Source organism: Phocoena sinus, chromosome 18 (genome assembly GCF_008692025.1).
Source record: "Phocoena sinus isolate mPhoSin1 chromosome 18, mPhoSin1.pri, whole genome shotgun sequence".
Taxonomy (NCBI): domain Eukaryota; kingdom Metazoa; phylum Chordata; class Mammalia; order Artiodactyla; family Phocoenidae; genus Phocoena; species Phocoena sinus.
The window spans coordinates 24,426,376-24,495,523 of record NC_045780.1 but is presented as its reverse complement, the minus strand read 5'-3'; the positions used below and the strand labels follow the sequence as shown (position 1 = coordinate 24,495,523).

At 38.2% G+C, this 69,148-nt stretch overlaps 1 protein-coding gene across 3 annotated transcripts; it reads left to right on the top strand.

The window, feature by feature from the left end:
- Window positions 1–17,609: 17,609 nt before the first annotated feature.
- Window positions 17,610–66,005, top strand: AKAP11 (A-kinase anchoring protein 11). Of its 3 annotated transcripts, none has more exons than XM_032611047.1 (12): window positions 17,610–17,650; window positions 29,635–29,744; window positions 33,793–33,909; window positions 36,605–36,652; window positions 38,103–38,237; window positions 39,640–39,904; window positions 40,462–44,977; window positions 46,986–47,141; window positions 50,203–50,286; window positions 51,086–51,132; window positions 53,730–53,890; window positions 62,107–63,051. In XM_032611047.1, the coding sequence occupies exons 2-12, from the start codon at window positions 29,685–29,687 to the stop codon at window positions 62,245–62,247; spliced, it is 5,730 nt and encodes a 1,909-aa protein (XP_032466938.1). In that variant the 5' UTR covers window positions 17,610–17,650; window positions 29,635–29,684; the 3' UTR covers window positions 62,248–63,051. The 3 variants fall into 3 exon arrangements, with proteins under 3 accessions (XP_032466938.1, XP_032466937.1, XP_032466939.1); XM_032611046.1 differs by lacking the exon at window positions 17,610–17,650 and adding an exon at window positions 17,746–17,870 and having other exon boundaries at window positions 62,107–66,005; XM_032611048.1 differs by lacking the exons at window positions 17,610–17,650; window positions 50,203–50,286 and adding an exon at window positions 17,746–17,870 and having other exon boundaries at window positions 62,107–66,005.
- The last annotated feature ends 3,143 nt before the right edge of the window (window positions 66,006–69,148 follow it).

The window sequence follows — 69,148 nt, the reverse complement described above, 5'->3', positions numbered from 1 at the left end:
GACTCAGAAAAGGGGCTCCACAGATCTAGGACTCATACCTTGGGGGAGGGGTTGCTTTCCAGATGGTGCTTCTGGGAGATGGGTGTGATGAAGCTGGTTCTAGGCTGGAGAATGGGACCCACTGCCCTTCCAGGGTGAGAACTGGCGCCCAGGCGACGCCGGCAGCAACCGTGAACAAAACAGGAAGAGTAAGCTTTTTCCCCTCCCACTTTCCGGTTTCCCTCTTGTGTAGCCCATTGGCAGAGCGGGTAGAAAACCAGCTGGCAGGGAGCAATGCCATTTGTATTGCAAGAGCCTTAACCCCAGCATCGCAGAGCAGACGATCAAAGTGTGTACTGGGAGCTGAGAGGTAACAGTTCCTTAAGTGGCCACTTAGTCTAATAAGGCACTCTTCTTTAAGAACAGCAATCTTTATTACATTCAGTGGAAAGTGGGGCAAGACGCTGCCCCAGGAGGATTAGTTGAGGGACTGGAGGATTCTTAGCTTGAAAAAGAGAAACTTTAGGGTTGGGGAAAGGGGGTAGAGGTGGGAGGAGATGAGGTTGTACGTAGAATTGATTTAAGTATTTGAGGGACCGTTGCGGGGAGTTGGACTTGCGTAAGTTCTTTTTAAATGTTTTATATTTTTATACAATTTTAAAAGGTTATGCCCCATTTACAGCTATTACAAAATATTGGTTGTTAGTGTGTTCTGGAAGATGTAGGTATGTTGATTGCTCAGCCTTATTTTTGAGATTAAAAAAGAATTTTTTTCAAGTTTTATACAATGTTTAAAGGTTCTGCTCCATTTACAGTTATTGCAAAATATTGGCTACATCCCCATGTTTTACAGTACATCCTTGTAGCCTATTACAATGCATCCTTGTAGTTTGTACCTCCCACTCCCCCCACCCCTGTATTGCACCTTCCTTCTCCCCACTGGTAACCACTAGGTTGAGTCTGCTCCTTTTTTGTTATATTCACTAGTTTGTTGTATTTTTTAGATTTCACATATAAGTGATATCAAAGAGTATTTGTCTTTCTCTGTCTGGCTTATTTCACTTAGCATAATGACCTCCAAGCCCCATCCATGTTTCTGCAAATGGCAAAATTTCATTCTCCCTTATGGCTGAGTAGTATTCCATTGTGTGTGTGTGTGTGTGTGTGTGTGTGTGTGTACACACACACATACTATTATCCATTCATCTATTGATGGATACTTTTAAATGAGACAAACAAGTGAAATTGACAGGGAAAACTATGATATCCAAAGATGCCCTGGACTGTCTCATTGAATGAGTTCCCCTTTGAGAGAAGGGTTCAAACAGAGGCTGAGAGAATGTGAACTCTGTGTAGGGAAGAAAATTTTTTCACCATAGGACCAGAACATCTTGGGGTCCCCTTCAATTCTGCAGTTGACTATATATAAAGGAAAACTATGCAGAATCCTAACCAAATTAGGAAACAAATGAATCAGAGTTTGAACTCCAAAGAAAGCTTGTTATACAGCTTCCTTTTAAAAACAAGTCACTAGTAACCAAAACTTTTATGCATCTCCATGGTGACCCTGAGACACTGCCTGATTCTGAAGGACTTTCTGAGTCACCATATTAAATTACTTATACTTTAAAAGGCAAATTATATGTTATTCTGTAATAATTCTTTAGTCATTTGTTTATATAGCCATAATTCTTGATTAATCAGAAGGTCAATTCCCTAATCTTGGCAGCTAACAGTTTATCGTCTGTCTTTGTCCATTCAGGCTGCTGTAACAGAATACCATAGACTGGGTGGATTTTAAACAACAGAAATTTATTTCTTATAGTTCTGGATGTTGAGACGTCCAAGATCAAGGTACTGGGAAATTCTGTGTCTGGTGAGAGCCCGTGTTCTGGTTCACAGAGGACCATCTTCTCCCTCTGTCCTCATATGTTGGAAGAGGCCAGGAAGCTCTCTGGAGTCTCTTTTATACGAGGGAGGCACTAATCCCACTGATGAGGGCATAGCCCTCATGACCTAGTCACCTCCAAAAGGCCCCACCGCCTAATATCATCACCTTGGGGGATTAGGATTTCAACAAACATTCAGACCATGGAATAGTGCTAGGAAATTCAATTTTCACTGGGAAATCTAAATACAGTAGATTTCTCTGCATTATTATTATTATTTTAGAAATAAGACTTGTCACAGTAGTCCAAGAATCTGACTCTGTCTTTCCTTCCCTAGCTCTAGCTTTGATATTTGTCTCCCTCAGTCCTTGTGCCACCGCTAGTACATTCACAAAATGTGACAATCAGTGCTATGGTTGGTAACATCCTGGAACTTGTCTATGGCTGGGGTGTGGATTCCAACCACAAGAATGAGAGGCTACAGATGAAAAATTGTAGCGTCCTGGCATTGTATAGCACTTCTTAGTTTGAGACACTATATGTACATTTAATCCTCATCACAACCCTGTAAGTTTAGTATTAGTCCCATCTGAAATGTCCTCACACCCTCACACGACTCAGGTTGGTCCTACTTCTGGCAATGACATTATGGATAAATATGGGCATTGAGCACTACCTTTCCTTAAAGGAGAGACACTGACTTACTAAGTAGGAAGCAGCCCCTAGAAGCATGGTGTCAGTAAAGCACGTTCTCTGCATGTCTCCTCTCCCACCTAGACCTCCCTCCCACCCCAGTCCACGCTGCCATAGCACCCTAGCAACTGAGAGAAGGTCCGCAAAGGGAAGGGACCAAAGATCTTACCGTTTAGGGTTTTTTTTAGCTTTTTTGACTGCTACTCACAGTGAGAGATACGTTTTTTCCCAGTATATACAAATGTATACATATGTGTGTGTGCATATATATGTATAAACATATACGTTTACATATTAACAAGTTTAACAAAGCAGCACTTATGCACATGCAATGTGCTTTAATATTTTCTTTTCTATTTTGTTTTTTTAAATACCAATTGCAACCTATTAAAATGATTTTATAACCAGCAAACTTTTTCTGTAAAAAGCCAGGTAGTAAATATTTGGGGCTTTGTGGGCCATGTGGGGCTTTTCCAGTTCTACTCAATTCTGCCACTGCAGCAGGAAAACAGCCACAGACAACATGTAAATAACGGGCATGACTGTGTTCTAAAAGAACGTTATTTACAAAAACAGACGGCAGCCCAACCACTGCACTAACAGGTCACAGCCCATAGTTCTACAGTTTTAAAAATGCAACTCTGGTTCAACAGATTCCAACGCTCAGCTGACTTCCCAAGAATCATCTGAAAAGCATGTTAAAAAGTGTCCAGGACCTATGGAAGTAGAATCTCTGGGGAAGGGGTCAGGGCGCCATTTTGATCACCCTCCCTGGATGACTCTTACCTTTGACCAAGGTTAGGAATCACTGATCCGATCTAACCTCTCCACTCAGCCCCTAGTTTACAGAAAATAAACTAGAGCTTGAAAGGCTGATTTCTGGGCTTCAAGCAATTGTCAACAAATTTAAAGAACCCAGGTCATACAAACTAGGGACTCAACCACAGTGCAGTTAAGTTGGAAATTAATAACAAGAAATATGCAACAGAGCATAAAACTTACCTCTTATAATTTGTTCAATACATATCCCTGCAGAAATTCAGCAAAAGTGACAACCAATTAAAGGACAGAAGCCAATGCCCATTAAGCTGACAATAAGAATACTAAACATCTCAAGACTACTATAAAAAATTGTAATACTAATACTGTAGACTAGAGAATGGACTTGAGGACACGGGGAGGGGGTAGGGTAAGCTGGGATGAAGTGAGAGAGTGGCACTGACATATATACACACTACCAAATGTACAAGAGATAGCTAGTGGGAAGCAGCTGCATAGCACAGGGAGATCAGCTCCGTGCTTTGCGACCACCTAGAGGGGTGGGATAGGGAGGGTGGGAGGGAGAAGCAAGAGGGAGGAGATATGGGAACATATGTATGTGTATAGCTGATTCACTTTGTTACACAGCAGAAACTAACACAACATTGTAAAGTGATTATACTCCAATAAAGATGTTACCAAAAAAATGGAAATTATAAGAGAATATTTTGTGTTGTTGGGCTATGGAAGGATTATTTTAAGTAAGGCATAGAAAGTATAGCCCATTTTTTAAAAAGGATTCAAAATCTCACTGAATAAAAATGTTAAGTGTCTGTTCAATAGTAAACAACATACAAAAGTTAAAAGACCACAGACTGGAAAAAATACTTTCCAACATAAAAACTACCATGGATTAGTATCTATTATATATATACACATATGTATATATGATATATAAGCACATATCATACATGTATATATAATATATATACATATATCCTATAAATCACTTACTTTATTTTTAAGTCAGGTTTATTGAGGTTTTGAATTTTATTTTTTTTATACAGTGCGTTCTTATTAGTTATCCATTTTAAACATATTAGTGTATATATGTCAAGCAGTCAGGTTTATTGAGATATAATTTTCAAACAGGAAACCGCATCCTATTCCATACAGTCCTATGAATCTTGACAAATGCATAGAGTTGTACAATCAGCTCTATTATTAAAGTAGAGAATATTTATTTCATCTGCAAAAACGTTCTGAAAGGCCTGTTTCCAGTCAACCCATCCCCCCTCCCACAGCTTGTGGCAATCATTGATCTATATTTCTCTGTATATTTTTGCCTTTTCCAAAATGTCATTTAAATGGAATCATACGTATATAGCTTTTAGAGTCTGGCTTCCTTCATTTAGCATAAAAAATATTTTGAGATCATCCATCTCATTGCTTATATCAGTAGTTTTTCCTTTTTATTGTTGAGTAGGATTCCACTATATGGGTTTACCAGTTTGTTTATCCATTCACCTGTTGAAGGAAATTGGGATGTTGCCAGGTTGGGGTGATTATGAATACAACCACCATAAAAAATTGTGTAGACGTTTTATATGAACATGTATCTTCCTTTCCTTCAGGTAAATGCCATAGGATTGCTGGGTCATATGGTAGATATATGCCTCTATATCTACTTTATAATAAACTACCAAACGGTTTTCCAAATTGCTGTGCCATTTTCAATACCACCATTGATGAATGAGTATTTGTACCTGTTGCTCCTGTCCTTATCATACTTGGTATTGTCAGTTTTTAAGGCGGTTCTAATAGGTAAGTTCTAGTAGGTGAGGTTATCTCATTGTGACTTTACTCTGCATTTATTTAATGACTAATGATCTTTTCATATGATGCTTTGACTTCTGTAAAAATTCACATAAAATGATTTTCAGAAAGCAAACAGTCCATTAGAAAAATGGGCAAATTGTACGAACAGGCAACTTCCATCAAAGGAATTCAGAATAAGCAATATCAACAAACATCAAAAATATGCTCGATAATACTGTAGTCAGAAAAATGCAGGAAAATGAGATATCATTTTAGACCCCTCAGGTTGGTAAAACTGTGTGATAACACAGGTTTTGGCAAGGATAAAAGAAAATGGGAATTCGTACACCCTGCAAATGGAAATGTAAATCAGTACAACCACTTGGACACCTATTTGGTAGTACCTTATTAGTTGAAGATACCTCTGGTCTATGACCAAACGATTCCACTCCTAGGTATGTACATATGGGCACAAAGATATGTACGAGAATGTGTTAATGAAAAATAGAGACATTTAATAAAAGGAGAATGCATAAATAAACTTGTCTATTAATACAAATCAATGAATCATATAAACATGCATCAATCAGTATGTTGGATTTTTTAGTGTTGAGTGAAAGAATAAGCAGATTGCCAAATATGTACACACCACATGACACCGTTTATGTAAATATTTAAACACTCAAATAGCATATATTGTTTATGAATTCATATAGTAAATGTATAAAAACATTTGTGGTAATGATATGCACCAATTTCAGGATGGTGGTTTCCTATGGAAGGGAAGGAGAAAGCACAGTGAGAATAAAGCTTTAACTGTACCTGGAACATTTTACTTTAAAAAAAATCTGTTATATTACCTTTAGTTTATTTTATTATTTTAAATGTTTCATAATTTAAAACTATAGTTCCCATCATCTACCTCCATATTCTCCTGGCAAGACAACCTGAGCCAGGTTCTAGGATTTATCCTAACTTCAAAACTTCTGTTCACTCTGATCTTATGTCTCCATTTAATAACTTGGTTGCTGATTCATACGATTGATTCCTCTCTTTTCATTGAACCTGAGGTCCTTGGTAACTAAGGAGTTGATCCAGGAATGTAAGCTTCCCTTGTTTGGGCCATTTCTCTTCCTCAACTGATGTCCTACTTCTGCACCCATATGGATAGAGATTATTTTATTTGTTGATACACATTCTTAGTTCCTGCCAGCTGTCAGCCTGGATTTCTGAGTGTCTCCGGAGCCTAGGTTCCCTGAGCTTGGATTCGTCTGCTTTTTGGATAACCTCTTATACTTGTTGTTAGATCCTTTGACACCTGCTGCATTCATGAACTATTTTGGGGATATGGAACTCTGAGTTCCAGATTGGATTTCCACCCAGCTCTGTTGTCTAAAACCTGTCCCAATCTAGTGGATGAGTGTAATAGATAGCCCAGCTAAGAGTGATGAAAATTCACAGCTCTCAGTACTTGCTAAGCTTTCAGACTTCCTTCCTAACCTGTGTCAGACTGATCAAATTAAATGCTCTTGAGATCCAGGCCTTCAAAATAAAAATCACTTATTAGGACACAGCTGTCTCTCTTAACCTTCCCTCACTCCTTAGACCTAAGGGTCTATAATATGTCTATATTTCTTGGAAATATAATGCTGTCTTAGAGATGACTGGGACATCATGAGTCCTCTAAGCGTACACCCAGGATGGCATGCTTCCAAGCTACTTGCCTTGTGAAATACAACATGTCAGCAGCCCTTTGCCTTAGATCTCCTGAATAGCCCTGCATTTGAACAGTGTGGTCTTTCTGCTCTCTGAAGATTCCTCTTTGGCTCTACCTAGGTGTCTTCTTCTAAGACCTCTCTGTTTATCGCACTTTTAGAGACTACTACAGCTCATGCCTGATTTACACTCATTAGCAACTGGATCACCCGCACCCTGCAGCTCCACTATCCTCAAGGCTACTAACTCTGATCCCAGAGCTCCACTTTTTGTTGCCATTCCTCACACCAAGCCTCCAGACCAGCATATGAAAAGAGAGGGCTAAAAGATATAGTGGAGCAGCAGAGATGAGTCTGCTGCCCAAACGATGCCTATTGCCTAATTCTGTGACAGAGGAAACATCAATTATAAACAACACACAGTCCCTGCCTGCCTTCAAGTAGCACAGCTGTAAAGTAGGTTGCATAGAGGCAAAGATAATGGGTGAAGCAGGAGCTAGGCAGAGTCAGTGTGGAGAAAAATTTATCCTATGGAGGCTTCCTGCCAAATGCCTTTTCAGGAGGTCTCAGGGAGAGTCAGAGCCTTGGGGATAGGAGGTGATGCCACTTCCTCCAAGTGGACGAATTAGTTTTCTAGACACCAGATGGCAGTAGACATCTCAGCATTATGGGATTCTGCATCTTCTGTGTAGGGCAGTGGCCAAGGACTCCAAATGACAAGCGGAGATGAGATGGTAGGCTCTCAGCTGTGGTCTTCTGCTTGTATACCATTTACTGAAGTACTGGAGATTTTTCCAGTGCATCCAAGAATCTTGTATGACATGAACTATGTATTCCTAAATATCTTTTATTAGTGTGAAGGGTGGGACTTGAATTTGGCAGGATAAAGGAGAGGCTGTTAGATTTGAGAGCTGTAGAATTTGAGAGCATTTAGGAGCTGTAGTTGTAGCTCACCAATATGATAGGCTTAATGCTGAGAAGATGAGAAGGGTGCCATGTAGCTTTGTGAAAGGTTGTAAGGAGTGAAATTACCAGGATGTTACTGAGATTAGTAACATGCCAATAGGGTTGCCCCTGGGTACCACTGCTGACATAACATTTGAAGGTCACTTTGGCTTCCCTGAGAAAGCTTGTCAGTTACCCTTTGGGGCTTAGAATTCCTCAACATATTCTATAGCTACAGACACTGACAAAGAGGAATAAATCCAAGAAGCACCTTGGTTAGAAAATGTAGTTCATGTATATTTGATATTCTGAGGTACGGGTGGATGACATTTAAATAAACAATTTAGATGGTGGGAAGGAGAAATGACCAATTAGTTACCTTGGTAGTGGGAAGAGTGAGGCTGAAGATATAGCTTTAGGGTCTGGGTGGTTATTTCTGTCTGGCTAGCAGTCTGGGGTGGTATCCGAGACAGGTCCATTTTGACCTGGCAGGTTAAAAAAGGGTCTGTCTAAAGCAGGATATAAATAGGATGTCATTATAACTTAGTTTATGAACAGATTTTTTTGAGAAAGAAAAGAGGCATTAATAACAGCAAAAACTGTGATTATACCAGGATTGTGTATGATTGTACCAGGCAAAAACAGGATGTAAAGTGACCCTGAATATAAATACTGGGGCCTGGCAGGGAGGGAGTGGTCCTCAGACTGGAGCAATTTTGTTGATGCCTTTATAGAGGTAAAACATGACCAATATGAGTATCCCAGTGGCTCCTGGCATAGGTGGAAGTGAGCCACTTGTTATTGGAACAGCCATGAAGTTGGTGTTATATCACTGAGAGGCAGGGTGTTTAATGAGGAAATCCGTCATGAAGGTGGCCTAGGGAAACTGAATGCTTGGCAGGGGGCACAGAAAGCCTTTGGCTTCTCCCAGCAGGTGTTTGTTCTTACGTATATCTTGTACATCATTACATCCTGTAACTTTTACCTTTGACCTGCAGGTATCAGAAATCGTGAGTCAGGGAAAGTAGAACCCAAGTTGGCCGAGGTGAACAAATGAACAGAGGGCAGGATTCATGACAATCTTCTATGGCTTGCAGGTAATTTGAGAGAGACTTCTCCCTGAGGGCAGGTGGAGGATTTGCTTGGTCTCTTCATATATTATTGCCATTTCAGGAGGAGGGACAGGAGGTGGAATACAGGCTGGATCAGAGGACGGAACATTGTGGTGTCACAAAACCCTGTCCCCAGGGGAGGTGGTGAATCAGATTGTTAAAAACAAGGAGAGGAAGCATTTGCCGCGTCCTGGCAGAAGGGACTGGTGTACAGGTTCCGAATGGTATCTGAGAATCAATTATTTCTGCAGAAAGAGCTCTCTGTTTGCAAAATGGCATTGTCCGGTCGTGTTTTAATGAAGGGATGCTGTGGCAGAAAGCTGCATTGACTTTTTCGGTAGAGACCAGGTAGAAATGCAAGCACTTCAGAGGATGCTGGTGTGGAGAGGTAATAATGATCCAGAATCGAATAGGATAATGTACATTTCGGCAGACGTCAGCTGAGGACATTTGTTCCTCTTGGAACTTAGCTGAATTCTTAGAATCACGTAAAGTGAGCAAGAAATGTTCATGATAATTAAGAACAGTTATAAAAAATTCAGACTAATATTGAAGTTGGCAGGGCACAGGGTTTGAAACTAAAGCCCAAGTAGTACCTTGTAAAATGTTGACTTCTCTTTCCCATAAAAGAATGACATTTCCTCAAGCCATACACAAAAGGTGGTGTGGTATTCTATCATATTTTATTTATTGTACATCTTATTTTCATCAAGAGTTTATACAGGAGTTTCAGAATAGCTACTGACCATCTGAAAAAGAGAGCAAGAATTACAGGTGGTTAGAGTGTAAAACAGGACCTCTGTAGGAATCTTGTTACACCCATTATGCCCTGCCTTTAGGCCTGATGTTTCGAGATGACAAGATCTTTGTAAGAATCTCATTACAGCAACTGATAAGGATAGCAAGCAACCTGCAAATCAAATGTGAGATAAGGACAGGCTTTAAAAAGGAAGAACTTTTAAATCAATTTAGAAATAAGAGCAAAATATGACAAAGTCAGAGATTAGGCCCTTACCAATTTGGGCTCTAAAAAGCGTATCTTAAAAATAAATTGCATGAGCATGAGGAAGTGAAGCTCAATGTGAGTACTTAGTCCAAAAAAAAAGAATACAAAAGAACAAGATATAAAAATTAAAAATTGCACATAGCTCAAGAAATTTGACATCCACTATTTATAAAGATAACCCATTGCATTCTAAGACACTGCTAATTATCTTCCGCTTTATATTTGAACTCAGATCTACTCCCTTCCCTCTGGAAGAACAGAAGTCTAAGACATTTCTTGTATGACAGTATTTCGACTTCAGTTTATTATATCCCTGTGAATCTTCCCTTCTCCAAGTGAAATACACAGGTGAAATTTTACCTATGACATATTTTCTTACCCCCTCACCTCTGGTCATATCTCACTGGTTAATGCAGGTGTGGACTGACTAGCTTAGAGTAGAGTAGGGCCACCACCTCTTTTGTTCTGAGCATCATACTAGCATTCATGTAGCCTAAGGTTGCATTTTTATATTTCGGTAGCCACATCCTTCAGAGGAAGAGGATAGTGCTAACCATGAAGTGATGTAGGCCAGTAAAGCAGAGATGGTGGGTTGCTTTGAAGTTCATGAGAACTGACTATGAGGACTCCTAGTTATCTTCTGGAAGGTTGGCTGATTTCACAGGTTTCATTGCGGCGAAGAGGAGCAAATCCGTTTTAGGACAACCCCAGGGGATCCAAAGCAAATAGGGATCAAAACTTGTACGGGGGGCTTCCCTGGTGGCGCAGTGGTTGAGAGTCCACCTACCGATGCAGGGGGCGCGGGTTCGTGCCGTGGAGCGGCTGGTCCTGTGAGCCATGGCCGTTGAGCCTGCGCGTCCGGAGCCTGTGCTCCGCAACGGGAGAGGCCACAACCGTGAGAGGCCTGCGCACCGCAAACAAACAAACAAACAAACAAAAAACTAGTGTGGGGCTAGACTAGACATCTCTAGCACAATTTAATGGCTTAAAATCCCACAACGAACAGGGATTTCTTAAAGCTGAGGAAGCATTCAGGGTATCTTAAAAGTTCTGTGATTTTTCAGCCTAGATTTTTACTACAGTGTTTAATGCTTCTGGGGCCAGAAGTAGGCATGCAGTATTCATCTTTCGCATGTATGAGTATTACCTACTTTTAAAGATTTAATCACATAAGGATATTTCTGTTGAATTTCATGTGAGTTAACTAATGAATACGGATGCTCTTATCTCATGTTAAGTTAATGTTTCATTTGAAAAGCAAAGCAGCCAAGCAACAAGGAATGATAGTCCCAGGAACAACTTGTTCTAGGATCTGTTTTCTCTTGTCATAAGGTTATGACAATATTCAAAGGACTTCCCTTGCCCTTTAGATACCTAATCCAGGGTAAGTCATCTAATATCCTTTTTTATGTAGTAAACATATATGCTGTTGGCTCATATGAAGAGGAAGTCTATTTCACCTTTTGCAAACGACATTTTTGAAAAGTTGTACATAAATGTTTTTGTAAGTTATTTTTCCATTTAATTATACTAAATGCTTTAAAAATTCTTGATTACATTTGTGCTTCCCTGAATTAGAAAGGTCTGTAACATAAGTGTTTTATGAACCTTTGCTCTTCTATTTTATAATTAACTCTCTGCCAACTATTTAAAATCAGCAGGGCATTGATATTTTAAAAACTGTCTTATGAAGTAATTACATTTAGACGTGATTATTTGTTTTTGAAATTCAAACAATACACATTATGTTTTCTTAAAAGATGGTATATCTGTATTTTACATATTGGAAGTTAAGTTAGTAATTTAGCTATACCTATGATGTTTTAAATCAGAAGAATTATTATATGTGAGTAGGATATATAATAGTACTCAAATTTATTTTGCTAATTCAAGATGTCTAATTTGGAGTGGCACTTCTGAATTATCACCTGTATTATTCACTTATATATACATATATATACACATATATATATGTATATATATAAACATTACTGGGATAAACCATAATTGAAAAGAATGTTTAAAAAAGAATGTCTGGGGCTTCCCTGGTGGCGCAGTGGTTGAGAGTCCGCCTGCTGATGCAGGGGACACGGGTTTGTGCCCTGGTCCGGGAAGATCCCACATGCTGCGGAGCGGCTGGGCCCGTGAGCCATGGCTGCTGAGCCTGCGCGTCCGGAGCCTGTGCTCCGCAACGGGAGAGGCCACAACAGTGAGAGGCCTGCGTACCGCAAAAAAAAAAAAAAAAAAAAAGAATGTCTGTTATGTGTATAACTGAGTCACTTTGCTGTACAGCAGAGATTGGCACAGCATTGTAAATCAACTCCAATAAAAAAGAAATTACTAGGTATCATGTTATAAGAATGGTTAAGATGAGTTTTATTCAAGAGACTCACTACAAAAGAGTAAAGTAAGTATAAGTCATAAACGATACAACAGACTGTGGTGTAATATACATGCTAGTAAAACAGTCACGAATGAGAAACTTCACCCTTTAAATTTAAAAAGCATTTTTGTTTTTAAATGGATGATGAAATTATAATTTTCAGATTTTCCCACTTTCCAAATGTTTTACGTTGGTTTATTATTACTAAATAATGTTTGTAAAGCAACCACCAGCAAAGGTAGTCTGCTCTATTATCTTTTCCTGTATCCTTTGTAGTCAAAAGGTCATTAGGAGGATTACAATGAGTAGCTAGCTTTGTGCAGCACGCCTAGGTCTGTGGAAAGGTAGAACCAGATTGAACCAGCTAATTTTAGTCAGAACTATGACATTTAGTGCCCCCAGTGATCAAGAACAAGTCATTCATCCGTGCTGGGCCATAATTCTTTCATGCGCTGATAAACCAAACGTCTTGGCTCCGTCAGGCTATGTAAACAAATGAAAGCAACATTTCCATTAAATAGCAAAATTACTTTGGAGGAGACCCCACTAGCTACTAACCTGATTGCTAGAAATTAGCCCACTAGAATGTGTCCTGGGGACATGTGAGGCTTTCCCAGGCATAATGTTAGGTGCACTTAGACACAGCCTGTGTTCTCTGACTTGTCACTCTGCTGCCTCAGCTTCACTGTACACCACTGGCCTTCCCCTCTCTACACCCCCTTCTGCAGGGAGCGTGGGCAGGGGACAGGTGTGTCCCCTGCTACACCATCTCAAGCATGGGACAGGCTTTCTACTAATTCCCTTTGCCACAGCACAGATTGGGCTTACAACATTTATCAAGACTTTACTGAAGATTCCTGGTGTGAAAAAAAAGATTAAAGAAAACAATTTAGGTGATACAAATAAACTACCTCTTCATGAAGCAGACGGTCTCCATTTGGAGAACTGCCAAATGGAGTGGAAGCCAGGAAGCTTTTTATAGAATAAAGAATAAAGAACACGGAAAAGAAAAATAGAAAATATCTGATTGGGGGGCCACAGAGTTGATCTTGCTTGGGGAGAGAAGGAACACGGAAATAAGTCCAGAGTTGGCTTGGCATTTGGGGATTGGCTGACTGGATATACTGTTTCTGGTCTAGTGGACAATGTACAGGGACATGAAAGTTCTCTAAGGTTTGGTTTGCCGAGGTGGCACCGTGGGCCCAAGAGCCTCCATCGTGAGCCTAAAATTTAGTTCAATTCTAGTAAAACAGGTAAACTAGAACTCCTTTCCTTCCTTTCTTCCTTCCTTCCTTTCTCCCTTTCTTCTTCCTCCTCCCTGTTCCTTCCTTCTCTCCTCCTACTTCTCCCCTCCCTCCTCCCCCCTCTCTCCCTCCTCCTCCTTTTCTCTCTCTCTTTCTCTTTCTTCCTCCCTCTCTCCCTCCCTTCCTTCCTTCGAATAGCTATTGAATAACTACTAACACCCGCTATGTACCAGGCACGTATAACTAAAAACAGATGTGGTTCTTGCTCAGGGATCCTACTATCTAGCAGAGGATAGAGACAGACATTAACCAAATAATGACTCCAATAGAAATCATTGTAAGTTGATGAATGCTTTGAAGAAAAAGTAGAGAGTCCTTAGTCTGGGGAGTTAGGACAAGAGTTCTTGAGGAAATGAGAGTAGAGCAGGATGCTGAAGGATTCATGGGCATTCAGAGGCTAAGGGGGGATGGAGAGAGAAAGCACATTACTACTGAAGGAACAGCCTGTGGGAAGGCCCTGAAGCAGGGAGGGTCTGGCCCTATTTCAAGCAACCGAAAGGAAGACTTGTCCAAGAAGGAGAATGATATCAGAGCAGAGGAGAAAGTTAGGAAGATCGTGGGCCGAACCATAATAAGCCACTGAATGGTTTTAAACAGGGGAGTGACGTGGTCAGATGTGAATTACCCAAGTAGAAATGCCAACCCTCTGGGGATAGAGTGCACATATTTCAAACTGCAGGCAAGAAAGACGAAGCTAGGAGAAGAAGTAGCTGTGCTAGGAAAAAAAAAAAATATGGACTTTGTAAACTGGATATGTTTTATTTTTTAAAGTATTAAAAAAGAATAAGCAACATCCACACAAAACTTGTACACAAATATTCAAAGCAGCATTATTCAGATAGGCAAAAAGTGGAAACAATCCAATGCCTATTAACTGATAAGTTGATACATAAAATGTGCTATATCTATACAATGGAATCACGATTGGGCAATAAAAAGAAATGAAGTACTGATAAATGCTACAACAGGGTTGACCTTTAAAAACATTATGTGAGTGAAGTGAGACACAAAAGACCACATATTGGATAATTTTGTTAATATGAAATTTCCAGAATAGGCAAATTTATAAACGCATAAATAGATTAGTCATTGCTTAGGGCTGGGGACAAGGTGGAGGATTGACGTCGCTAATGGGTATGGGGTTTCTTTCGTGGGGGAAAAAACTGTTCTAAAATAAGATTTTGGTGATGATTACACAACTCTGGGACTCTACCAAAACCACTGAACTGTACATTTTAACTGGGTGACTTGTACTGTATGTGGATTATAGCTCAATAAAGCTGTTAAAAAAGAAAATAAAAACAATCCAGGAACTAGGGACACCTGTAGAAATGGATTTCAACCCTAATTTCTTCTCACTTTATATTCGTTGGATTCAAAATAATGGTAGCTGGCAAGAGACACCACAGTGACTGTCTTGCTAGTGTGACTTGGGAGGATTTATGGCTGTATTAATTTAGGTTAGAATGGTAGAGTTGAGCCCATTGTTCATCTAAATTAGCAGTAGCAAGCAGCTGTTTCAGTTAATCATTATAAGGACTGCAAACAGCACTCAAAGGAGTACTCAGTTCCTTCAGCAGTTTAAAAGAATGATCTTAATGTGTTAAAATAATACCTTTTCTCTTTCAGCACTTTTCCTTTCAAAAAAAAACGCTACAATGTTTCTTGAAATCTTATTTTCATTAAAACCGAGGTGTTAAGTTTACAATATTGCTCCAGATCTTTTAAACATTTCTTTTCCAGTTCTTAAATCTTGATTAGGAAAATGTGCATCATTATTTACTAAATACTACATAGGTTCAAAATAGCTACAGAGAAAGGGAGTATGAGGCTGAGCAGGTGGCAATGCTTCCGTTTTCACACTCTGAGAAGGCCAAGGTTTCTTAGGGAAACGTTCCTGGTATCTGTATTAATCAGTTTCATAGTTCCTCAGCTGGTGTGTGCGCGCGCGCGCGCGCACTTCCGATTTCATTTGGCATGTGCTGACGACTCTGTTAGGTTTTCATAAAAATTCATTTCATTGCCCTTTTCAGCTTCCGTCTTGCTGGTGTGTGCATGCCAAAGTGTAATTCAGGCTTAACCACTTTGCGTGTAGGTTAGTTCATTGCCTTGTTTTATGTATGAGGAAGCTGAGATTCAAGGATGATAAGGTACTTTGATTTGGTTGAGTCACCCGTTAATGAGTTCTTCCAGTTGGAACTCAGGTCTCCTGATTTCTGTTTCTGTTAGTGAAACATCTTCATTTTCTAGCCTTCAACCTCTATCTTTTCAAATCTTATACTTAGGAATAAATATCTGCATTGAACATCATTTTATGTTGGTTTTTCTTAGAACTGACTTTTGGACAGAAGAGGTGGTTATCTGTGTGTTGTAAATGGAGGAAAACAAATCAAAGGTGACTTTCCTTTTGGGCCGTTCATTTTCCCAAGTAAAAAAATTTCCCATTTCTTTCTCCAACTGTAATTAAACAGCAGTAACTGAAGGATATCTAGATGTTCTTAACAAAAGGTGGCAAACAGAACCAGGACTCTGACCTAATGGATTTTAGAATAGGAATGTCAAGGTCATTGGAAATTAAAAATTTTCAGGAGTCTCTCTTACATAGATTACAAATCTCCTAATCTCCCTGCTTCCTCTGTGGTCTCCTTAAGATCCATTCTCCGCAGCGAAGAGCTTAAAAAAAATTAAACCATAGTTGTCTCTCCCCTATTTAAAACTCTCCAGTGCTTTCCACTGCACTCAGAATAAACTCCCTAATTCCTTTATTGGCTTACAAAGCCCTACAGGATGTAACCAATGCTTGTTTACTTCTCCAAGCGCATTTCCAAGCTTATTTCCTCTTACTTTCTCATACCTTCCCCCTCAAACCCTATTTAGGGCCTTTGAATTAGCTGTATCCTTTGCCTGGAATGCTCTTCCCTCTGATATTTGCACGCCTGTTAAGCCAACCACTTCTTAAATGTCTCCTCCTCAAAAGGGTCACCCCATCACAGTCACCATCACATCATTCACTGTATTTCCTCTGCACGGAGCTTAACACTAACAGACATTTTTCTCCCCTCCCCCCCATAAGCTCCCTAGAACCTAGATTTATCTGTCTTCGAGCTTCGAGGCAGCTCAATCAAGAGCCTGGAGGAGTGCCTAACATATGTAGGAGCTCAACAAAAATTTGTTAAATAAAGAAATGAACATACGAATATACCCTTTCTTCCCTGCCCCTTTCTCCCAACCAGGGCAAAACTCATAATGAGGATACATCTATCAGGTATTTCCACCCTTGAGGGATAGATGTCTTCGAGGAGACTGCAACATCACTGGATTCGCCCTTCTGATTCTACCTTGTTTCTACGTATTAGCTTTTCACCTAGAGCTTGGTTTCTCCGTGACCAGTGCTTTTATTTCCCGATTCCGATATCGCGTAACGACGGAAGGGTGAGCACTAGGGCCCGGAGACCCCTTGATGCTAATTGTTGAGGTTAGGATAGGGCAGTTGGCCTGGCGCGCTGTGAGTGATCCTCCCTAGAGATGCTGGGGAGAAGGGGCGGAGCTATCCCAAAGGATGAGCCTTTCTTGGGCCGTCCGATCTGGTGGGGCTGCCGCTATGAGAAGGGCCCCGGGAATCAGAAGAAAACAAAGCTAGCCTGGGGCGAAGAGGGAGCCCAGCTGACCCCAGGCGGTAAAACCAAGGGGACGAAGGAAAGGTGGCAGGCCCTTAAACCAAAACTGCAGAAAGAAAGCCAAGACTTGTATATTTTGCCAGAGGAAAGGGTTAAACAGTTTCCAAGGTAACGGGCCAGGAAGCGCGCAAGACGTCTGCAGCAGGTTCGAAGGTCAGCCTCGAGTTTAAAGCTCCCCTGGCCCAGCGGATTCTGGCCAATGAGGGGCAGCTGGGCGTGGTCACATGATGCGCGGGGCGGTCCTGCTAGCTGCCCTGGAGCACGTGGGAAGGTTTTTCCTGTTCCTTTTTTCCTTTTTAAAAAAGCCCACCCACTTTTGCGCGGGCTTTGGCGCGGGGTTCTTCTCGCGAGAGGCGTGCCACCCTCTCGCGTGAGTGAGTGGGAGGCGTGAGGACTAGGAGGTGTTGCGGGCTGGAGTTGCTGCGGCGGAAGCCGGGGGTGGGCCGGCCGGGGGCGGGCCGCGGGGCGGGGAGGGGGGGGAGGGCTGGGGGGCCGCTGCGGGAGTGGGCGCCCGCCTGCTCTGCAGCTCGTGCGGCTGGTCGTTGCGGGCCGGTGACATGCCTGTGAGCTGTGGAGGCTGCGGCCCCCAGGTGAGCCGGGCGCGGATCCGCCCGCGGCGTGAGCAGCGCCGTTGGCTGGGGTGGAGGCGGGGTGTAGGGCCGCGGTGGATATAGCGGCCTGGCTCGGGCGCCGCAGCCCCTCCGTCTACCCGCAGTCCCTGCCCGACTTCGGAGCTGCCCAGAGCTGCGCCTTCGTACGGCGGTGGGAGGAGGGCGGGAGGAGCGGGGCGGAGGTAGGAAGCTCGAGGCACCGGGCCGTGGGGGAGGGGTGTCCTCGGGCTGGAGATGGGTCTTCCAGGGATCCGAGTGTGGCGGCGGAGCAGCATCCCCCTTGGATGACAAGCTTAGTTTCCATCCCCAGGGTGGTCTTCAGAGCCGGGTCCGCTCCGTGCGTGCTGCTGCGTATGCTTAGTTTGTGTTCGTGGTGCGCGCACAGGAGCATATGGAGGAGGAGGACATTGCACTTTGTCCTCGAACAGCATCCTTCACTGTCAGAACCCTTGAGCCCTGGAACCAGGCACAAACCAAATCTTGTGACAGAAACGGAAAGCGTCCAGCAGCTCCTCGGAGTGTTTTGATTTGGATTTGCTGTCAGATTTTCTTCAACGCTGTTACATGGCTCAAATGCTGGCCATCAATGTTCCGAATGGATTGGGTGTACTTTTTTATTCCAGGCACTTAAACTGCTTTATTAAAAAAAGTGTATGTGACCAAAGTATTAAAAACGTTGGTAAAATGGCAGTGGCAGTAGAACCTAAACCACAGTGGTATGACGTGGTAACAGTTCTGCTTTCCCTCCTCGGAGACCTTATTAAACTGGAGGTGGTTTAGCTTAAGATGCTAAGGAAATTTCAGGGTGAGAAATACTGCTGAGGTACATACCTAATGGCTTTAGTGCAGATTGTAGTTAAAAATTCTGGTTCTCTTTTCAGCTTTGTAATTCTTCAGCCCGTTGCAAAACTCATAAGCTTTCCCTACCTTATTTCCACCTCGTTAAGGATGTTATATTGATTGATACTGATTTTGATATGTCTGGAAATAGAAAATATAGAGTACTCAGAAAATTTAGGGTACTCAGCAATGCAAAGAGGATTTTAACGTGTTATTATTATTTATGATTTTAGGATAAATGGCAGCACAGTTCCTAGCACAATCAGTGTTAGCTAAAATAGTGCCATTTAATGAATCATTTTATATACACAGTCACGTTTTTCAGTTAGTATGCTGGTTATGCATACTTATTTATGGTCCTTCTGGCAGAACTGACCCAAAGGTTGACAGTGAATTTCACTGTTAGTTGTAGCTGTGACTAACAGTTTATAAGTGATCAGAGAATGTAAGGCAGTCAGAACAAATGGATTCCCAGGCAGAACTTGTAGTGATGAGTGTCTGTACCCACATAGCTGCACTACTAATAAGGGCCTAGTGGTTTACCTCCAGGCTAATGATATTTCCCAGCTGTTGAGGATATGGGACTTGCCGAAGTCCCTGAACCACAGTGAGAAATTCTCTGGCTTCTGAACTCCTGGGATAAGTCTAGAAGCTGAAGAAGTCTTCCTTTGCCTTTTGAGGCTGGTAAAAGGATAGTACGTTTAAGTTGTTTTTCTTTTTTTAATTAAAAAAAATTCCAGGAATTTAATGTCTGGGAAAGTAAATCAAACCAAATCAGATGATACATTTTAGGTTATTCTTAGGAAAATTTCTAGTTATAAATAGGCAGTGGAGCTGTCTATACTTGGAGAAAATGTGAAAAACTTCAGCAGTGTCTTTTTGAGAATGGGCGAAAGAGACCTGTTATAGAGTTAAGAAGTTCTCTGCCATTTCATCTTGGCAAACTGATTCTCGGGGACAGAAAACCGGAATTTTTTGCTGGTCTTTATCACCGTTTGGCAAGGGTTTCAAGCTTAGGATGTAGATACTTGTTTCATAGTGCCTTTGAAAAGTAATTGAAGTCACTTGGGGAAGGATAAATATTTAGGTAAGCTGAATTATCCTTTTTCTGTTAAGTGGCTTGAATTTTAGTAGTAAAATCAGCCATTTGGAGGAAATGAGGGGTGGGACAGGTCAGGAAAAGATCTAAGCTGGCCTGGGCTTGAGTTAAGGGTGTATAAACTGGTAAAACAAGGAGACAAAAACACTTCATCAATTTAAGAACAAACCAAACAGATCTGCCACTCATCTTTATATATATACAAGTTTATTTTATTATAAAATACTAGCATAAAGGCATTTGAAATGTATAGGTTAGAGACTGGACAGAAGAAAAGTTAACATTTTTGGATTAATATGAGAATGTTTCATGGGGAAAAAAATAAGATAAATGGCATAGAGGCTTGGAATGGATTGGATGTTATGTGAATGAAAATGAGGTACCGTGTAAAAGAGTTTGTGTTTGGGAGTCCAGCAGATCTGTTCCTTGATGTTAGTGGAGCTCTTTTTCTTCATCCCTGATAGGAGAGCTAAAAACCTCAAAGTTACTGTGAAGCACATAGTGACTGCTTACCCAGTGTTTTTCTTTGACCTCTTCTGATGTCTTGAGATTATTTGGCTGCAAGGAACAGAAACCATTTGAATTAACTTACTTAAAAAGGGCGTTTGTCCTACAGTTGCAGGACTGCCTCTGAAGCCCAGCTCAGCGTCCTGGAAACCAGAACATCTTGAGGCAGTTACTCTGCCAGTTTTTCTCTGAAAACACATGACATAGTCTTGTGTCTCTAGGACTCTGTAATGTCTGTTACAGTTTCTTTCAGATTGACTCTCTTTAAAGCTCTTGGTTTCTGCTTCCCCATACCTTTGGTTTGCATGAAACTTTGGTTTGCTGTGGTGACAACACAAGATATTTTGATTTTGTAGCATGGTTCTCAACAAATATCTCCATATCTTAATTCTGAAATTTCTGGAGAGATACTTCAGTTGGTCAGGTACCTACTTGTAGTCCAGTTGGCTGAGGGTGGGGGAAGATGGAAATGGGAAAACGGGTGGGGGAGGAGATGTAGGTGTGTCTCACAGTTTGTACTTTTTCACACTGGGTACTGCAGGTTCTCTAGTGCAGGGGGTGTGAACAAGGGGAGAAAAGGTGGGTACTTCTGGTGTACTTCTAACATCCTGCAGTTTTGAGTTTTTCCCTAGTACTGCGCTAAATTTGCTCTCAGCAATGATCTCCTTCAGGACAGATTCTCCTAGGTGTGTGAGGGCAAATTATGTAAATGTTTTGTGCCTCAGTTTTCTTACGTGTAAAATGGGTGTAATAACAGCACCTTCTGTTGTGAAAAACATGGCGTGACTGTGACTGAGGGCAAGCTGTGTGGCGGGTCCTGTGGCGTGGACTCCTGCAGCGTTTGGAGAAGGAAGGATATCATTCCTGCCCTCAGGAGTTTACAAGTCTACTGCTGACCACTCCATACTTAAAACCGTTTCTTGACTTCAGTGACACCTAAATTTTGAATCTCTACCTCACCTGCTTTGACTGCCACTTACTTGTGGTTCTTTGTTTACCTGCCGGGAACCCTTTATCGTGGTTGTCCTCTTAGATTCTCTTGATCCTCTGTTTTTTCCCTGTCTCTAGGATCAGCTTTCAAGCTCTGGATATGCGCACGATTCCTAGAGTAACATCTCTAGCTCTCACCGCGCCAACTGAATGTATTTTTTAGGGTGCCCTTTGGATAGTACCTTGACATAAAATAATGCTGTCTGCCAGTTATTTCTTCTAGCTCCCCAAGCGTGAAACCTAGAAATTATCTTCCACACTCTTCCTGTTTTTATGCCTCATGTATTCTGTCGGTTAATAAGTTCTGCACAGGCTTTTAGAATGTCTCCTCTGTGCCGAGCACGGGACCATCTACAAAGCAGATCCGTTCACTCATTCCTGCTGCTGGCAGCTTAGGATAGAGCCTTATTACTATTTGCAAGAGCTGCTTAAAGGCCTTTTCAGCAATATATAATCTTGTAGGTGGGAGTTATGCATAAGGTTAAGAACACTATTACCCTACCTTCTAGGAAGCATATTCACATTGAAAGCACAGCCTCAATATTTTAGGGTTTTTTTTTTAAAAGTTGTGTTTATTGTTGGTATACAGGAAACTATAGAGAAGCAAACATCTTAATAGATAATCAATTAGGTTACAGTCACATCTTTTTTACATGATCGACTATTGTTTTGAAAGACAAAGTAGTAACTGATAGCTGTGGTATTTTTAGATTTTATAAGTTAAACAGCAGGTCTGTACCCAAGGAAGAAGCTAACATTTCAGTTCCTTCTATATGAGGTACTGTTTTTAAATGTATTATTTAATTGCATTCTCATAGCCATCCTATGAAGATGAGCCTCAGCTTCCTTATCTGCAAAAAAGGGATAGCATCCCCTTTACACCACTGTTTGCTTATTAGGTTTGCTTATTATTCTGGTTTGTGATGGTTGCTCTGGGGTTTACAAGGTAACTTAGCAATATCACTTCTTGTATAGTGTAGGGACAGTGTTTTTTCAATTCCAGCACACCACATGCTGTGTGTTATTTTATCATACACTTTACTTCTAAACCCCATATTACATTGTTATTTTCAGTTTAAAGTTATTCTTTAAGGAATTAAAAAAGGAGAAAATATTTTTTTCTATTACCCTCATATTGACTCTGAGGTATTACCCTTAGCTTAGACCCAAATTTCCATCAGGTATTGTTTTTCTTTTGCCTGTGGAATTTTTTCTTTTTTGTTTTAAACAGTGATTCTAGTGATGGTTGGCTGGTGATGAATTCTCACAGCTTCTTTTAGTTCAAATTATTTTGCCTTAATTTTTGAAAGATATTTGGGTATGGATATCTGGGTTGACACTCTTTTTAGATGTTGCTCCATTGTCTTGTTTTATGGTTTGGCATAGTTTCTGATAAGAAATTTGTTGTCTGTCTCTGTTCTTCTGTATGTAATGTGTACTTTTCTGTCTGGTTGCTTTTAAGATTTTTCTCTGTATCACTGGTTTTCAGAAATTTGGTTATGATGTATATTGGTGTGGTCTTCCTCGTGTTTATTTTTCTTAGGGTTTGTTAATCTTCCTTGCATCTATCAGTTTTTGGTTTTCATCAACTTTGGGAAATTCTGAGCCATTTTGTCTTCATATATTGCCCCCTTGCCCCCCCACACACACTTTTTAGGATTCCAGTTATTCACCTTTTACAGTGGGTCATCGATGCTGCTTTGCTTGTTTTTAAGTTTCTCTGTGCAGCATTTTGGGTAGTTTCTATTGCTATATCTTTAAATTCACTGAACTTTTCTCTTCCAGTATCTAATCTGTTATTAATTGCATCTGGTATGTATTTTATTTTCATCTCTAGAAGTTCAATTTGAGTGTCTTCCCTCTTCTGTTTCTTTCCTTATCATTCCTCTCCCTTCTTAAATGTATGGAACACATTTGTTCCAATAATATAGTTTTAACATCTTTTCTGTTCATTCCATCATCTCTGTCGTTTCTGGATCTGCACTTAGTGACTTATTTCCTCCTGCTTATGGGTCATATTTTTCTCCCCTGTTGTATACCTGATAATTTTTGACTGTGTGCCAGTCATTGAATTCTATGCTATAGCTCGCTCAGTTTTGTTGTAATCCTTAGGAGTGTTGGATTTAGTTGGGGTTAATAGGTCGGTTATTTGGAATCTGTTGGGTTGTTTTGAGGCTCGCCTTTAAGCTTTGTTAGGGTGAGTCCAGAACAGCCTTCCGCGTAGGGCTGACTTAGTTCCTCAACTAAAGCAATTCCCTTCTGAGGAGTCCATCCATTACCTGATACATTACAAAGTTTTCCCACTCTGGTTGGTGGGAATGCGGACTGTTCCCAAGCCCTGTCTGGCTCCAGGTATTTTTTGGCCTACTGCTCTCTAGTAGTTATTTCCCCAACCTCAGCTACTCGGCACAGATCAGCATTCGGTCAGGGACCCTAGGGAAGCCCACCTGCAGATCTCTAAAGCTCTCACTCTTTCTGAGCTCTCCCTCCAGTATATCTGCCCTGCAAGTTCTAACCACCTTGGCCTTCCCAAACTACGACCTCTGTTTCTGCAGCTCGGTGAGACTGCAGACTGCTTAGCTTTCCTCTCCTTGTGTCGTGACCTGGAAGTGTTTCTCTTCTCTCAGGGATCATAGTCTTGCGTTGTCTCTCGTCTGATGTTTGAAAAGCAATGTTTCATATATTTTGCCCTGTTTAGTTATATTCAACAGAATATTTTTAACACTTGGACATTTGGGATTTGGCCAAAATATGTACTTGGAGCATTTATTATAAATATTATAAAAGTAGAAATTATTGGAAACTTTTAATTATATTTTCACAAATAATTCATTAAATGTAGAAGTGTCCATTCCAACATTTAAAGGTCAGCTTTGCTCTTTAAAAATAATTGCTTTTTATTTATTCAGCGGACGTTTGAATGCTCACTGTGCTAGAATACAAATACAATAAAAAACACTTGTCTTCAAAACTCACAAAAGGAGGGAAGCATGCAAACAATGGCATCAAAGGAATAAAGGACAAACCACTGTGGGGACATAAAGGAGGTGGCTACTTGTTCCGGCAAGGAGGGATACAGGAGATGAGCCAAACGTTCTCAAGAAGGGAGGTCCGTGAACTGATGTGTGAAGAGTAAGTAGCAGTTCAGCTGATGGAGGAGAGGGTACATCTGAGGGAAGTTTAGGAGGATGATGGGTTAGGGTTTGGTTATTGACTAGATGTGATGGTCAGTAGTGACTGAGGGAAAGACCTACTGGCTTGACTGGTTTACTGGGTGTTACTGATACAGAGAAAACAGGAGGAGATTGTTTAGAGAGGAAAGTTTTATTCAGTTTTTGAACATGCTAATTTTGGAGTAACTGGGATATTTACTTGGAAGTATCTAATAAAAATTGGGTATAAGGAACTGAAACTCAGGTGCAAGAACTGAACTGGAGATATATGTTGGGGAGTTATTTGCATAGTTAAACCAGAGGTAGAAACAAAATATCCTTGGAAGACTAAATAAAATGAGTACCAAAGAGGAGGTTAGAATTATTAGTCATTGAGTAACGAGTTATGAAATAATTTTGGAAGGAGACTAATGTAATGGCTAAAGAGATAGATAGACAGCTGTTTCTCAGTCAGAAACCACATAGGGTACTTGTAAAAGATACAGATTTCTGTGTTCCATGTAGACTTCCTGAATTCAGATCTTGTTGGAGGGGGGTAATAGATTTAAGCTGATCCATACAGGTACTGAAGTCAGAGAACTAGTGCAGGAGGAGGAGGAGGGTCAAAATAGGACAGTATTGTCGATAGAGGACTAGGAAGGAATTTCAGAGAGTCCTTGGCTCCGTTAGCTCATGGTAAAAAAAAAGATCAAGAAATATATGATGCTGACCTGAATACTTAGGCCAGAGGAGAGGAGAGGAAAGACTTTGGAAATATTTTTCCTACTATAAAAGAATTTAGCCACATCTAGAAACACATAATTGCATCTACCCAGATAAAGCCAATGTTTATACCCATCTAGTGTATGTTCTCTTTTATATTGCATGTATTATATAAATGCACACATGTAGTCATAGAGGTTTTACACAAAATGGGATAATGTGAACATGCTGGAACCTGCCTTATTTTATTTAATAATCTATCATCTTTCTATATTATAGGTATTTGATATTTTATGACATTAAAAAAAATCCTAGTTGTCACAAGTGGCCACTATCATGAGTTTAGTCTGTATCTATCATAGTATTTCCTAGACCTGTACAAGCACACACATGAGTGTCAGTTGTGTGTGTATATAATTTAAAAAATAAAAAATCTCAAGTAGAGAGCGCACTATTTACATTGTTCTGTAACTTGCTTTTTCCCTTAATATATTGTGGACATGCTGTCACATCAGTATGTGTTGCTCTCTTTCCAACAGCTGGGTAATAGTCATATGAAAGTATTATAATTTATTTGAATTGATGGGCTTCTAGGTTATCTTCAGCTTTTCATCCTTTTTTGTTTTTGTGAGTATTCTTTCACATATATCTTTGTGAATTTTGTGCAAGTACACATGTAGGATAAATTTTCAGAAGTGAAATCGCAGGATCAAAGGGGTAGGTGTAATATATTCAAAGTGTCCAATACCTATTTACTGTTTATAATTGTTTCTCTATCTTTCATTTGTTTTCTTTTACGTTCTGTGCTATTTCTTAAAACTTTCTTGGTTGTAATATCTATTCTGCTTTTTTGCTGCTTCTCAGGGCATTTCATTTATTTTATGGTGTTGTTTTTATATCCTGTGGCTTTCCTGAGCTCCAGCAGCTTACTTTTCAGTTGTCTGCGTTGCCCATCTGTACTTTGCCTCTGATCTGCTTTTTAAAAAATTATCCAGGTTCACTTTAATTTATTTGACTCTAGGGAAACACCCTTAGTTATTCCCTATTTAGGACTCTTGTTTACTCACCAAGAATGGGACACAAAACAAAAAAGCATTAGGCGAAAAGTTTATTATTGTAACATAAAGGTGTTCCAAGGGAAAATACCGTATTTTTGCTCCATTTGTGAAATCTGTCTAAAACTACATTCTCTCCAATTATAAAAGATGGTGAGGGAACCCTACTGTGTTACTTTCTCCCCCCATCTGCCTTTGTATCTTTTCAAAGATGATTTTTGTTTCTTTGCTTTATCAGAAGTATGAGTCATGTCATCTCATGCTGGATTCACTTTTGTGGACTGTTGCATAGATATTCTCTCATAGGTTTTTTTTCTTTGTGAGGTTAATATTTTACTTATGTTTTAAGTTGAACACAAAGCTATGGAGTAGGATTCAGTAAGTATTTTTCTTCAATGAGTGAAGCGAGTGTAAATGTGGAATTAAATTTAGTTTCTTTTTTATTAATATAAATTCTGAGGTACTATTCTAAAAACAGATAGTGTGAGTTTCAGGTGGCATGAGTATATTTGTCTGGAGTGTTTTTCTTTCTTTAGTATATCTCTTATGTGGTTTTTTGTTTTGTTTTGTTTTTAAATGATTCTTCATAGGTCCATACTGGATTCTTTAGTACTCAGCTTTGAAAAGGGTGTTCTATTTAGGTCCGCTGTTCAGGAATATTGCAGGTAATGAACTGGGGTAGCTTGAGGTGTCAGATCCGGGATGTTGTATCAGAGCCCCCTGATCTTCCCCTACTTCCGTGTGACTGTTTCTTCCCTCAGGGGCTTGGCCTGTTGCACCTCCACCTTCAGGTGAGGTAATGGGTCAGTAGTTTCTTGCCTGGTGAAGCCTCCAGTGAGTTCGAGTTTAATCTTTGCTCTTGTTGACTTTAGTCAGCAGCTGCAAAGGTCATTGCTGTCTCTCATCTCTTTTCCCAACACCGCCCTCTCTGCAAGGTTAGGGGTCTGAGAAAGTAAAGATGCTCTGTGTGCTGGTCCTCTGTCCTTCCAAGTTGTGTGTAATGGCTGCCCTCCTGTCATTGTGGGAATGCACTCTAGGTAATTCAGTCTCTCTCCTGTTTCTGGCATCTAGAGTGCTTCTTATTTCCCTCTATTACGAAGTGTGATGAACAGCTTTTCAAGCCTATATACACTATAGAGAAGAGGGTAAGAGCCTGGGTGCTAGAATTTGAAGATGTGGATTTGCATCTCAGCCCTCTACTGCTCACTGTGTGGGCCTGGTGAATTGTTAACCCCTTCCTCTTGCCTCTGTTTTTCTCATGGTAGAACTGGAGTACTGCTCTGCCAGTCCTAAGGATTAAATGAGATGTGCAAGGAAATCTCTTAGCACAGCAATTGGTGCATTGTAAACTCTCCTTAGAACCCTCGCTGCTCCAGGAGCATCAGTTCCTTTGATGAATTCCCAGAAATAGAATGGTTGTGTCATAGGATAGGAATATTTTCAGGGTTTTGACATGCATTACAAAATTGCCCTCCAGAAAGGTGGTGCCGGTTTACTCAGGAGATGAATTCGAGTGTTTCAGTTTCCTGGCACCCTTGTGTTGGCCTCTATATTTTATATGTTTTATGTGAAGTTTGAGGCAAGTCCACTTGCCCCTGAGGGTTTTTGGCAGCTGAAAAAAAAAGGAGAGTGACTTGGCCTGGGACAAAGAAAAGAATTATTTTCTTGCCTTGGTTACATAAACCTGTGTATTTACACCTTGTTTTGAGAATTTTGGTCCTTTTGATCATTTTGGTCCGTAAGTAAATATTTAATTTTTCTCTTACCTATGTTTTATGGTTTCCCAAGTGCCTCCCCTAAATTTTCCATTTGATTCTTACAATAAACTTGTCCAGTAAGTAGGGTAATATACATCGAGGTAATATGCATCATACACACCTATGGAATATACATGGAGGAAACAGATGCAGAGATATTGCAATTTACCTAGAGGAAACAAAGCTAATGAGAGGTACAACAGGGACACAAATGCGACTTTTCTGCATCCTGGTGTATGGTTCTTTATCTTGTGCTATTGGGACCTCCCTTGCGTTTCTGACAATTTTGCTGCAATTCCAGTCATTAATCAAATTTTATTGTTAAAGAGACCACTAGGATTTTTCTTAGTTCAGAATAGAATAGGAATTTTTTGTCTAAAAAATAGAATTCTTTGTGAAAAATCAGAATATAGAAATCTCTAAAGGGAGGTGCATGTGTGTGCCTGCCTGCACGCACACTTAGTTTTATCTCTGTTGTGGAAGAATATAAAATTAGAACTCCACTAAAATTTAGTTGTTTTTTTTTTTCTTCAGTTCTGCAGGGGACTAGGTTGTGGTTTTGCCTATAAATGTCTTCATAGTATAAATTGATATTAAGTAAATGTCTTGAAAACCTCAACTAGGTAATTCTTGAGAAGACCAGTTTGATTGAAACTAATTAGCCATTTCTCAAATCTTTATTGATTCAATTTTTTTAGTGTTTAGTGATTTAGTATTCAGTTCTCACTCCTGCCCTTTACTGTAATAAAACATTTTCCTTGTAAGACTCTGATCCAAATGGGCTATATTTGCCTTGTTCTCCTCCGTATCTATAGCATGTAGTGCAAGTAGATTTTGAATGAAGGGACAAGTTACTGTGGTCAAATGTGGATATTGAGTGGTTAATGCCCAGGTTGATTTAAGCTCTAAAAGATATTTCATTAAAGCATTGATAAAAAGCTGAGACTTAGTTTCAGAGTTTCTCCCAAGGAGGATGTGTATGTGTGTGTGTATAAACACATGTCTGTGCATGTGTTTTAAATACTACGGTATTAATCATTTAACTTGGATGTTTTTGAACTCTCGTCATTGGTATGCTGTTGAGATTCCTATATAAGGGCTTTGTTTTTATCTGATTTTATTTGATATGTACAGATTTCGTATTCTCATTTGTTTATTATTAAACCTTTCTGCCCAAGAAATAAGAATGTTTAGAGCATTCACAGTTGCTGTAGGGATAGAGTGACTTTTAGGAGGCAAGAAGGCTGAGATTCTCTTTGTGGCGTTCTCTGCTTTAGATTTTTAAAAGGCTTTTGAAATATTTCTTATTGAGGCTTTCAAATATTTTCTTATTTGTAATAAAAAAGGGCAGTGAGATTGACTAGATAAGGATAAACTAGTTTATAATCATTTTGAACCTAAAAAGATTTTTGTAATAATTTGGTATCTCGTTAAGGTGCCAATATTCATATTTTTCAAATATTCATGTTGGATTGCTTAATAAATTTTTACGTCTCAGAATTCTTATGTTTTTTTTTTTTGTAAATGACTGAATTTAAAGAAGTTATCTTAGCACAAAATGCTTGCTTGAATCACTAAGATCAATAAAATAGTTATTTTCTTTTAATATTTTTTCTTTAGGTCTTTTGTGGACTAACTCTTCACTGATTACCTACAACAGCAATATAGTTATGGCGACCTTCCAGACTTTCAGAAACAGTCACATGAAAACTAGAGCATCTGTCAGAAAAGTAAGTTCACTGTGTTGGATTCCTTTTAGTGATAGTTTTAATAAAAATGTTGATCAGTTTTTTTGAAGTCGAAGTCTTGTTAAGCAGCTATGCTATGGTATTCTTGTTTTTAAAATGAATCTTATTATTGAAATGAATAATGATAAAATACTGCAAAGAGTGGCATATATGAAAATAGTGATATGAAATCATGTAGACAATGAACTTTATTTCCCAAAGATCACATCTCCCTATTTCTTCTCAGCCGATAGTTTCCTCTCTTCTTTTTAGCAATATAAGCATCAGGTGTGACTTTTCTTATACATCTTTAGCTTTACCCCCAAATATTACCATCCATTCATTCGCTCAGCAAATATAGTATAAATTTGCTGCTTATGTGCCATGCCCCATGTTAGGTATTGGCTGGATAATCAGTAGTGAGCAAATTAAATGTGATTCCTGATCGTCTCTGCTTTCTAGTCTGAGGAAGAGCCCTCTCTTTTCCTCCCTTGAGACGATTTGGTTACCCTTTCATTTCTTGACATTTTTGTCTTTGCTAAAACTGTGTGTGGGGGGGCGTTACTTAAAGGCAGAAAGGAAGGATGAATACTGGGGGATGGTCAGCAGTCTTGGTGAACCCTTTTTTTAGCTTCATCTTCTGCATTATATGACACTCTTGACCAGTCCTTACATGTTAAGACGGCCTTTGACTTCTTTCGTTACAGCTTCTTTCTTCTCTTCTCTCTTACGATAACACTTGTCTCCTTTGCACCTCTTCTTTCCAGCTTCTAATTGTTAGTGTCCTTGTAAGCTGCTAGGCCTGCCTTTTCCTTTATTTCCTCATTTCTTCAGAGATCTGAGAAATGTTTGGATTTGACTGCTAACTGGAAGAGAGTGGTTGTCAAATCGAAAGGTGCCGGCGGAGTTGGAAAACAGAAAGTAAACTTATTTTGGAACAGTGTAGTAATTACACTTTTAAGTAATATGCCCCATGTGTTTTCCAGGTACCTTTAAACTTAGTAGGTCCCCTTTTTAATTTGAAAAAAGTACAATAAAAACTATTTTCTCTATTTCTTCTTTCTGTAAGCTAGAGTATATTGTGACTTTTTTTTTCAGATTAGCAATTGGACCCGTAGCTTTAAATTAATATTTAAATTGTACTGATTGCTTTAAATTAATAATTAGAACTAAGAAATATATATGTACAAAATATAGGAGTGAGCTAGTGATCTTGTTCTTCAGGCATTATACTACCTACCTACCTATTTGACTTGAATTTACCAATATATTCCTGAGATAAGGAATTAGGCTACAGCTGAAACTTTATGCTATTAATTTCATGTCTTTTTTATTCAGACCATTATTTATATTAGGCCCATGATAAAGATTTGGTTTGAATTCACTTGAATACTTGGAAACCCTTTTAGATAAAAATACATGAATGTAAATATTATATTATATACTGTTGATGTGTATGTGTGTTATGCACAGCCTCATAATTCTTCGATTGCTTCCTTGCTTTCTAGGACAAAATTGACCCAGTTTCACTTTCTACTTTACCTTCCGCGGACCTAGAACGGGCTGTTTCTCCAAAGAACCCCTGAATAGTATTTAGAAATCAAGATCTGCCCTTTGTTCCTTCACTGTCATGAGTTTATAATGATTGCTCATGTTCAGATTTCACATTTCATATTTTTTCCTTTTTTCAGTTCATGTTCATATCTTAGCCTGAAAACTTCCACTCATTAATGAAAACAGAATCACTTAAACTTTTGAATATTCAGCTATTGGGGGAATAAACAGTGCAATAAACACCACATATACTCTTCACTTAGATTCACTCTCTTTTAACATTTTGCCACACCCATTCTGTGTGTGTACATATATACACACTTCCCTTTTGAAACCAAATGAGAGTAGGCTACAGACATTATTTTACTTCTCTTCTTAATATATCAGCATGTGTCTCTTAAGAACATCATTATTACCACCCCTCAGGAAATCGTTAATTCAGTAACACTGTCTAACATGCAATCCATGCACAGATTTCCCCAGTTGTCTCAAATATCCTTGTTACTTTTTCCTTGTCTCTCATCTAAGATCTAAGCGAGGTTGACACTCTCTGTTTGGGTATTGTGTTTCTTTGGTCTCCCCCAGTCTGCTCCAGTTCAATGGTCTAGATTCTTTTCTCATGATGGCAGATCTTTGGAAGAGTCTGTACCAGTTATCTTGTAGAACATTCCCATATTCTGAGTTCATTTGTTTTTCCCTGTGGTTCGGTTCAGCAGGAACACCTCAAAGATGATGTCATGGTCATTCCACTCTGTCAGATTAGGCGGTGCCTATTGTTAGTGCCAGGCTTGACCAGGTAGATAAGTTGTAACCACCAGATATCTCCAATCTAAAGACACATAATCCCTTTGTAATTAACACTATTAATAAATAATCTGTAAGGTGATGTTGCAAAACAGTGTATCTTGTTCCCCAATAGCTTTTAACCCAGTGGATTAGGGTAATGGGGGATCCTTTCCTAAGTCAGTAATTACATTGGAGGGAGTTACAAACGGAATTTTTAAATGTTGTCATTCTGTTCATATCTGTTAGCCAGCGTTCTAATGTAAAGTAGCGCACTCCCCCAATCCCCACCCTTTTTATCTGTCTCTTTTAATGGACTTGTAGTGGTTTTTTTTTTAATTCAGTTGTTACACTCCATTATCATTTTTATTTTTTGATGCTCAGATTATCCCAAATTTGGCCAATGGGAATTCCTTCAAGTTGGCTTCTGTGTTCTTTTGAAATAACCCAGTTAATCTGCATGTCCTTGCATTCTTTCACAATAAGATGTCCCAGCCACACTTCATACATTTCTGCCTCAGACCTGGAACCAGCCATTCTGTCAAGGGGGATCTAGTTCTTTTAATTGGTGAATGGTATTTAGAAATCAAGATCTGTGTGCTGGGTATGCTCATTGCTGCTGAGGGTCATTGCTTCTATGATGTATCAGTGGGAAAATGTAGTACATGTATCTAAAGAATCGTGAGTTCATATTGAAAGTTCAAATTTAACATTGCATTTTTTCTTAATTCTTTGAGTTCATATTTGTATCCCTTCTCTTGGATAAGATTTCCACTAATTTTTAATTTATTAAAATTAGCGAACACTTATTGAGTTCATCTTGTATGTGAGGTACTGAAATCTGGGGAAATAAATAGAGTAAAAGACAATCTCTGACCTCAGTAATTTGGTTTAATTGGTAAGAAGGACAAATATATGAAAGCAGTTATTATAATATGTTGTGATATAGGTTAAATGATCTTAATGTGCAAACAATACAGTAGGAACTTAGAGATTTATTATGACTAAGGGATGGGAAAATCTTCACAGGTCTTGGGATGGGTAGGATTTATACAGGGGAACATTGGGGAGTAAGGATATTTCTGATAGAAGAGCAGATCAACAAATCAGAAGGTAGAGAGAAATTAATGTTCTGTTTATGTCCAAATTTAATATCCATTTTTTAATGTAACTTTTTCCTCCCTCTGTTTCTTTGCACTTGTGACATCTTTCTCTTTCCAATCTGGAGTGCCTTCCTTCATTTTCATCATACAGCTGCTTTAAGACCCCTGAAAAGCTGTGTTTTGAGTTATTATATCTTTCTTTCTTTCCATCTCCAACTTTGTTACGAGAGTCATCACGTTGTTAGCATACCTTGCTGTTAGCTTCCACATCATCTCCTTATATAAATTGTTGCTCCTGTTCTGCCAATGACTTGGAAATCAGTTATGTGATCTGTTAGGTTTTAGTGCAGGGTGAGTGTGAGAGAACCTGGCTGAGGACCTCGTGGTCTCCAATAGGTTGAGTGACTGGGCTGCGGTATGTGTGTGTTGAACATGTGGAGCTCTACTTTAGCCTTTTGTTCTTTCTTCTCTCAGCTGAGTCGAGTTCTGTTACATCAAAAGGTTTCCAGTGAATATCCATTGGAAAATTAGTGACTCTTCATTTAATCCATCACCAGGATTTTTTACCTTGTCTTAGAATTAAGTAAATTAAGAATATCTTTTATTTTCAGAGCTTCAGTGAAGATGTGTTCCAGTCCGTAAAGTCTTTATTGCAGAGTGAGAAGGAGCTATGCAGTGTATCAGCAGAGGACTGTTTAAAGCAGGATGAACATGCCAGTTTGACTGAGGTTTGACAGATTACACTAACCCTTTCCTAATACAGCACAATGTATTTTCATGTACCTTTGTAGAACTGCATGGTCTATTTTTAGGATGCCTAAAATCTCTGCACGTTAATACATGTGCGAGAAGTACCTGTTCTAAATATTAAATACCTGCTAACATTAGTGTATTATAATGAGCACATTTAATTCAGTGCACAGGCATTACCGACCACTCATCAGACACACAGCACTATATTAGATGATTTCTGCTATGTTCAGTAATTGGGACTTTCATACTAAAAGTTTCTACTCTGAAACAAAATGTATACTTATTTCTTATATTCATTTTTTGGGTTATTGTTTTCTTGCTTGTTTAAATTCAGTGCCTTGGTTCAAAATGAAAAAGTAGTGGTACGTTTATTTTGAAATTAAGATATTTACCACTTAAGGATACGATAGACTACTTGCTCATCTATTTCTCTGTTGCATCAGCGTTTCCAACCTTTGTTTGAATTTATTACTATAAAAAGGAGTAAAGTTTTTTCAACAATATTGCCATAGTCCATTAATACATTCATGTTACCAAAGAAGAGAGATAGGGTATTGGGCCATTGAAGCTCAAAACCAATAAATATGTGAATTAAAAAATTTTTTTGAAATCAGGGTTCTAATAAAAAGTCTTGATTATTATTTTTGGGAATGATTTTCTTTCATATTCCTTGAGAAACTGTATTTGAAGTAGTTCTATAGGATGGTGAGCACACCTTTCAGACCCTGTAATGGTCCCTGACCTGTGCCTCTTCTTTTTGTATCAGCTCAGTGCTGTGGCACTTGGCTGTTCTCCTCTTTTTTATCCTTTTTTACTTTATTTTAGTGAAGCCAAGCCACTCCTAATATCCTCAGCTGTTGCCAAGCATGACAAGTCTTCTGTGTCCTCTGCCCTCAAACAGTTTTCCAGCCGTCTCTCTCTAGTTGCTTACACAGTGCCCCTCTGAGCCCACATTCCTTGATCAATGGGAAATTCACACTTCTACTGGCACCTTCAAAACCCTATGCCAGCTTATTTTCTCTTTTGTATTCAGTAAAAGGAAACTTGAAAGAACAGAAGGAATTTCTCATTTTAGGCTATAGATATCTCCAAGTATCTTTTTGAAGAAAGGAAGGAAACTTGTTATTTGAGTGTCTCTTTGTGATCGAGTGCCTATGATGTGCTGCTAGGCACTTGCCTTCACATTATCTAATTCATCCTCACAACTGTGGGAGAGGAGGTGTGTTACCTTAAGTTTTATAGGTGAGGAGACAGCTCCTGCAGGTTAATAACTTACCTAGGCACCTGGAAATTAACTGTAACGTTTCTGTGAAGTAGTACCCATAATTAATGAGAATAAAGATTCTGGAATAATCTAAAATTCTGACTTGCTTTTTAATTATCAGAAAGAGATCAAAAGTATATTGAGTGTTGCTTTGTATTTCAACTATGCTGTTTTCCAGTAATTCTTGAGAATTGATTATCCATATTGCTGCCATTTAAATGCTTCATATTTTTAGTCACAGTACTTGCTTAGTAGACAGTTTACTAGTCTATCTTCAAGTGACCAGAATTTCTCCTTATGATGTCAAAGACATAAAGGGAATATAAATTTTTAAAATAATACTTTTTCAGGTTATAAAAGTGTACATCATCCATATAGAAAAATAAGAAATACTGAAAGCTTAAGAAAGAAAATGACTGTCATTAATCCTGTGAATTAAGAAAGAAAAAGCCATGGGAGAAAAGAGTAGAGAAAAATAAGATCACTTATAATTCCATCATTGAGAGTTAATCACTGCTTATAATTTGGTATATTATCGTCCAGTATTATTTTCCATGCGTATGTTTTTAAAAATAAGGTTGAAATTGTGTGCGTAGTCTGTATCATATTTCTGTAACTTGTCCTTTTTACTTAATAATGTGACATTTCCTCAGGCCATTAGATTTTCTTCAGCAATTTAATTTACATAAAATTTTGCAGAGAAATCTCTGTGTAAAGGCATTGAAGGAAAAAAGTGATGATATCCCAAAGAGTCAATCAGGAGGTAGCCTTGGGGTTGCCCAGGGAAGGCGTCTCTGAGGAGGCGACATTCAGGTTGGAACTTAAAGAATGAGGAGGAGCTAGGCATGTAAACATTCAAGGAATAGAGATCCGGGTTGAAAGGGCACCACTCTGAAGCCCCTAGGCAAGAATGTTCTGGCGTGTTCTGGACCCAGAAAGGGGCCCATGTGTATGAATGAAAGTGAGGGAAAGTTGAAGGCACCAGCTAAGCCAGAGCCTTGGCCCCTGTGTTAGGACTTTGCACTGAGAAGCCTGGCAAGGTTTCGACAGGGAAATGACAGGATAATTCCTGGGGCAGGTGGGAGAGGATTGGAGGTGCACAGGTGAGAAGTGGCATCAGGGGCTACGGAGAGAAGTGGGCACATGTGAGAGACGTTTGGGGACTAGAATTGGTTGAACTGGCTAATGAAGTGGCTGTGGGGGAGGTTTAGGAGCCTCAATTCTGGAGCCAAGTCTTTGGTGAAAACACTTTGTGATCATCTTTGAAAAAATTAATCATGCTGTTCACAACAGCAGCATTTTAATGCTTTGTGTGCTTTTTTTTTTTCTGTTTCTCAGCTCTGTCAACCGTCTAATTGAGATAAGACTTTAAAATTTTAATGGATCTTTATTCCTTTTTTATTCAGGTCACATTTCTAGGTTTTAATGAAGAAACAGATGCTGCTCATATACAGGTATGGTCGATTTATTGAACTGGAAAGGGCCCTGAGAGATTATGTGGAACAAATTTTAAGAGCATGGAAAATTTGCCGTATTAGCCCCAAATTTACATTAAACTCTTCTGTTATTCCTATTTAAAGTTAAAAGATGACATTTTGAGATCAATTTTTGAGTGTGCCTTGGACATTTTCACTTTCAGTGTTTTCACCGAGCGTTCTTGTTATGACAGAAAGCAGTTTTAGGTTAAGAGACCACAAAAGTCACTTATCTGAGAAGGTTGCAAACCACAGGCTGACGTTTTCTCCATTGTCATAATGTAGAATGAAAGATTTATTTTTTTATTTTGATGTTTTTATAATCTAACTCCAACAGTCATATTCTTATGTTTTTAATTGAGATAGAGTTAAATTTAAAAGATAAAATTTGTAAAAAGTTGTGATGAACCAGTGTAAAAATTTTAGCCTGTTTGATTTAGGCAGGTATTTATAAAGGGACTGACAGTTGAGATTAGGATCAGCAAAGGAAAGCTTCACGGTTACGTGCAGAGGAGTTGAAGCTCCCGTAGATGTGGTAGGCGTACTTTTTTTCACCTCGTACCGCTTCTTAAAATTTGTGATTGCCGTGCTCCCTTTTGTGGCAGTAAAGCATCTCCTAGTAGAAGAAGCAACACTGCATTATTTATAAAGATAATGCATATCAGGTGATGACGAATGAAAACTCTGCTGTGTGTCTTGATTGTGCTCTTGCCTGAAAGAAATAGTTTAGACAGAAGGCACAAGAGAAGATACAGTCCCGAGAACGTAAGGCTGAAAGAAGTACCTAAAATACTTCTTTCATACTCTACTTCCTCTTTAAGAATTACTGATAAAACCAGGAAAATACTCTGTGAAGGGTCAAAGATGTTAATAATTCTTTTCACTGGGCAAAACAGTTACATAAGAAGGGCAAATGAGAAGAAAAACAAAGGCAGTTTCTTTTCCTTTACATCTTCATAACATTTTCAGGAAAGTCTGATATAATACCTTAGAGAGGAAGGGCAGAAAAATAGACTTGGATTTTATAAATATGTAACTTAAGCTCCAAAGAAGTATATTCTATAGGCAAGAATCCCATTTGAAAAATTCCATGGTTCAACTTTAGGACTTCAGGTTGACATTTGCAGCTAAAAACTATTAAATGCCTAAATTGTCGTGGACGTGTGAGATAACCATGTAAAATTTTGTTATCGCTTGGTATCATTATGTTTAAAAGGCTACAGAAATAGTCATTGAAAAATATTTTAGTACATTTTATTTTTGAGTTTTTAAAAACTTGTGGCCAGTAAACTGCGTATGTTAACTATCATGAAGTGGAAAATTTATTAACCAGCAGACCTTATGATTTTTTTTCTAAGGCCACATCATAGGGTCTTTCACAGAAGTGTTATGCCGCACTGTTATTTATTGTGTTATTGCTTTAAATTAGGATTTGGCTGCAGTTTCTTTGGAACTCCCAGATCTTCTGAATTCACTGCACTTCTGCAGTCTAAATGAAAATGAAATTATTTGTATGAAGGATATAAATAAATCATCAGATATAAACACTGGTCCTCTAAACCAGGTAACTTTTATATATTATTTCTAATGAGTTTTTGTTGGCACATTCTACAGTGACATTTGATTTAGTGTATTAAACTTTTAAATGCTTGGGTGAAGTTTCTTTTTGTTTAATGCCATCTCAAGGAAATACGATTCATAAGAAATCTAACTCAAGAAGCTTTGATATCACTGAAGGGTGAAATAATTTTGGTCATAGCTTTAAATTAGATTTTCCATGTGTGAAGCTCTAAGTGGTATGCAAATACATATTAATTTTTTTTCTAAAATTTGATTATTTCTGGATTTCTTGAACTGCTACCTGTGTATAAGTCATAGGAATTTTTCCCTCTTATTTCCAGTTTCAAATTTGTAAATATTGTGCTGTATGTTTTAGAGAACCTACTTTAACTCATTTTCTTGTTTAAAAAATTCCATGTAAAATGGATATCTGAAGATATGTTCTTTGTTTATAAACAAAAATGTCATCATTTCCGAGAGGTCGTTAGTTTCGTGACATTGAGCTTTTAGTTCTTTATTAAGTGTTAACTTTGTTGTTAATACCTCAAAGAAAAATGAATTGCATGTTTTCCCTCCTGAAAATTGAATTATTAGTATATTTAAAATTTGAGTTACTTATTCCTTGAAGTATAAAATACCAGTGTGTTCGTTATGAGATTTACAGGTAAAAGTAGAACTGCTCTCCTCATTTCCTTAATTATATTTTTCATTTATATTTACTTTGTTTTATTTGCTAGGATACAAGAGGTGATTAGCTATTTTATCTAATTTCTAGTTTTTTGAGTAAGTCATTTGTCAATATTTACATTTTTAAAAATAATATGTGTGGAAAAATCTGGCGACTTCTATTTTTAATCAAAGCTATAAACATGATTGTAAATTGAAATACTAGGGGAATTTAGGTAAAAGGAGGGGACGATTCTTTTATGATAGGAGAGAATGTGGTATCGTACTAAAAGCTACAGGAAAATGGGATACAGAAAGACTAAGACCTGGTTCCTGTCCTCAGGCAGTTTACAGTGTAGTTGGTGAACTAGGTGAATGATTAAATAAAAATCACAGGACTGTACAATAATATAGGAAAACATAATTGTCAAAGGAATGGATAGCAAGTTCTCTAACATTTAAGGAGATAGAATAGGTAGAATTTGAATACCTGGATAAGAGAAAGATGGGAGAAAAAGAGATTGAGAAGTGAGAAGTATTGTAGAGAAAGAATGAGGAAAAGAATTAAACATTACAAAACTGGGGAGCCTTTCAGGATGCATGTGTTTCTTTTCTTCTTCTTTTTTTTTTCTTTAAATGGAATCATGTTATTTCTAGGCTTCATTTCCAGGTAATATGTCTTATAAGTATAATATATTTTGAAATTAAAATTATTCTTATCATCTTTTATCTTTCCCAAGAGTCATCATCCTGGAATGCTTTGTGTCATGAGAGTGTCATCTACATTACCAAGACTCAGAATTGATTTTCTCTTTAGTCTCCTAAGTAAATATGCTATGGGTATAAGGTACACCCTGGACACATGCTTGCATCAGAAGTGCCAGCTTGAGGCCACTAATGAAGATGATGACGATACTAACCAGTCAGTATCTTCCATCGAAGATGACTTTGTCACTGCCTTTGAGCACTTAGAGGATGAAGAGGCTTCAAAGCCATATAATGATGGTTTGTTCTTTACTAGATTTATTTCTTGAAACAGAGAATTAAGGTGTAAAGTTCAGGTTTAAAAGTTTTAAGGCAGACTTGTTCAGTTGAAATTTATTGTGAAATTTGATCAAGTTTAAGCATCTAAATCTTTTTTTCTGATTGAGGAATTAATTTCCTTGTGATTTTAAGTTCGTCGTTACCTGGTTTTTAGTGTTGTTCTTTCTCTTCTTATTTAGGTAGTACTGTTCAAGTACTGTTTCCCTTATTACATTAAGCGTTTGGAACATGCCTAAGTGCAAATTTGAGTAGACTTAGCTGGCAGAGTCACCTAAATATTAGTGTTTCTAACATGTGACAGTGTGCTAGGCGTTCTGTAGACCAGGTATTCCCAGATGTGGGGTAAAATAAAGCATGTACTTGCTTTTAAGTATGATTCGGGATGAATGTGTTAAACAACATAGTGTAGAAGACACAGTACAAACAAATATCTCATGCTTCAAGTCTACTTATTCCCGTTGATTTAAATTAATTAAAAAATTCTGTTCAAGAATAATCATTTTATTCTTTTCCTGTAGGAATAAACATTACTGCACTAAGGAGCCAGTGTGATGCTGCTTCACAGACCATTTCTGGTCACCGTTTAGAAACCCATGATTTCAGGGTTCTGGTTGGCTCTGGGTGGCAGAAGTCATTGGCTAAACCTTCTGCTTCTTTAATAAGTATTCTGGGACATAAAGAACTGCCTTCCGTGAAAGCTTCAGTCACGACATCAGTTTCTGAGCCTTGGGTCCAGAGGAGTTTCTACAGGTCCTCTGCTGCTCCCCATAAAGATAGTGATGCTGATGTGCAGAAACAGTTGTTCTCTTCTTCTCCTGCCTACTCGTCTGAATCTGAATGCTCAAGTCCAAGTCCTGTTATTTTCTTGGATGAAGAGGGATATCAAAAAAGTTTAAAAGCAAAACTTGAGTTACCTAAAATTCCTGTGATGAAGGATGATATTGAGGATTCAGACTCAGAAGTAAGTGAGTTTTTCGACAGTTTTGATCAGTTTGATGAACTAGAACAAACTCTGGAGTCTGCTTGTCCATTTCTAAAAGATCCTGCCACAGGGAAGCTGTCACACAAAAAAGGGCACAAACATGAAAACTTGTGTTCTGTAACCACTACTATGAATCCTCAGAAATTCAAGTTTGATCGTCCAGCTCTCCCAGCTAACGTTAAGAAGCCAACTCCTCGTAAGCCAGAATCCCCTTACAGTCACCTGTGTGATGCTCCAGATTCTCCCCGCCCAGTGAAGGCATCAGGGGAAGACAGTGGTTTGTTTAGCCCTATTCGATCCTCTGCTTTCAGTCCTCTTGGAGGCTGTACCCCTGCTGAATGTTTTTGCCAAACAGGTATTGGTGAAGATAGGATTCATGAAAATCATGATTCTGTTTATTATACCTATGAAGATTATGCAGATAGCCTTTCATGTGACGTACTGGGCTCGGCTCTTTATACCCAACATACAAATGCAACATCCAACACTAATAGTATTAAAAAGGGAGAAAATATAATGGTAGCTCTTAAGTGTGGAAGCCTTGATCAAAAAAGTAAATCTAAAAATAAATCCTCAGTGATTAAGGATAGCATTCAGAAGTTTGCAGCAGATCTTGTGGAGAAAAGTTTTGGCAGTGCATTTAAAGACTTACAGAAAGGAGTCTTTTCATGTACCAATGCTTTGTGCCAATTAGCCATCAAATTGACATCATCCGTTTTTCAGATGGCGTTTAATGAACTGAGAAGGCAGCGTGCGTTTTCGTTGAAAGAACGTGCCATTAGTGGTCTGGCTAACTTTCTGGTGAGTGAAGCTTTTGCAGATGCTCTAATAGATTTACAGTATGTAAAGAAGCAGATCTTCACAAACACTGTTGCTAGGTTTGCTGCAGATCTTGCTGAAGAACTTGTTTTTGAAGGCATCATGGAAGTGTGTCAGTTTTCGTATCCTCCAACACCTGCACCTCCACAGCGTCGGTCATTTGACTATGAAGACAAAGTAGTGAAGTCCTATGCAAAAGATTTGTCTGAATCTGTAATACAGGAAGCGTTCATTGAGCTGTCTCAAGTTGACGTGACCTTCACAACAAAGGCAGCAGTCAGTGTTTCCACAGATAACATTAAGTATGTGAGTGCAGAAAATGTAGTGCCACTGACAGAGACTTCTGCATTTCCCCCTACTTTTAATGGTCAAACAGTTATGGTGACAAAACCAATCCAGGAATATAAAAAGGAATACACAGTACAACAGGCCTTGTTTTGTACTTCTGGAGTTGTTACTTCTATACCAGTGCCCTTGGCAGGAAGTGCCCTTCTCCCATATCATATTTCATCTAATATGTATCAGGCAAAGTCTCATCCATCATCTGATGATAGTAGTTTGAATGGTGGTTCTACCCAAGCAGGGGTTGGCACAAAAAACAAAGAAGAGGAGGTAGCTTGTCTCAGGAATATTTGTTTACCTTCAGAACACCATCCGGGTAACCAGAATGATGTTAAACCAACTAATGATGACGTTGAAATGGAAAGCTCTTCAAAAGTAACAAGTGATCCTGTGATTATTAGCAATTTTTCTGTGGCAGTGGTGCATGCAATAGTAAATGAAACTTTAGATTCAGTGGCGTCATTCAAAGTTACAAAAACAATGGATAAACACAAAGATTGCTTAACTAAAACAGTAAAGGGAAAAACCCCTCCTTTTCACTGTGATCAAGCAACACTGCAACAGAGTGAGGCTAGCAAGAAGGACATGTTTGCTGACCGATTATCTAAATCTCTTGTTAAACATTCCACAGACAAAAGCAAATCAGTGATCCCAAATGCAGATAAAAATGTACTCCACAAGGAAGACTTGCCTGTTCCTGCAGATGAGTCACGGTTGACCTTGGAAAAGCTCCCCAAGTTTCTCGAAGCTCAAGATCATTTAACTCACTGTTCACTTTCAGAAAGAAAGGATTGTGTTCTAGAATGTAAAGGTTATATAGCTCATGGATTTTCTTTAGAGACACTACCACCTTGTCCAACTGCAGCAGGTCAGAAACCCGATTTGAAGGAAATTGCTAAGGACAAATCCGTGAAAAAGCATAGTTTGAATGATACAGCACTTGAGCCCTTGCCTTTGGGGCAGGAGAACCCTTTTGCCCATTCACATAGTTTCTCATCCCCAGTGCTCACATGTGCAGATGGTTTGCACGTGGAAGATAAACAGAAAATCAGAGACAGGAATGTGATACCCAATACTCCTCCATCAACTCCTCTAGTCCCATCCCAGGCTGCTTCTGAATGGGATATCAAGAAGTTAACCAAAAAGCTCAAGGGGGAATTAGCAAAAGAATTTGCACCTGCCACACCACCTTCTACACCTCACAACTCGTCTGTTGGCAGTTTGTCTGAAAATGAACAAAATACTATAGAAAAAGAAGAGTTCATGTTGAAACTCATGCGATCTCTCTCAGAAGAAGTTGAAAGTAGTGAAGATGAAGAGCAGCCAGAAGTGGACCTGAAGTCAGAGCCCTCAGGGAAGAAAGTGCAGTTTGCAGATGCATTAGCAATACACATCATTTCTCTTGCAACCGAGATGGCAGCTTCCCATTTGGATAATAAAATAATTCAAGAACCCAAGGTTAAAAGCCCTTGCTTAAATGTGCAAAGTCAAAGAAGCGTATCACCTACTTTTTTAAATTGCTTAGATGAAAACGTACAAACATTATGCAATTTTGCAGGTGATATGGCAGCGGAAGTCATTACAGAAGCTGAAAAAATAGCAAAAGTTAGAAGTTGTATGCATTTCAGGCAGAAGAGGAATAGTTATGTTGATAGTGACCAAGATTATAGATCAGAAGAGAAGACGGATATAGAGGCTGTAGCACACCCAGGAGAAGCAGATTCGTTTATCCTTTCATTACCACCAAGTTCTTGTCTGTCAGGTCTGACATACAAGTATCCCAGCTGCGAAAGTGTGACAGATGAGTATGCAGGTCACGTTATCCAAATACTAAAACAGGAAGGTGGTGATAGTGAGTTAATAATGGACCAGTATGCCAACAGACTTGCTTATCGGTCTGTTAAGTCAGGATTACAAGAAGCATCCAAGACAGCCAAAATGAAGTGCAACTCAAAAATGTTCCCTGTGCAGAGCTCACAGGTGAAAACCAATGACGAACTGTTACTGTTCTTAAGTAAAGAACACCAGCAAGGAGTAGATAAAAAAAGACAAAGTAAAATAGGTGGAGGTTACCTTCATAAAAACCCGACTTGTGAATGGACACGGGATACATGCAGAAATGAGTGCTTGGAACTGTATAGTTTTTCAACCTCTCTCGCTCACAACATTACAAGAGATATTAAAAAAGAGCTGACGGCATCTACAGTTGGCTTGCCAAAATCCTTAACAGATTCTTGCCTTTATGAAAAAAACGGATGCAACGTAGATGCCGAGTCTCACTTCGAGCCAGAATTTCCCGCGTCTCCTCAGCCTTCCTCACAAAATCACAGATTTTCCCACAGTACCAGCAGCTTGAGTGGGTGTGGTTATGGAGAGACTGTCGTTCAAGCTATAGAACAGTACGCTAACAAAGTAGTGGATGACGCTTTAGAGCTGAGTTCAGGATCTGCAGTCTTCCACGTGTCTGAGACCACAAAAGCGGCCGATAGGGTCACTTATGCAGAAAAGTTGTCACCTCTGGTAAGTCAGACTTGCAGGTATTGTGACGGGAAGGAGCTCCATGACTGCACTGGAAATTCATGTCCACACTTTCCCAGACCAGATTCACTTGCTGGTAGTAAGCCAGTTTCTAATTCAAAATTTAGCAACGTCTACCAGAAATCTAGGATTTTTCCTCTCGATGTCCCTCAAGTTCACACTGATCTTGATAAGAAGACAGTGCTTGCTGAGCAGGTAGTTGCGGAAGCGATTGAAAAGGCAGAGAGAGAGCTGAGCAGTACCAGTTTGGCAGCTGATAGTGGGATCGGACAGGACGGTGTCATCTTTGCTGAAAGCCTCACTACTGAGATAATGACGTCGGCGATGAGGAATGTTGGTCAGGCCGTTAGCAGGTAAGTTTCCGATTTCTTTCGGGTCTTAAGCTGAAGGGAAAAGTTAACTTGATCATTTGCGTCTTAGGTCCTGTTCAGCAAGATATGGTTACTTTTAATCCTAAATTAACAAAAAATATTCCCTATTACATTTGTGTATTGTTTTATAGCCTGCCTGTTACTTTCATAGACACTGTCTCATTATCCCACAACAGCCCTTTGAGGGAAGGAAGGTATGAACCGTTTACTGAGCTGGAAGGTGTGGCTTAGCGTGGATAATCACCTTTTGCCCAAGTTTACAAAGCTGTGAAGTAGGTAAAGCTGAATCAGCTGGAGAATTTTGTACAGCAAATATTGAGTATCACCACGTTAATGTACTACTGGGAAATTAAATTTTTATTTCTGTTCACAAAGGTAAGTTTTCTTAAAAAGAGTGCTCTGAAGAAAGCAAAAATTCTCCAAATACTTCCACCCCTGCCATCACTCCTCTTGATAGGCCACCATCTAAGGGGACAGTTCTTTCTGATGGTCCTGCAGTGTTCTGCATTTCCGTAACCGTGTCTTGTGCTCAGCGATACTAACGCCTTAGTTAAAATATTCACTTTTAACCTTCTTTCTCCCTGGGAAAACATCAGGACCATCTTGTGTTATTAGTTTGTAGGATTATTTTTGTTAGTCTCACAGAAAGAGAACATTTCTTGAGTTGAGGAGGAATTTAATTAAGCCACACGATAATGCTGGATATTTTAGTAGCTTTTGTCAAAGCCTTGACAAGCACTGCCTCTTTTCTTGGTCATCTTAAAATAGGGAGATGCAGGGAGTTAGTGCTGGGGGTGGCAGTGGGCAGCAGCCGGTGGGGTGCGGTGCAGTTTTCAGTAGGTAGCAGGGAAGCTGCTCTGACATAGTAACATTTGAGCAAAGAGCCAAAGGTGGGGAGAGAATAAGGTAAGTGGGAATCAGGCGGAACAGGGTTCCAGGCAAAGGAGTGGGACTGTGCATGTTGGGGAAGCAGCAGAGAAGCTTGTGTGGCTAAAGCAAGGGAGCCAGGGAGAGTAAGGAGACCAGTGGAGGTTAGGAGAGGTTGTCACACCTGATGTATGTTATAAGGATTTGGACCCTTATTTTGATTGACGAGAAGCCACTAGAAGGTTTTGACCAGAAGACCAGCATTTTCCCTCTTCATGTTTAAAAATGTGGGGCAAGATAGGGGTATGGGGTTAAGCGATACCAACTACTATGTGTAAAATAAGCAACAGGGATAAATTGTACAGCACAGGGAAACAAATATAGCCATTATTTTGTAAAAGCTTTCAGTGGAGTGTAATCTATAAAAATACTGAATCACTGTGTTGTACACCTGAAACTAATTTAATCTTGTAAATCAACTGTACTTCAATAAAAAATTAAAATATCACTTTAAACTGTTACTCCAGAATAAAATGTAGAAGGGACAAATACAGTAATTGAACAGTGAATGACATTCCTTGTGAAGATGGACTAAAAATATAAATGTCTTTTCATTGAGAAAAAATGAGAGAGGTTATGATCCAAGCTCAAAATCTTGAAGAGATTTGGCTAGTTTGATTATAGGCTTGACAGTACTAGAATTCCTTGGACTACTTTTTTTTGTTCTTAAGCTGGAAAAGGGGTAATTTTTGGTACAAATAAAATACTGTCTTACAAAAACTTAGGAACTTGTGCTCCTTCATAGAGGTCCCAGTTGAAAATATGAACTGCTTTAAAGAGAATTTAAATAAATGGTACGCTTGGGATGGATCCATAATAGATGAACAAGATGAGTTAGGATGTGTAGGTGCCTCAGCTAACTTTGAAGTTAGTATACTCTCCTGCCAAGTGTCTTTATTAGCAGACACAAACCAAGGGTTAGATGGACCACTGGTCTAGCTCCTGAATATCACTTCTTGTTTTTGTCATCTTTATCATCAAATGGATAGTCCTGTAATTCAGAATCTGATGCTTTTGGACTTTCTTTCTTTCTTCCTTACTTTTTTTTTTTTTTTTTTTCCAGTCCAAAAGAAATAGAAGACTTTCAGTCAACTGAGTCTTTTCGTAGCCAGCAGATGAATCTCAGTATTGGTGATGACAGCACTGGTAGCTGGTCCAATTTAAGTTTTGAAGATGAACACCAGGATGAAAGCAGTAGTTTTCATCATCTAAGTGAAAGGTGACTATGATTTTGCATGTAATTGCATAGTTCAGGTACTCAGACCTCAGAAGTAAGCTATAAATTTACATTGAGTTTGATTTTAAAATTCTGAATTTGAAAATCTGTTATTTTCGAAGTGTATTTTATTGCTAACAATATGTTTCTAATGGTTCTGACGTTTATTAAGTACAATAACTAGCTGAGCTAATTTTCTTTGAATGTGCCAATAGTTGATTTGAAAAATACTTCATACATTTGATTCTATACCCTTTAAGCTTTACTTGGACTTCTCATGAATTTTTGAGGAAAAAATTTTCTTTCTCACTTTAAAGAGGGTGTTTTTTTCTCTCTGAAGGATAGGAAAAAGAACAGTTATCTGTAAAAGGCATCGAAATGGCCCTGTAATTTTCTTGACATGAAAGTAGTATCTTTTTGGGGGAAGGATTCCTTACTTGTCCTTTCAGGAACACTGTAACTTGAGCAATTTATACTTGAATGACTGAAAATACATAAACTCATTATAAAAACATGGTTTTGTACAGTAAAAGTCACTTCATATATCATTTTCTCAGTTAACTTTGTTCATTAAAATAGTTTTGGAATATTTTATTAATTATAACAGTTGTTTCTTATATTCTTAACTCTGTAAAGGCCTAAACGGCTTTTCACCTGTTAGAACAGCAGAGAAGCTGCTTAACTCTGTAAAGGCCTAAACGGCTTTTCACCTGTTAGAACACATCATCTCAGAGTATTTTGTCTGATGCTTGGATTAACCAGTAAGTATTAATATTTTTATAAAGTATCTATTTTGTCATAATTTCTTAAAATGTGACGTAAACCACCAGTATTTTACAAAATCTAAATCCAAAAAGGCAGTCTTTAAAACGGGTAGCAGGAAGTGGGGGTAATATCACAGATCATCATTTGGCCCTTCCCATAACTTTAGAGTAGAACATTAAACACTTAAATTCTTCTCTCATCTTTGAGAAGCAGGCTTCTAGAATTTCAGTTGGGGGTTGACATTGTTGCTTACAGAATCCTGGTGTTAAAGTGGGAGAACAAGGGTTAGAGGCTAGTGGCATTAAGAGGACTGTAGCTGGTTGAATGACTTGATACGGAATGTTACCTAATTTGATGAAAAGAGGGAGGCACCTACCAAGGTCTGTCCTTGGTTCTTTCCCTTCAGCATTATTTTATTAGTGGTGTAGAACACTTAGTATTTGTGAGTGACTCAAAACAAAGATGAAAAGGTAATCCCGTTAACAGAACCAAGGTTCAAAAAGACCAAATCAGGCTGAGGCTAAACTAATAATGTTTAACCTAGGTAAATGCATTTAGGTTCAGAAAATTAATTATTTGAATTCAGGATGGGGAAAACCTGACTTGATAGCCTTTTGTCAGAAAAACACCTGTGGTTTTAATTGACTATAGAATTAATAAGAACTGATGATGCTGTGTGGCCTTAAGGTTCAGGCACAAAGAAAAACTTAGTGGGGCTCATCCAGGGTTGGTGGTGTGCTTGCCTCCCAGAGATTAAGATTCCCTGGGTCATTGGAGGGTCCCAAGATTCTGCAGGCTTGATAAATCCCTCAGAGTATTTTAAAGCAAGTGATTTAGAGACCACACTTAAGATACATGGCTTTAGTGTGGAAATGGGTAAGAATTTTAATTTTGTAATTTTTTCCTGTGCTTAGATAATCATTCTATTGCTAGAAGTAAATATGCTGTTTGAGATCATTAATTTTCTCTTTCTCTTCGGCTCACAGCTGTCTATCTATTCTGTATTTCCATATTTTCTCATTTTTGGTTTGTCTGGGAACAGACTACATGGGCCAAAACTCTGGTTGGTTTAATGGTTTTATAATAGATCTATATTTGTTGGAACATAATGTCGAAAAGACACTGATCAGTTTTAACTTTTATTCTGTAATGCATTATGGTTTGTGACAGTTTGATAGTGCTAGAGTTAATATGGATATGTTAATTATTGAGATGGCCTGGAAAGTATTTAGAACTTTTAAATAGTCATTCCCTTTTTTCGTAACCTTGTCAACATTTACTGATGCATGAAAGATGATTTTATGTTAATTCATTTTTTAGAACCAAAATTTTGGTTTGTGTGACTATTAATTTTTATAATTGTCTAGCCTAATATGGGAAAATATAGCTGCTTATCACTGCAAACTAATGTGTGCTTACTAATTATTTTAATGATTAGAATTTTTTTAAATTGCATGTTTAGATTTTAATCTGAAAAACTGAATTTAGTTTTGTTTCTGAACGCAGTTGCTTTTTGTGTTGTATCGCTTTGCCGCACTTGTAGAATGTAGTTGCTTTCTTCTTTTGATTAGGCAGCGTGAGAAGGTATCTGTGTGGCGTCAGTGACTGGCTGATCAGACAAGTGTAATGCTTGATTAGACCTTGGTTATTCAATATTCTGAAGAAAATGTATATTATTTGCCACCTACTGAATTATACATAATTAATGAAATGAAGGTAATTGACATAATAAGAGTATTTTAAAATCAGAAGACAGCTTTTCTCCCAGTAGTTAGAAAAGGTCTATTTGGGACTGTGTTTTGGTGTTTGCCATCCCATCCCTTTCCCCATCCTCCACGACCACCCTGGCCCATCACTGTTTGCACTGTCTAAAGACTTGAGAGAATGTTAACCTGTGGTTTTTTTGTTTTTAAACTTTATCCAAACTGAAGAGCATTGGCTTTCTACAAATTATATCCTAAGCTTTGCCATAGACAGTAATTTCATTGTGAAACTTCTTAGTTCATGCATTCATTTACTGTCCTAAAAGTCATTGTCTTAATCTGTAAAATAAATACACATTTAGAATAATTTTCGTGAACTTTTGAGGACAAGTAAGAAAACTTCCGAATCTCTGAAGCTGTCAAATACCTCGTACAGTAGCAGCGATGGTCGTTACGTAACTGCACAGATGCTGCACCCACTGTGGCAGCTTCAGAACATCTGCTGTTACCACTGACGCATGCTGTTCCAAGGAAAACCAGGGTCGCCTTTACCTTTCATTTGCTAGTTCAGCTGTGTTCTTTTCTTCCTCTGGCAGTAATGGTAACAGCAGTAGCTGGAGCAGTCTTGCTTTAGAAGGAGATTTGTATGAGGACAATTTATCCTTTCCAACATCAGACAGGTTGGTCCAGTCCAGAAACCTAAACACTGATGAGTCCTTCACCACTAATGCATGAAGTCATATTCTTTAAAAAATGTGGGTTACAGTGCCAATGTGTATCAACCTGCTTTTCTCCTATATTTTGACATGATTCTGCTTGATAAATTTACATCTAATGAAAAAATTCAACTATGCTAAGATGTGACTGACATCTAATTGCAAAATGTGTTAATTCTATGCATGTGTTGCACTGTTTGCTATTTTTCATTCCACCAATTACTGTTTCATTAAAAAGAGCTTGCTTCCTACAGGATTTCTGTTGTTTTGTTTTGGTTTTTTGTTTTTGTTTCCAGTTTTATTTATAAGAGAGGTATAGAAAAAAATGATTTTTTACTATGTTAAAAAAAATATACAAATGGCATCAGCAGAAGCATTAATAAATAATTATTCATGGCATTCTGCAATATTCAGATGCTGTGTTATCTAAAACCAAATTAGAATATTTGGCTTTAAATTATTTTAAATTAAATTTTATTATGTAATTACTTGATGCTGTATAGATATCATGGTCAGGTAGAACTTCTCAGTTATTGATAACTTACCTTTAGGCATCATTTGCAATTGAGATTTTAACATGAAATGGTGTGAGAAGCAAAGCTTCCTTTTTATCGTCACTTCTCCCCTTTTTAAATATCATATGTCATATTGTATCATTCATTTTTTACCACGTTTTAAGAATTGGCTTTAGTACCATTATTAATTAAAGCTTTTTTTTTTTTTTTTTTTTTTTTTAACTGCTTCTGCTACTTCATTCGATAAGTGATGGGCCAGATGATAAAGATGAAGAGCATGAGGATGATGTAGAAGGTAACTAACTGACAATTTTTTTTTCAAATTTTTTGCATTTTTTTTTATAAGGTTCTTTAGAAAAGTCTTTAATGTTTGTGTTTGTACATTTTCATCAGAGAGGCGCTGGGTTGTTACAAATCAGGGTTTTTACATTACAAACCAGGGTATTCTTTTTTGTTTTGTTTAAATTCATTGATTTATTTGCTATAAGATTTTACTAGACTTGGAATATTAAGCAATACAGACATACAAAAGTAAAAGACATTTATAATAACCTATATGAAGTCAGATTAAATGGGAAATACTAACTGAAGACTTCTAATAATAACTGAGAAAAAATCATTTTACATTTCACAATGGTATTTTTTCTCTTCCCTTTTGGTTATTAATGTCTTTTGGGATCCCTTCAATACAATATTATTCATTTAAACTATTCAATGTAACTTGAAATAATATTTGTTGGAACAAACTTTGATTTATTTTTAAATTGTTTTCCATTAAAATTACAAAAATTTGTAACTAGAGTAGACCCAAGAGAAGTTCTTGTCCAAATTTCTTATTGTACAGATAATAAAATAAAGGAATTGAAAGATGAAGAAATATTCCAAATCAAGGTATTCTTGACTAATCTAACCAGTGTCAGATCCTTTGCTGAGCAGTTTGTGTTATTTGATTGCTAAACTAAGGAAGTACTCATCAGTGTAAAGACCGAACTACTTTAAAAGAATTATTCAATTATTTGAGAGAGAAATTCATGATAATCTCTTCAAATAATTATCTTTTTCAAAATATAAAATTCTTACATTATGAGATATAATTTATTATATCACATGTCAGTTTGTTTTGCCGTCAACCTTACATAAATCAAGAAGTAAGAATAAAAAAGATACTTTAAAATCGATTCTTCCTTCCCTCAATTCCAGTCTTACACTCACACATATATTTGAAGAAAATATTCGTTTCTTCCTTTGATGAACATGGTTCCAAAGATATAAATACTAGATACCATTGGTCACAGGCTGTTCAGTATTTTTTTTGTAACTAGGAATAAACTGGGAGGTTAATTATATGTAGATATGTCATTACTCAGCTTTAGAGATTATAGTCATCCCTCATTATATAGAAAATTGTAGCTAACTTTCAAATTTGTTAAATTAGAAATTGGTAAATTAGATGGATTGATGTGTATTTGTAAATGATTCAAAATTATGGAAATCCTAAGGCAACAAACTTCATTTTTTTTGTTATTGTTTGTAATTGCAGGATGTCAGTTCTTTCTCTTTTCGCTAGGGTTGAGTAACCTCTCCAAAGACAAGTCACTCTTAGGCCAGGCAACCAGGAACCCTGAACTGAGAAGTCCAGTGGTACAGAAAACACTTCAACCCCATGACCTCTGCAGAATTTACAGAATGGCCCAAAGACTGTGTCTGGTACCGTCGTCTACCAGACCCATTTTTGACTGAAAGTCAGAGGGGAGAGAGGAGGGAAATGATAATACATTTACGCTAAGAGAATAGCGTGGACCAATTTTTTTAAATGAAAAGTTTTAGGGGTCAATACGAATCCTAAAAATGATTGGTAGTGGTCTAGAATGCCCTGCAAACTGTAAAAAAAGAATCAGGGACATTCACCAACAAATGTCCATTACTGTTGCAAACTGGTGCCATGTCTGCCAGCGTGCCCCACTGCTGGCCTCTTGTGTGGGAGGCCCACCACTAAGCAGCAGTGTTAAACACACGATACTGGTCCACGGGCATTAGTTTTATAGTCAACAGGGATTCATCTTCTTTATGTTGAAATCATAATTTTCGTTAAAAAATAAACTTGAGAACAGTGTCTTACTTATAATAGGGGTGTATCAGAAAATTCCCTGGTTTAGCTTTTGGGAGGTAAGTGGTTGCATATGACTTTTTTTTTTTTTTTTCCGTATTTTTTCTAAAGAGTGAAGTGATTAAGAGCGTGGAGCCAGACCGCCTGTGTTTATTTCCTGGCTCAGCCATTTCTGGCCGTGAGACTCTGGATCTCTCTCTGCCTCAGATTCCTCACCTGTAAAATGAGATGATAGCAGTTCCCTCCTCACAGGGTGCTTGTGAGGATTAAAGGAGTTTGTATATGTAAAGAGATTAAAACAATACTTAGGATGTAATATGTGCAATACAGGTGTTCACTGCTGCTGCTATTTCTCTTAGTTCAGAAAGCTTTCTTAAAGTCCATTTAATATATTTATTTGAGGTTTTTATTTGTGTTTTATTTATATTTTGATAGTAATTGTAACATTTTAGTTTTTTTTTTTTTTTTTTTGGCTTTACCTATAGATTATATTTTGACACAAATTATGGTATTTGTGAATTGGCTCTTGAATTCAATACCTCAGAATAGAGTTTTGCATTTGTGCTGTCACAAATGATCAAAGCTGTTCCTTTGTTTTAGCATTATTTTGCATTTTCAAAGTAATGCTTTAGTTGATGTTATGGTACAATTAAGAAAAGATGAATTTTTTTCCAGAATTCCTTGGAATCTTAACAAATGGAAAATGCTTATATGTCCTTGGAAAGCAGAGCACTGAGAGTTGAATTGATGAGTTTCACTTCATATCGTTTCAATTTAAATATTAGGTTCAGAGCAAGATGGAAATACTCTGCTAATTACGAATGTTGACACGGAGCCATGCACAGTAGACCCCCAGCTAAGGATTATTCTTCAGTGGCTCGTTGCCTCTGAGGCCGAAGTTGCAGAACTTTATTTTCATGACTCTGCAAAGAAGGAGTTTATACAAGTAAGTACCTACATTATAGGGTGGTTGTGAGTACACGGTATATGATGTTCTGTGTCACATGGTTGATAGAAAGTGGGTAAATGCTCAGGTAATAGAGTCCAGTGGTTGGGCTCAGGTATCAGCTCCGCCACTTTCTAGCAGTGTAACCTTGGGTAAGTTCACCAGTCTCAGTTTCTTTATCCATACTGTGGAAATGAGTATAGAATTTACCTTGCAGAGGTTTGTGAGGATTAAGTATAATACTGTAAAAAAAAAAATGCTTAATCTACTGCCTGGCACATCCAAAATTTTCAGTTAGGTGCCTTTAATAAGCATTTCATGAGTTTCCTGTCTTATCAATTGGATGGACCTATGACTTCAGGTCAAATGCACTGGAAATAAGGAAATCAATCATAAAGAACTTGGGGGAAATAAGAGATTTACAAAATTATAGTTATTTCTGGGCAGGTGATAGTGTTTGTGGAAATAAACCATGGAAAGGATGAGTCATATGATTTATGGTCTTTACACTCTGTAGTGCTTGGGTCACTGATGTAGAACTGAATGAATCAATCCATATTAGAAATAGGGTCTTACTGGCAGCAGAAGTTCTGGGAAGTACTCCTTGGTGTGAGCCCTCCCAGAGACCACCATTAGCCCCACCAAAGAGCCCGAGTAAGCTCCAGTGTTGGGTCAACTCAGGCCAAACAACCAACAGGGAGGGAACCCAGCCCCACCCATCAGCAGACAAGAAGATTAAAGTTTTACTGAGCTCTGCCCACCAGAGCAACAGCCAGCTCTACCCACCACCAGTCCCTCCCATCAGGAAACTTGCACAAGCCTCTTAGATAGCCTCATCCACCAGAGCGCAGACAGCAGAAGAACTACAGTCCTGCAGCCTGTGGAACAAAAACCACATTCACAGAAAGATAGACAAGATGAAAAGGCAGAGGGCTATGTACCAGATGAAGGAACAAGATAAAACCCCAGAAAAACAACTAAATGAAGTGGAGATAGGCAACCTTCCAGAAAAAGAATTCAGAATAATGATAGTGAAGATGATCCAGGACCTCAGAAAAAGAATGGAGGCAAAGATCGAGGAGATGCAAGAAATGTTTAACAAAGATCTAGAAGAATTAAAGAACAAACAAACAGAGATGAACAATACAATAACTGAAATGAAAACTAACACTAGAAGGAATCAATAGCAGAATAACTGAGGCAGAAGAACAGGTAAGTGACCTGGAAGACAGAATGGTGGAATTCACTGCTGCGGAACAGAATAAAGGAAAAAGAATGAAAAGAAATGAAGACAGCCTAAGAGACCTCTGGGACAACGTTAAATGCAACAAGATTCACATTATAGGGGTCCCAGAAGGAGAAGAGAGAGAGAAAGGACCCGAGAAAATATTTGAAGAGATTATAGTCGAAAACTTCCCTAAGATGGGAAAGGAAACAGCCACCCAAGTCCAGGAAATGCAGAGAATCCCATACAGGATAAACCCGAGGAGAAACACAGCAAGACACATAGTCATCGAATTGGCAAAAATTAAAGACAAAGAAAAATTACTGAACGCAGCAAGGGAAAAACGACAAATAACATACAAGGGGACTCCCATAAGCTTAACAGCTGATTTCTCAGCAGAAACTCTACAAGCCAGAAGGGAGTGGCATGGTATACTTAAAAGTAATGAAAGGGAAGAACCTACAACCAAGATTACTCTACCCAGCAAAGATCTCATTCAGATTCGAAGGAGAAATTAAAAGCTTTACAGACAAGCAAAAGCTAATGAGAATTCAGCACCACGAAACCAGCTCTACAACAAATGCTAAAGGAACTTAGAGAAGAAAAGGACCTACAAAAACAAACCCGAAACAACTAAGAAAATGGTAATAGGAACATACATATCGATAATTACCTTAAACCTGAATGGATCAAATGCTCCACCCAAAAGACACAGGCTCACTGAATGGATACAGAAACAAGACCCATATATGTGCTGTCTACAAGAGACCCACTTCAGACCTAGCGACACATACAGACTAAAAGTGTGGGGATGGAAAAAGATATTCCATGCAGATGGAAATCAAAAGAAAGCTGGAGTAGCAATACTCATATCAGATAAAATAGACTTTAAAATAAAGAATGTTACAAGGAAGGACAGGACACTACGTAATGATCAAGGGATCAATCCAAGAAGAAGATATAACACTTATAAATATATATGCACCCAACATAGGGGCACCTCAATACATAAGGCAGCTGCTAACAGCTCTAAAAGAGGAAATCGACAGTAATACAATAATAACGGGGGACTTTAACACCTCACTTACACCAACGGACAGATCATCCAAACAGAAAATTAATAAGGAAACACAAGCTTTAAATGACACACTAGACCAGATTTAATTGATATTTGTAGGACATTCCATCCAAAAACAGCAGATTACACTTTTTTCTCAAGTGCGCACGGAACATTCTCCAGGATAGATCACATCTTGGGTCACAAATCAAGCCTCAGTAAATTTAAGAAAATTGAAAGCATATCAAGCATCTTTTCTGACCACAATGCTATGAGATTAGAAATCAATTACAGGGAAAAAAAACCGTAAAAAACACAAACACATGGAGGCTAAACAATATGTTACTAAATAACCAAGAAATCACTGAAGAAATCAAAGAGGAAATCAAAAAATACCTGGAGACAAATGACAATGAAAACATGATGATCCAAAACCTATGGGATGCAGCAAAAGCAGTTCTAAGATGGAAGTTTATAGCTATACAAGCCTACTTCACAAAACAAGAAAAATCTCAAATAAACATTCTAACATTTCACCCAAAGGAACTAGAGAAAGAAGACCAAACAAAACCCAAAGTTAGCAGAAGGAAAGAACTCATAAAGATCAGAGCAGAAATAAATGAAATAGAAACAAAGAAAATAATAGCAAAGATCAGTAAAACTAAAAGCTGGTTCTTTGAGAAGATAGACAAAATTGATACGCCATTAGCCAGACTCATCAAGAAAAACAGGGAGAGAACTCAATAAAATTAGAAACGAAAAAGAAGTTACAACAGACACCGCAGAAATACAAAGCATCCTAAGAGACCGCTACAAGCAACTCTATGCCAATAACATGGACAACCATGAAGAAATGGACAAATTCTTAGAAAGGTATAACCTTCTAAGACTGAACCAGGAAGAACTAGAAAATATGAATAAACCAATCACAAGTAATGAAATTGAAACTGTGATTAAAAATCTTCCAACAAACAAAAGTGCAGGACCTGAAGGCTTCACAGGTGAATTCTATCAAACATTTAGAGAAGAGCTAATACCGATCCTTCTCAAACTCGTCCAAAATACAGCAGAGAGATGAACACTCGCAAACTCATTCTATGAGGCCACCATCACCCTGATACCAAAACCAGACACAGATACTACAAAAAAAGAAAATTGCAGACCAACATCATTGATGAATATAGATGCAAAAATCCTCAACAAAGTAACTAGCAAACAGAATCCAACAATACATTAAAAGGATCATACACCATGATCAAGTGGGATTTATCCCAGGGATGCAAGGATTCTTCAACATATGCAAATCAATCAATGTGATACACCATATTAACAAATTGAAGAATAAAAACCATATCATCATCTCAATGCAGATGCAGAAAAAGTTTTTGACAAAATTCAACACCCATTTATGATAAAAACTCTCCAGAAAGTGGGCATAGAGGGAACCTACTTCAACATAATAAAGGCCATATACGACAAACCCACAGCAAACATCATTCTCAATGGTGAAAAACTGAAAGCATTTCCTCTAAGATCAGGAACAAGACAAGGATGTCCACTCTCACCACTCTTATTCAACATAGTTTTGGGAGTCCTAGCCACGGCAATCAGGGAAGAAAAAAGGAATACAAATTGGAAAAGAAGAAGTAAAACTGTCACTGTTTGCAGATGATATGACTCTATACATAGAGAATCCTAAACGTGCCACCAGAAAATTACTAGAGCTAATCAGTGAATTTGGTAGAGTTGCAAGATACAAAATTAATGGACAGAAATCTCTTGCATTCATATACACTAATGATGAAAAATCTGAAAGAGAAATTAAGGAAACATTTTCATTTACCATTGCAAGACAATAAAATACCTAGGAATAAACCTACCGAGGGATACAAAAGACCTGTATGCCGAAAACTATAAGACACTGATGAAAGAAAGATGATACCAACAGATGGAGAGATATACCATGTTCTTGGATTGGAAGAGTCAATATTTTGAAAATGACTGTACTAACCAAAGCAATCTACAGATTCAATGCAATCCCTATCAAATTACCAATGGTATTTTTTACAGAACTAGAACAACAAATCTTAAAGTTTGTATGGAGACACAAAAGACCCTGAATAGCCAAAGCAGTCTTGAGGGAAAAAAATGGAGCTGGAGGAATCAGACTCCCTGACTTCAGACTATACTACAAAGCTACAGTAATCAAGACAATATGGTACTGGCCCCAAAACAGACATGTAGATCAATGGAACAGGATAGAAAGCTCAGAGATAAACCCACGCACCTATGGTCAACTAATCTATGACAAAGGAGGCAAAGATATACAATGGAGAAAAGACAGTGTCTTCAATAAGTGATGCTGGGAAAACTGGACAGCTCCATGTAAAAGAATGAAATTAGAACAATCCCTAACACCATACACAAAAATAAACTCAAAATGGATTAGAGACCTAAATGTGAGACTGGGCACTCTAAAACTCTTAGAGGAAAACATAGGAAGAACACTCTATGACATAAATCACAGCAAGATCTTTTCTGTTCCACCTCCTAGAGTAATGGAAATAAAAATAAACAAATGGGACCTAATGAAACTTAAAAGCTTTTGCACAGCAAAGGAAACCATAAACAAGACCAAAAGACAACCCTCAGCATGGGAGAAAATATTTGCAAACGAATCAGCAGACAAAGGATTAATCTCCAAAATATATAAACAGCTCATTCAGCTCAATATTAAAAAAAAAAAACAACCGAATCCAAAAATGGGCAGAAGACCTAAATAGACATTTCTCTAAAGCAGACATACAGATGGCCAAGAAGCACATGAAAAGCTGCTCAGCATCACTAATTATTAGAGAAATGCAAGTCAAAACTACAATGAGGTATCACCTCACACCAGTTAGAATAGGCAGCATCAGAAAATCTACAAAGAACAAATGCTGGAGAGGGTCTGGAGAAAAGGGCACCCTATTGCACTGTTGGTGGGAATGTAAATTGATACAGCCACTATGGAGAACAGTATGGAGGTTCCTTAAAGAACTAAAAATAGAATTACCATACGACCCAGCAATCCCACTACTGGGCACATACCCAGAGAAAACCATAATTCAGAAAGACACATGCACCCCATTGTTCATTGCTGCACTATTTACAATAGCCAGGTCATGGAAGCAACCTAAATGCCCATTGACAGACGAATGGATGAAGAAGATGTGGTACATGTATAGAATGGAATATTACTCAGCCATGAAAAGGAACGAAATCGGGTCATTTGTAGTGACTTGGATGGATCTAGAGACTGTCCTACAGAGTGAAGTAAGTTAGAAAGAGAAAAAAAAATATCGTATATTAACGCATATATGCGAAACCTAGAAAATGGTACAGATGAACCGGTTTACAGAGCAGAAATTGAGACACAGATGTAGAGAACAAATGTGTGGACACCAAGCAGGGAAAGCGGTGGGGGGGGTGGTGGTGGTGGTGGGATGAATTGGGAGATTGGGATTGATATGTATACACTGATGTGTATAAAATTGATGGCTAATAAGAAAATTATTTTTTAAAAAAATAAGCATTTCATGTATTCATATGAAAAGATAGAGTCTAGTAATTAGTGTGTCTCTTCTGTTAATCCAGTTTCATTAGTGTGAGAAGCTGGCATAAGCAAAAGCCAATAAACGTTTAAACATTTAATAAGGGACAGTAGTTCACTTTGAGCATTTAATAGGGTTCTGATAATGGAACATTCAGGTTAGTTGCACTAATAGGATATTTTTATTGATAACTTACTGTGTGCCAAGTACCTTACTTTTTTTATATAAATTTATTTATTTATATACTTATTTATTTTTGGCTGTGTTGGGTCTTTGTTGCTGCGCACGGGCTTTCTCTAGTTGCAGCGAGCGGGGGCTACTCTTCGTTGCGGTGCGCAGGCTTCTTGTTGCGGAGCATGGACTCTAGGCACGTGGGCTCAGTAGTTGTGGCTCACGGGCTCTAGAGCACAGGCTCAGTAGTTGAGGCGTATGGGCTTAGTTGTTCCGCGGCATGTGGGATCTTCCCAGACCAGGGATCGAACCCATGTCCCCTGCATTGGCAGGTAGATTCTTAATCAGTGTGCCACCAGGGAAGTCCCCAACTACCTTATCAGTCAAGATTTTTAGTTTACAATCTTAAGGTTTTTGTCCAAGAATTTTCCTTATCAGAACTTTGGTTTAATCTTACTATGTAATGTAGAGTAGTCCAAAGAATAACCAATGTAAGATGATCAATAACAACAAAAAAGGAAGAATCAAGTTACTCCTGATTCCTGGTTCAGAATTTACAAAGATACTGTTGAAAGAAGTATGTGAAAAAGATATTATGTAAAATCTTTTTTTGTATTTTGTTGTCTTTATTTATACTTCTTGGATTTTTCCAGTATAGATTTCTGTTTTGAGGCAGAAGGAGAAAATAAGACAGAAAGGGATGCTCAGGACGTGAATTGTCAAGGAGAAAGAATGGGTAGGGAAAGTATTAGAACTGACCTTAGGGAGGCAAACATTTTCAAGTTATTTAGTCTTGGATAAACTGAGGGCTAAGGAAGTCCTTAGACAGAGCTGAGTGTAATGGTGCTGGGGTAAGGGAACCTCATCCCCACGTAACCTAAGAAAACATTCTTGCAGTTCCTCGAAAAGTTAAACACAGCGTTATCATATGACCCAGCAATTCTACTCCCAGGTATATACCCAAGAGGAATGAAAACATATGTCCATGGCAATGTTATAATAGGCCAAAAGTGGAAATATCCTAAATGTCCATTAACTGATGAATGGATGGATAAAATGTGGAATATCCATGCAGTGGAATGTTATCTGTCAATAAAAAGGAATGAAGTAGAGACATGCTGTACCATGGAGGAAACTTGAAATCATTATGCTAAATGAAAGAAGCCAGGTCACAGAAGACCATATATTTTATGATTCCATTAAAATGAAATGGCCAAAATAGGGAAGTCTATCGACTGAAAGTAGATTAGTGATTGTCTAGAGTTGAGGGGGTTTGGAGGAGTGGGGAGTGATGATTAACAGGTAGGGCTTTTTTTTTGGTGTGATAAAAGTGTCCTAATATTGATTGTGATGATGTTGCATTCAACTCTGTGAATAAAATGAAAACCACTGACTGGTATATTTTAAATGAGTGATTGTATGGTATGTGAATTATATTGCAGTAAAGCTATTTTTAACAAGGTTAAGCATATTTATATTACAAAAAATTAGTTTTTACAGAACTAAGTAGAAAAAAAATGAGTGAAGACATGTTCTGATTGGTGGTGATAGTTTATTTAAACGTGCATTTATTTACTTTAACAAAAATTGGGGTATAATTGATATATAACATATTAGTTTCAGGTGTACAACATGATTCGATATTGGTATATATTGCAAAATGATCACCACAGTATTTAATATTTATTTACTTATTTGGTTTTTTTTTTTTTTTGAAACATTAACATTTCTTAACTTAGAAAGCCATGTTTCCGTTGAGGCTAGAGTGCGTATTCCAGGGAAAAAACACGCTATGTGTTGTGGAAGGAAAATCCACATCCTTTTATTAAACTTGACATTGTCTTTATTATTTTATGTTCCTAATTGAGGGTATGGCAGATGTATTTAGTTAGGTTAAGAATTTCCTGTAGAAATGTAGCCTCTGTACGCCCACACAGAGGGCGTATATCTGTTGGGTGAGGTTTGTGGGATTCTGGCTCCAGCAATCCCAAAGTGTCATTCTGTGGAGGAGAGTACTTATAAAAAGCCAGGAAGGAAAAATGTTTAATTTGTGTAAAGAGTGGTGGTTTAGGGGAAAAGACCTTGTTCCAACTGGGAAACAGTATTTTACTGCGAACACCAGGATCCTTAGTTTTATCTGATGTTTGACTTAACCTTTCTTTCTTACTAGCTTTCAAGACGATTACAAGAAAAAGGCTGGAAAGTGGGAGACCTCCTGCAGGCTGTGCTTAAATACTATGAGGCGATGGAGAAGACGTCCAACGATGAGAGATCTGAGTCCCTGTTTGATTGGCTCTTGGAAAATGCATAGAACAAACTCCAAACCAGTATATTTTATTATTTCTTTTGAGAGAGGAAGGAACAGATAAAGATGCATAGGGTAAAATTTGAATAGTGAATATTAACATTTAAAGTGAATTGGGAGGAAGGTAAATATAGCTTTTTAAGTGCGTTGTGTCATCACATGGTATATATAGTTCAAACTTTTGTAATCTCAAATATTATCTTCGTTTATTCTTCTATACACATGTGCAGTGTGTTAAGACCCTAAGAACATGTATTTGAAGGCTTTCAGGGACATTCACTGACAGCATTCTTTTTGCATCCAAATAGTGCTGCTAGAATTTGCACTGAGGTGGCTGAGGGTGGGTGACAGGGATAGGGAGTTATATTTTGCTCCTTTGCAAGCAAATGGTATCCTGTTAATAACAAATCTCACATCAAAAACTAGCATCGAGGCTAATTTTTTTTCTGACACCTTTTGTCCTATTTTTAAGGGTCAATTTTATTTTCATAGTTCACCTATTGGTAGCTTTTTGAATCCCCCAAGTTATTTAATTTCTTAGAAACATGAGTAGTTTAGGTTTCTATAAATATCGTAAGTGGTAGTTTCCCCAGCCTTTCATCAAATGACATTATTTGCTAATGTTACCAATTGTTCTGTCACGAAAGCAAGTGTGTGTGTGTGTGTGTGTGTGTGTGTGTGTGTGTGTGCGCGCGCGTTAAGGAGAACTTTACCTTGCTAGTGGTTGGTGCCCTCTTTTATTTTACTCTTTTCTTGTTAGAAACCCACTGTTAACATTAAAAAGGTGCTTTAAAATAAAATGTCTATAAAGATTGTGCAGTAAGAATTTTTATTTCTTATTCACTCTTTTGGGTCCCCAACTTATCCTATAAATGAAAATAAAGGTGCAAAACATGTTGACATTTTAAAACTTAATGTTAATTTGGAAATGCATTTAGAAGCCCAATAATTATTTTCACTGTTGGGATTTTGGAAAAAAAAAAACAACCCACTAGAAAAAGCAAAGATAAGCTTTTTCTAGAAAAAAATGGGACCCTCCCCTGAATCCCTTCCCCAGTAAAGTGTACCTGCACTGTTTTGTAAAGTCCTCTGATGCAGTCTTTCTGGGCTCTGCATTTTCTACTACTTGTCTTTAGTAACTGCGAGTTGACCTGCATAGAGGACCGGGATTGTGTTTTGTATGTGAGGGTATGTGTGTGTGAATTTTTGGTTCTTCCATTAGCAGATTTTGTAACCCTAGAGTAAATCATTTTTTGTGGGAGGCTTTGGTTTTGCTCTGTTACATTTTCTTTTTTCTTGAGCACTGACTGTTCTGGAAGCTGCACAAAGTATAGAAGACATAGCACCCACCACGGGACAAGGAATAAGGGCACTTACATTAATTTGAATTATAATTACAGTAGAGAAATTATTTTATTGCTTTTTAAGAAAAATACCAAAATCTATTTAAATATTTCTAGGTTACACTGTGTAAGCTTTGTTTTTTTCTCAATTTAAGATAAAGAAATAGAGCAGGCCTTAAAAATAAATTTTCCTGAAGTTTCTTCAGGTATTTTTTTAAGGTGGAGAAATGCAGGAAATGCATATAACCAGAATTGATTCTGTCTTTAGCTTCTCAGAACTTGATATGCAGCAGCACTGGACTGGGTTTTTTAAAGTTAGGAACCAGGTTGTTATGACATAGATTGATTGGTTATTAAGCTTAGATTGAATTTTTACAAGTGTATAACTATCAAGTTGTGTTTGTTGACTTCGATGTATGTACGGGTTTTATTAACAGCAAAACTGAGTTCTGAATTTCTTTTAAGCTAAAGTGACAATGTATTAGTTCTGTAAAACTTTCTGTACTTGAAAATGTTTGTTTATTTCTCTTATGGTAAGATTTTCCTCATATCTTTGTTTTCTTTGCATTATCTGGAGCTGTGATGGATTCAGAATTCCCTTATTCAGCCACTGTCCTTAGACACTAGCATGCATAGTACTAATCACAGTGGAACTCCACACTTCTGTCGGTTCAGTGCAGGGGTGTAGAGAAAAATATTAAGTGTTGGCAGATGTGAAAAGAAACGGGAGTTAGGCTTCCGTATATAGAGAGAAAACATTGGAGTTTATAACAGTATCTTTTAATCAAGAACAGTCTAAACTTACTTTGTTTAAAGGCACTTTGTGATTTTTCCAAAGACGTTGTAGATCTAGTTGGTTGCTCAGCCTTTAGAACAGGTCTGTGTGTTGAGGACGACTCTGTCTTATTTTGTTAAAAATATTCTTGGCATAAGTAGATTTATTATGACAGTGTAATACTGCCATTCTGCACACTTTGGCCCTTATGAAATATGATATTCAGAACTGTTAAAGTTGTGTTGTGCTTTGGGTTGAATTCTCTGTTTTATCAGTTTCAGAACCATCGAAGGATCTGTGGAAAGAAAGTGAAGGAGGCCTCTGACGGGGTTTTTAGAACATTGTTTCAGACTGAAATGGGGCACTTCTTTCATATTCTTCTTTTCCCAAGCCAAGATTAAATTACATTTATATTTTGGGTATTATTTTGATTTTGAAAATATTTCCTGATTTATACGAAAGGAATGACACGGAAGAAAATTACAGTATCTATTGGATGGTGTGACACAATTTAATGGAGTAATAAAATCTTTAAGAATATTCACTCAGTGAATACATGTGATAACATCTTCATATTTTGAAAAATGTTCCACTTACCCTTTCAGATATTTGATGTGAATTAATTCAATTCATAATACTTTCATTTTGCTTAAATAAAGGTTTTATTTTACTGGTAGGAGAAGTTAATTACTTAATTAAATGCACCAGGTATAAAGTGGAAGCTAGTTTACCCACGTGACTTTGATATCATGCACGCTCCCCAAATGCAGAGTTTAACCTTGACTCATCATGAGAGTCTAGATGCAGATGTCTTCTTAGTTAATTATTTAGCAAATATTATTCTTCCACAATTAAAGTGATCAATTTCCCATCAATCTATTGCTTTAAATTTTGTTTTTTCAAGGGAAACTTTCCACAGAATTTTTAAAAAGTAATGCATCCATATTCAGGGTGCAGGGAAAATACTTTCCACTTAAAACCCTGTCCACCTGTCACCAGCACATGAAAGTTAGAGCTTCCGTGGGAATTATGAAATTGTACTAAAATGAAATGCATTTTTCCTCATTTTCATTGGAAGACCCTGCACACACTCACTCACTCACTGTATTCCTGTTCTGGAGATGCAGACACAGTGTTGGTCACTCTTGTCACTTTATTTATTTATTTATTTTTTTAAACCATCCATGTACATTCCTTTCACATGGGTAGAATTATAGTTCTGGAAGTTCATTGTTTTGTTTTTGTTGAAATGTTTGAATACTATTTAATATCAGGTTTTAATATTTCTGGATTTACTACCTTTGGTTACTTGTGCAGTGTTAAAAGTAATTCACATTTTCGTTTAATATACCAGATATAGAGCAAAAGCAGCTTTGAGTAATTGTAGCTGTTTGTGTTGCATTACTACATTAAGATCTTACATAACAGTAACTTTTTGTTTTCTTGCTTTTCAGTAATTTAATATGTTCATTTACCAAAATACGAACTAAAATTTTGTTTTAGCAGTGGCTCAGAATAAACATTTCAGAAATTACTTTTGTAATAATGTGTAATTAATTGTTCTCTTATCTTTTTCCAGTTGTTTTAAGTCTGTGATCTTTCTCTCCCAACTAAGAATTCCCCAATAAACTTAAGGAATGCCTGGCCTTGGTTATCAATCTGTAGTATCTTGTTAACATACTCAGTATTGAACTAAAAAACAAAGGTATCGAAGTGGAATTGCTGTGATAGAAGGCACACTGAACAACCTCAGTGCTTCTAACATGGTTTTCAAGAAGAACGGAAGCTAGGAATATTTTTAATAGGACAGTGAATCCTAAGTTCTTATTCAGTTGCCTCTGAATGCTGACAGAATGACTTGGAAGGCTATTTGCCCAATTTGTTGTGGATTTTAGTGCAAAGTATCAATGGAATATTGTGATTGCCTTGAATGTGAGCATGTTAGGAAACTCTCTGGCCTGGATTGAGAACTTCTTCCATAGGATATAGAGATTAGACCTTTGTCATGCTATGTAGCATCAGGCACTTGAAAGTTAGGTGCCGGTTGTTTATTACTAATGGAATTTGACTCCATTGTAAGTATTTTAAGCCTAGGAATTAGAGAATGATTTTCTAGCTTTTCATGAATGTTTCAGAATGCTAGGAAATAATGATAGCATATAATGGCTTGGGTACGAGTGCCTCCCAGTCACCAAGAAAACAATTAAAAAAGTGCTTTGCAACAGTAAGCAAGATTCCTTAGACTGTAATTCTAAAAAGGAAAAAGATTTCAAAAGGAGTGGGAAGTTGTGACAAATGGCATTTAAACAGTTTTGCACATTGCAAATTGGGATGATTTGTGATCTGTGTTTTAGCTGGGATAGAGAGGGGGGTGAGGGACAGGGCTTGAAGAATTACCTCACATTTTTTAAAGTATGAAAGATGGAAGAAGTCACTCTTGGTGATACTATGCAAGAAGTAAAAAGCTGTGAGCCTTTTGCAGCATCGTTTACAGCAGGAACAATAAAGAGTGCAGGAAGGCTACTCCTTGGGAGTTGTGGTTGCATTTTTTTCTCCATCCTTTGTAGTTTTGTACAAAGGAACAAAAATTCACCAATAAACTTCCTTCACAGGAGCACCCTAGTTTGTTTCCAGGGCAACCTGATCTGTGAAATTAGTACAACCGCTTTAGAAAATGATTATTACCTAGTTAAGTTGGACTTGTGTGTGCCCTATGACACAACAATGTTAGATATAAACTCTAGAGAAAATCTTGCTTATGAAGACCAGGGGGCATGTACAATATTTATCAACAGTATAAACTGTGATATGTTCATTCAGTGGAATTTTATACAATGGCGAAGAAGAATGATAGCCACATGCTTCAACACAGATGCACTGCAAAAACATAGCAAAAGAAGCAAGACACAGAAAAATAAAAAAGAGTGAGTCCATCTACAGAAAGTTCAAAAACAGGCAAAACTGTATAGTTGACCCTCCATATCTGTGGGTTCTGTGTCCCCGGATTCAACCAACTGTAGATTGAAAATATTTTTTTAAAAATCCACTATGTAAAAATACACTATAGTCAAATATGTGTATAAAAACATACCGCTTACAAAAAAGCCTAAAGAGAACTTGGCAAAATGCTTCCTGCGACACAGTTAGCCTGACTGCTTGAACCATATCTTAGTCTCTTGCGGGCATTCCTTGTTTCAAACAAGCTGGTTTTTAGGGTCTTGCTGGTCTCTCCACTTCCATCCCCACTCAGAATCTGGATCATTCCCTCAATTCTTTGGTCACTTCTGCTCAGGTTCACCCCTCAGTTCCAAAAAGTTCCAAAAAGCAATCTTGAACTTGTCACGTGTTCACAACTATTTATATAACATTTGCATTGTGTTTACAATAATTTACATAGAATTTACATTGTATTAGGTATTACAAGTGATGTAGAGATGATTTAAAGTATACAGGAGGATGAGCATAGGTTAAATGCAAATACTATGCTATGTTATTTTATATAAGGGACTTGAGCATCTGTAGATATTGTAGATCCACAGGGGTTCTGGAACCAATCCCCCGTGATGACTGTGTTATATTGTTATATATACATACATGCACATATGTATAAAAACATACATCCATCTATAGTCAAATATGTGTATAAAAACATAAGGGAATAATTAATACAAAATTCCAGATAGTGAATTACCTGTGGAGATGGAGGCCAGGGAGAGGATGCAATAGAGCCTTCTAAGGTACCAGTAATGTTCTGTTTATGAGGGGTAGGTCCCTGGATGTTCAATTTATTGTTTTGCCGCAAATTATACACATTCTTTATATGACATTCTAAAATTTCACACTGAAAAAACTTCATTCAAATCAGATTACTCAACAGAATTTGTTCAAAGGGGCTGTGGGGTGTATTAATTAGGTGTTTTCTGAAATGTTTCCAAAAACAACTTTGAAGAAAAATGATGTTTAGGCACAACTGAAGATTAAGGGGAAAAACCAGTCAGAAAACTCTTCTGTGTATCCTGAATTGTCCCCTGGAAAACATACACATTACCTAGGTTTTCTGCTTGTCAGCCTTTTAGAGTTGGGGTGGGTGAGGGTGAGAGAGGAGACTGCTATCCACGGAGAGTCAAAGAGAAGTTATTGCCACGGCCTGTCTTATCTCTATGTCTGTGTTGAATCTCCTGGTCTGTATTCCTACATCTGGACTCCCACCGTACCTCCTGACACAGCTAGGTTATCCCCTCCTACCCTGGTGTTTTAACCAGAAGTGCCTGTTGCCCAGCAAAGCGACTGGGTCTGAGGGAGAGGATGGAGGGAGGTGAGGCAGGGGAGGGAAGGAGATGGAGGGAGAAGAGGCTTTAAGCCAGAGCCAGAGCCATTAGCAGGAGTAAATGCCAGGAGATGAAAGGACACCATTTAGCCAGGGAATGCTGAAGAAGGGCACAGCTGTAGCATGGCCAGTGTGGTCCTCAGCCGGGAGTGGGGAAATGCTGATCTCCTGAGAAGCTGCCTTGTGATTCAGTGTGAAGAAACAGGAACTGAGTTGCTTGAGCTCTGGATTAAGGCGGTCATGTTGGCAGCTTTCTCTCAACAGTGGTACCCATGAACGCCCCAGCCAGGCTGGACTGGTCATAGAGCTGCAGGGCTGGAGGCACAGTCCTTCGGCAGATATCCTGCAGCCTCTACCACGGGGTTCACAGGTAACCAACCCTGGAGCATATAGCGTTTTATTACAACAACAGGTAGTCTTTGGGAAGGGACCACGGAAGCCCAAACTACCGGTCCAGAAACA

What these genes read in the sequence shown, in the direction of transcription:
- AKAP11 (XM_032611046.1), top strand. Translation starts at nt 29,685, where the DNA reads ATGGCGACCTTCCAGACTTTCAGAAACAGTCACATGAAAACTAGAGCA. An exon ending in ACACTGGTCCTCTAAACCAG is followed by an intron (nt 38,238 to 39,639) that starts GTAACTTTTATA and finishes ATCTTTCCCAAG; the next exon opens with AGTCATCATCCTGGAATGCT. An exon ending in TCCTTTCCAACATCAGACAG is followed by an intron (nt 50,287 to 51,085) that starts GTTGGTCCAGTC and finishes TCATTCGATAAG; the next exon opens with TGATGGGCCAGATGATAAAG.